General features: G+C 42.2%; 2 protein-coding genes across 3 annotated transcripts; both read right to left on the bottom strand.

The window, feature by feature from the left end:
* Positions 1–34,221: 34,221 nt before the first annotated feature.
* On the bottom strand, positions 34,222–46,149 carry LOC122045922. Of its 2 annotated transcripts, none has more exons than XM_042606356.1 (12): positions 45,983–46,149; positions 45,179–45,391; positions 44,857–45,110; positions 44,694–44,761; positions 44,367–44,521; positions 44,159–44,271; positions 43,814–44,002; positions 36,732–37,097; positions 36,068–36,633; positions 35,866–35,977; positions 35,400–35,480; positions 34,222–34,612 (listed from the first exon to the last, which is right to left on the bottom strand). In XM_042606356.1, exons 1-12 carry the CDS (start codon positions 46,083–46,085, stop codon positions 34,529–34,531), a joined length of 2,304 nt encoding a protein of 767 aa, XP_042462290.1. In that variant the 5' UTR covers positions 46,086–46,149; the 3' UTR covers positions 34,222–34,528. The 2 variants fall into 2 exon arrangements, 1 of the variants encoding a protein (XP_042462290.1); XR_006130148.1 differs by having other exon boundaries at positions 34,545–34,612; positions 35,834–35,977.
* A 1,536-nt stretch (positions 46,150–47,685) lies between these two features.
* Positions 47,686–54,801, bottom strand: LOC122045921 (inactive receptor-like serine/threonine-protein kinase At2g40270). The gene is made up of 9 exons (XM_042606355.1): positions 54,328–54,801; positions 54,091–54,226; positions 52,862–52,933; positions 51,542–51,685; positions 51,331–51,432; positions 50,024–50,280; positions 49,757–49,947; positions 49,542–49,674; positions 47,686–48,549 (listed from the first exon to the last, which is right to left on the bottom strand). The coding sequence occupies exons 1-9, from the start codon at positions 54,425–54,427 to the stop codon at positions 47,990–47,992; spliced, it is 1,695 nt and encodes a 564-aa protein (XP_042462289.1). The 5' UTR covers positions 54,428–54,801; the 3' UTR covers positions 47,686–47,989.
* Between the last annotated feature and the right edge of the window lie 17,288 nt (positions 54,802–72,089).

The following is a 72,089-nucleotide window of genomic DNA, read 5'->3' as shown; positions in this document are numbered from 1 at the left end:
GGAGATTGTAGGTGCAACCTTAGGTCAAGGTTGACTTGGTTGACCTGATTCGGGAAAAGTCCAAGCAGGGAGCTTGGCACGCGAAAAGTCCAAGTATGGAGACTTGGCACTGGAAAAGTCCAAGTATGGAGACTTGGCACGGAGAAGTCCAAGCAGGGAGCTTGGCACGAGGGAAAGTCCTAACTCGGATGTTAGGCAGGTGGAAAGTCCTGGTGAGTGAAGCCAGGCAATGGGAAAGTCCTAACTGGGATGTTAGGCAGTGTGGAAAGACCTGGTGAGTGAAGCCAGGCAGTGGGAAAGTCCTAACTGGGATGTTAGGCAGTTGGAAAGTCCTGGTGAGTGAAGCCAGGCAGTGAGAAAGTCCTAACTGGGATGTTAGGTAGTGTGGAAATCCTGGTGAGTGAAGCCAGGTGAAAGTCCGGGTGGGTGAAGCCAGGCAAGGGAAAATCCAGATGGATCAGGGATGATCGGACATCTGGTGTTGAGGAAAGTCCAAGTAGGTCAAAGGGATTGACCGGACACTTGGCGAGAAATTCTAGCAGTCAAGGGAGTGACCGATGCTAGGAATGAAGTATCAACAGTCGAGGTTGACCGAATGTTGGTTTGGAAGGCTTGGGACTTGGTTGGGCAAAACCAAGTCACTAGTTATCTGATCGATGCGGTGACCGATCGAGAATCGATGTGCTCTTGATCGGTGTCGATCGATCTGCCGGACCGATCGGGTGATCGATGGCCGCGAGAAGGCGCTGATCGGTCGTGGACCGATCAAAACTCACGATCGGTCGTGGCGACCGATCAGAGACGATGTCGTGGAAGGAAGAGCTTCAAAGCCAAGAGTTGGGATCGGTGCGTGGACCGATCCGGTATCTTGATCGGTCCACGAGACCGATCGAGTCGCCTAAAATTTTACGTGCGGTGATCGATGCGATCGGTAGCGAACTGATCGGTCCGAGGCCGATCAGATTCGCTCTTCCAGCATAGCGGCTAGTTTCTTCATTGTTTCTTCTTCGTAGGTATAAAGGAGACGAGGGCATCTTCTACTGCTCTCTTCCTCTTCTCTTCTTCCTGAGCCAAGTGCTACAGTGCTTGAGCTTTGTTGAGCTCTTCTTCGCAAGCTTCGCGTGAGCTTCTTCCTTCGGCTGGGACTCTGACTGAGCTGCTGCTGTGGTTGGCGTCTGAGAAGTTGTTGCTTCTTCAACAGTCGACAAGAAGGCAAGGGTTGTTTACATTTGCTGTGCATTTACTTCTTGCTTCTCTTGTATTTGTACTCCTTATCTTGCTGTTGCAAGAAGTAGTTGTGGCGAAGTTTCTCCACCCATAAGGAGCTCATATTTAGCCGGTTCTCCGGGGACTCATCCACCGACAGATTGGTAGGCTTCGTCCACCTTACGGACACACCGAGGAGTAGGAGTTCATCTCCGAACCTCGTTACATCAGTTTGTTTTTCTTCTCCTTAGTTTCTTCCTTGTATTTCCGTTGCGACTAACCCTAACTGTAGAAAGAACGCGAGAATTTGGGGCGGCTATTCACACCCCCCTCTCTAGCCGAGTACGAACGATCCCAACATCTATTACTTCTATTACCCTAAACAATCCGAGCCGGGCACTTACATGTTTCAGGCTCGGCCCGGCTTAGTTTTCTTCAATAAACTTCCTTCTTCCAATAAGCATTGGAAAGACTTTTACTTCTATATTCGCCTTCCCGAGCGGGCTACCTTCCGAACCCAATGGCAGGTCGGCAATTCTCTCTCCCCAGAAATCAAAAGATTCAAGACCCGACCGGATTATCTTCACGCTGCCAACATGCTTGCCGGTCTGCGGGTCGACATCAACAAATTCCTTCCAGAAGGGGTTATGTATATATTCGGGCTGAGTCCGATCAGAACACCCCTCCCGAGCGGCTTCGGTAAGAATTTTACTTGTACATTTGCCTTGCTTGCTAACTGATTTTTTCCTCTTTCCTTGCAGCGAATATTTTCATGAAGTCGATGATGGCTGGTATTCTGAAGAGGAAAGCAGCGGCGCTCGAAGCCGCGGCGGCCAAAAAAATGGAGACGCTCGGCATTGAGCCGGTCGGCTCGCATGAAGGGGAGAGCGGGACTCATGAAGAGTCGGCCGCTCAGGCCTCTCAACAGAATGTGGCAAGAGGAGCCACCCCCAGTGGAGGACCAACTGTCCAAGAGGAAGGCTCCGCTCGGGAGGAAGTGCAACCCCGCCAAAAGAGGCGTCGAGTGGAGACTCCCCTCCGATCGGCTACGTCCGCGGTCCAGCCATCCGAGCGGGTCACTGCAACCGCTCGCGGCAAGGCTCCACAGGTCGAGGCGATTTCGTCCGATCGGACACCATCGCATTTGGACGCGTCAGCAGACCCTCTTGAGGCCGTTTCGGTCAGCTTCCTTCCGCCTGCTTCCCGCCGAGTCCAGCGTTTGACAATTTTATCCCAATTTTCGGCGGCGGCTTCCGATCCCCGTCCATCCTCCGCTCGGAGGACCCCCGGTCACGGCCGCACTATTAGGGTCACCCTGCATCTCCCCACCGAGGAGATTTTACCTGAGTCCGAGCGGCCTACTGTGCATGAGCACACGATCACCCTGAAGGGGCCCCTAGCCGAGATGTGGGCCGACGCTCGGGCACGCGTCGCGATGATCCCCCTTCGCAATTTGGCCAACAGCCACATGCAAGAGGCCACGGGGGTAAGTTAGAAAACGAAGTTTTTTATGCATCCTTTCCGATCGGCCACTAACAATTTCTTTTTTCTTTTTTGTCAGAGATGGGTGGAGGAGATAGTTGTCTCCAACCGCCTGGCGCTGGTGGACGAAGAATTGAGGCTACTGAAGGCTGCAGGCGGTCCGTCCGGCTCCCAAGGCCCTTCGTACACCGATCTGCTGAAGGAACTGAAGAAAGCCCAAGACTTGTTGGCGGTCGCGCAGAAGAAAACAGCCGATCAGGCTCATACCATGACCGAGCTCGAGCGTGTGAATAAATCTCTAGATCGCAAGATAAGCCTGGCGACTGAGTGGAAGAATACGGCTATCTTCGATCTGGAGAAAAAGAATTTCGAGGCTTGGGGCTTGGAGCAGAAAGTTACACAGTTGATGGACCAACTGACCAATGAGAAGGTTGACCGAACGGATGAGGTGGCGAAGCTCGAGGCTGCTTTACAAGAACACCAGGCAGCAGCCGATGCCTCCCGAGCGGCCCTTAAAGAATATCAAGACGCCGAGCCAAGCCGAGTCGCCGCTCTGAGACAAAATTACATCCGTTCGGCCGAATTTTTGAAGAAGGTTTGTGAGCGGATGTACACGGCCTTTGAACTTGCCATGACTGCGACGACAGAATATTTGAAGTCCCAAGGGCAACTTCCCGAATCGACCGTCATCCCGGATAAGGACCAAGCGACCCTTCTCAACAACATCCCGATGACTCTTTATGATTATTTAGAATAGAATCTTAAATGTAATCTGGCCGATCGGCAAAAGACTATCCTCTTTTTTGTAATTTGGCCGCTCGGCTTTAGTTTCTATAATATAATATCCTTTTGCTTGCTTTGTCCTTTTGCTAGTCAATATGTGTGCTATCTGCTCGCCTCTTATCACACCCCTCTTGTGTTCGAAAGGGATTTTAATGAAGTATTTTGCGTAACTTTTCCGCTCGGCTGAATATGTTCTACTTCGACAGAAGAGGTTGTTCGCTGGATGTCGATGAAGTACCTTTGGGTACTAGACCGAACGGAACGTACAGTCGGTCGAACGGTATTAACGGCAAGTACCTTTGGGTACTTGTTCACTAAGTCCTCTTTATTGCCTTCGTTCGGCCGGAGTGTTTATAGACGCCGATTCGTCTCTCGATTGTTAACGTCGGAGCTCGACGGTCTTCCGCTCGGAGGGTTTATAGTCGCCGGTGCGTCTCTCGATTTTTAACGTCGGAGCTCGACGGTCTTCCGGCCGGAGGGTTTATAGACGCCGGCGCGTCTCTCGATTTTTAACGTCGGAGCTCGACGGTCTTCCGGCCGGAGGGTTTATAGACGCCGGTGCGTCTCTCGATTTTTAACGTCGGAGCTCGACGGTCTTCCGGCCGAAGGGTTTATAGACGCCGGTGCGTCTCTCGATTTTTAACGTCGGAGCTCGACGGCCTTCCGCTCGGAGGATTTATAGTCGCCGGCTCGACTCTCGATTTTTAACGTCGGAGCTCGACGGTCTTCCGGCCGGAGGGTTTATAGACACCGGTGCGTCTCTTGATTTTTAACGTCGGAGCTCGACGGCCTTCCGCTCGGAGGGTTTATAGTCGCCGACTCGACTCTCGATATTTAACGTCGGAGCTCGACGGTCTTCAAGTATCGCCGACGGCGTCTCGATTTTTAACGTCAGAGCTCGACGACCTTCCGCTCGGAGGGTTTATAGTTGCCGGCTCGACTCTCGATTTTTAACGTCGGAGTTCGACGGCCTTCCGCTCGGAGGGTTTATAGTCGCCGGCTCGACTCTTGATTTTTAACATCGAACTCGGCGGTCTTCCGGAGGGTTTATAAATGAGTGCGTCTCTCGATATTTAACGTCGGAGCTCGACGGTCTTCCGGCCGGAGGGTTTATAGACGCCGGTGCGTCTCTCGATTTTTAACGTCAGAGCTCGACGACCTTCCGCTCGGAGGGTTTATAGTCGCCGGCTCGACTCTCGATTTTTAACGTCGGAGCTCGACGGCCTTCCGCTCGGAGGGTTTATAGTCGCCGGCTCGACTCTTGATTTTTAACATCGGAGCTCGACGGTCTTCCGGCCGGAGGGTTTATAGACGCTGGTGCGTCTCTCGATTTTTAACGTCAGATCTTGACGGTCTTCCGGCCAAAGGGTTTATAGACGCCGGTGCGTCTCTCGATTTTTAACGTCGGAGCTCGACGGCCTTCCGCTCGGAGGATTTATAGTCGCCGGCTCGACTCTCGATTTTTAACGTCGGAGCTCGACGGTCTTCCGGCCGGAGGGTTTATAAACGCCGGTGCGTCTCTCGATTTTTAACGTCGGAGCTCGACGGCCTTGCGCTCGGAGGGTTTATTGTCGCTGGCTCGACTCTCGATTTTTAACGTCGGAGCTCGACGGTCTTCCGCTCGGAGGATTTATAGTCACCGGCTCGACTCTCGATTTTTAACGTCGGAGCTCGACGGCCTTCCTCTCGGAGGGTTTATAGTTGCCGGCTCGACTCTCGATATTTAACGTCGGAGCTCGACGGTCTTCCGACCAGAGGGTTTATAGACGCCGGTGCTTCTCTCAATTTTTAATGTCGGAGCTCGACGGTCTTCCGGCCGGAGGGTTTATAGACGCCGGTGCGTCTCTCGATTTTTAACGTCGGAGCTCGACGGCCTTCCGCTCAGAGGGTTTATAGTCGCCGGCTTGACTCTCGATATTTAACGTCGGAGCTTGATGGCTTTTAAGGCTAATTTTAACACTGCCGTTCGGCGAAGCTATTTGCCATCCTTTAATCATTTCTGCTTCCTGCATTACAAGGACATAGGTGACCAAAGCATATGTAAAATTACATCAGCGCACCTCTCACCCAGCTCGGTATGACTGGAGATGATTTGCTCTCCATGGTTGGTCTAGCCGCCGCCCGTATTCATCCTCCAAATAATAAGTACCCGAGCGGAGATTTTCGATGACTTTGAAGGGGCCCGCCCAAGGAGCCTCCAGTTTGCCGACGTTACCGACCGGCTTTACTTTCTTCCAGACAAGGTCGCCAACTTGGAATGCTCTAGGGATCACGCGCCGGTTGTAGTTCTGCTTCATTCTTTGTCGGTACGCCATCAGCTAGACGGACGCCTTGGCCCGCTCCTCATCAACCAAATCTAGCTCCATGTTCCTCCGCTCGGCGTTGTCATCATCATAGTTCTCGATCCGGACGGACTCGACGCCCACTTCAACTGGAATCACTGCTCCCCCCCCATACACTAAGTGGAATGGCATCACGCCCGTGCCCTCCTTCGGGGTCGTTCGGATGGCCCATAGGACGCCCGGCACTTCATCCACCCAGCTTCCTCCCAAATGGTCGAGCCGAGCACGCAAAATGTGAAGAATTTCCCGGTTGGCTACTTCGGCTTGACCATTGCTTTGGGGATACGCCACGGACTTGAAGTGTTGCTCGATGCCATAGCTTTTGCATCAATCTTCGAGCAACTTTCCCGTGAATTGCCGCCCATTGTCAGAAACAAGTCGACGGGGGATGCCGAACCGGCAGATGATATGTTGCCAAATAAACTTCTTGACCATCTGCTCGGTGATCTTGGCTAGCGGCTCGGCCTCCACCCATTTAGAAAAATAATCGACCGCCACTAGTAGAAATTTCCGCTGACCGGTCGCCATAGGAAACAGACCCACAATATCCATTCTCCATTGGTCGAACGGACAGGACACGATAGCTGCTTTCATTTCCTCCGCCGGTCGGTGGGAGAAGTTGTGATACTTCTGGCAAGAAAGGCACGTCGCGAAGGTTTGAGCGGCGTCTGCTTGCAAGGTTGGCCAGAAGTATCCGGCCAGCAGGATCTTCTTGGCCAACGATCGTCCGCCCAGATGCCCCCCGCACGATCCTTGATACACTTCTTGGAGGATGTACGTCTTCCAAGCTCACACATTTTAAAAGCGGACGAGAGAAAACTTTCTTGTAGAGTTAGTCTCCGATGAGCGTGAACCGACCGGCTCTCTGATAACCATGATTTTGGCTATATTATTTTGAATCATAATGCATGTTTTTATTGGTTTATTCATAGTTTAACCTCACATTAGCATCATATCTCAATATTGCATTTGATTTTGGACTTAATTGTAAATTGGCTTATAATTATGGTATTTGATGCTAATATTTGTTTATTATTTTGTAGGCATCAAAAGGGTCATGGACCCGATCAAATCAGACTACACTTGGGCTCAAATCTAAGGCTAAACGAAGCGATCAAGCCTTGAAGTGTTTTGGACCGTCCATTGAAGATCAAGCGGATCTGGACCATCCAGTGATGATATGATCGATCCGACCTACAGGAGAGTAGATCCAGACCCTAGATTAACATCAGTACCTTCAGATCATATTTTGGGCAAACTTTCACCGTTGATTTAGCTCAGAAGTTTCTCAGCCGTCCGATCAGAGAGGGAGTTATTTAAATAGCGAGAAGCTATAATGCAGAAGACGAGCTCGGTTCGCGATTCTGTGCTACAGTGTCATCCTCTTCATCGCGCGACGCCGAGACTCCCATTCTCCGATTCCAGATCCGTGAGCTTAGCTTCTTCTCCGACAACGATCATCAAGCTTTGACGTTCATCTTCCGGCGATCAGAGAGCAGCCGAGGGAGGTTTCTCAGCCACGCCTTGATTCTGTCCACCGCCACATTGCCGATCGGGGAGGTTTCCGATCAGAGATCTCCGCATCCACCAGAGCTTCGAGGGAGGTTTCTTGGAGTTTTTGTACCTTTTCCGCATCCCATTCCGTAGCTACATTGGATAGATTTGGCCGATCGATCTGATTTGCGCATTCTCAGAGTCAAGCTCTGTTTTCTTCGGTTGATGGTGATACCAGTCAGATGCGAGCTTGAGGGGAGGTTTCCAATAGCTATGAACGTTATCTGGTGATAGTAGAGCGCTTGGAGATTGCTTGTTGGGTGTTTGAGGGGAGGTTTCCGAGAGCACCTTTGTTTCGGCAAAGTGGAGAAGATTTGTTCCGATTTGGTTTGTGGAATGTTTAGGTTTTGTTTTTCTTTATCTTGTCTTTGAATTGTGTTCAAACTTTGCTCAGATCTTCAGATCTGATACTTACCTTTGCAATTTCAATTTCTGTTGAGATTTTATGTTTTTGATTCCGAATTCTTGCTTTCAAACCCGGATTATTAACCTGATACTGATACTGATATTGACCTTAGTGCTGTTAGGTTTATTCTGCTACTAATGCTGATAGTTGTAAGCTCTTGTAATGTAGTTAGTAATTCTTTGCTCTGATTTTGGTCTTTGAACTTGTGATCTTGCTTAAATGAAGATGGATCAACTTTAGTTTTGATTGTTACCTCTGTTTAAGGAGTTTATGAGTTTATCTATTTCTGTGAATGAGCTTAATTGTAGAAAACTTAACTTGAGATTTGATTGTGTACCTTGTTACTGAGATTGTATATTGTGGAGATAGGAATTGAACCATTTGATTCAATGATGCATAAAAATCCTCACTTAAGTGATGTTCATTTGGTTTTGGAAGGAAGGTGATCAAGTTAAGAAGAAAGTGATATGTAGAAAAGAATAAACCTTATCTGATTTTAGTTTGAATTGAAGAAGAACTCAATTTGCTAAGTGAATAATTCTAGAATACTCACACATTTATTAGTTACCCTTGGAAAGAAAAATACGACTTGGGACTCGTTGCTACAACGCTTGTATTAATTTTAATGAGTTTCAATTTTAATTAATTTGATGTGCCACGTGACATGAAAATGGCTGACACCAAATTTTGGCGCCGTTGCCGGGGAAATAACTAGCAATGTGTGTTTATTTTGGATTTGATTGATTTATTTTGTTAGCATCTTGATTGATTGATTGCTTATTTCTTTTTGTATTTTCATGTTGGTTTATTCTTGAATTTTTAAGTGCTTTTACTGTTCATATTATCATGTGTTTGAAACTTTATGCTCTAGAGTCTTCTAACATTGATTTCTAGTGTTGTAGTGAAGAACAGGAGATTTCTTTAGCATGGATCCATATTTTCAGAATTTTGGAGGTGGAATGGAGAGATATCAGTGTTTTCAACCTGAGTATCAAATTTACCCAACAATGGATCAACAAAATAGGTATGATTTATTTTCAAATGGTTTTAATGCTAATTGGGTGGATAATTCATGTTTCAGGTATGAAAGTGCACAAGGACAATTTATTGAGCCATATCCAGCTTTCCAGAGTTCATATGGGTTTCAAGAAGTTTCAACATCTTTTATGCCAAATTCTTTTCAACAAAATAACCCTCAGATGGATGAGTCAACATGGAAACTCAAGGAGATTATGCAACAAATGAATGAGCACCAAGAGCAACAATTCTCAAGGATACAGAATATACAGAATCAGCTAGATTTAATTGCATCATCCATTCATCAGTTACAAACTCAAAATGCCAATGAAGAGATGGGTTGTGGAGATCTTGTCAGGCCTGACACTGCATCTACTTCTTCATTTGATTCTTTAAGTACTTTTTATTGTTGTGATGATGTAGTTGAATATAATTTTGATTCTACTAATGATGTTGCTCTAGATGTTGGAAATGATGCAGGAATTGATTTAGAAGATGATTTAAGTGTAGGGGATTGCTTACTGGAAGCATTATCTCAAGAATCATCAAGAATGGAAGATATAAGTGTAGGGATTTGTGCTCTGGAGCCAAACACCCAAGAATCACTACATGAGGATGTACAGTCACTAGAACCAGAGCATGCGCCATATCATGATGAAGAGGAGGTTGTTGGTTGCTACTCGGAAAACCTAGAGGTTCCACTGTACAAAAATTTTGTACAAAGGTCTGAACCTTTTCCTAGCTACCATGTGTTCTTTTAAATTAAATTTTGGATCGCCTGCGGAACTTAACACGTTTGATCCAAAACTTAATCTATTTGTTCTTTTAGGTTTTGACTTGGATCTCCTGCGGAACTTAACACGTTCGACCCAAATCACCTTAAGTTATTAATTCCATTAAATATTAATTTCCATAATTGGTTCCCATTACTGACGTGGCGAGGCACATGACCTTCTTGGATATGGGAGCAACCACCACCGACTAGACAAAACCTTTTATAGAAATCTAATATTTAATTTCCTAAAATAACTTTAGGTTAACCGAAAAGAACAATCAAATCACAAGGAAAAATAAAACAAAAGAACCCAACTTCGAAAAACATATTCGAAACACTAGAATCGTAAGCCTCTTGTATTTGGTATTATTTCCATAAATAACTGGCATGATGCGGAAAGAAAAATTACTAGTTATATCTTTTAGAAAGACCTCTTGATCTTCTACCGTATTCCTCTTCTAACCTCGGACGTTGTGTGTGCAACGATCTTCCGAGATGAGAACCACCAAGCACCTTCTTCTTCCTTGCAAATTTCGGCCATCAAAACTTCTTCTAGGATGAAGAGGTTCGGCCACCACCACTATGCTCCAAGGGATGCTAGAAAAGAGGCTTCTTTTCTCTCCTTCTTAGATCCGGCCACCAAAGCTATCTCCACCATGAGAAAGTTTCGGCCACACAAAGGAGAGGAGAGAAAACAAAGGGCCGGCCACACCCAAGGAAGAAAAGAGGGAGAAAAATAGAATAGAGTTGTTAGCCTTGAAGCCTCCTCTACCCCCTCTTTTATAATCCTTGGTCTTGGCAAATAAGGAAAATTTAATAAAAACTTCCTTAATTCTTTTGTCAATGAAAAGGAAAATTTATTTAATTAAAACAATTTTTTCTTTTCAAATTTCAATGGCCGGCCACAACAATAAACTTCCAAGCAAATAAAATTTTAAACACCAATAAAAACTTCCTTATTTGCTTCCGGAAATTTATAAAATTTTTCCAATAATTTTATCCCTTCATGATTGGTTTATAAAAAGGAAACTTAATAAATTAAAATCTTTCTTTTAACATGTGGATAAAAAGAAAGTTATCTCTAAAAATTAAAATCTCTTTTAATCTACAAATAAGGAAAGATATCAAATCTTTTCTTAATCTTTTGTAGAAACTTATAAAAGAGAATATTTAATTTTAAACTCTCTTTTAAATCATGAACATGGTTAAAAATGAAAGTTTTCTTAAAATTTAAAATCCTCCTTTAAACAACAAATAAGGAAAGATTTCAAATTTTAAACTCTCTTTTAAACATGTAGATGATTTACAAATAAGGAAAGTTTTTACCAAAAATTAAAACCATCCTTTTAAACTACAAATAAGGAAAGAGATTAATCTCTTCTCTTAATCTTTTGTAGAAAGTTATAAAAGAAAATTTTTAATTTTTAAACTCTCTTTTAAAATCATGATATCCACATAAAAAATAATTTTAATAAAAATCCTTTTTAATATTCTAGTGGTCGGCCACCTAAGCTTGGGACCCAAGCTTTGGCCGGCCACCTACATGGCTCATCCACTTGGTTTTGGCCGGCCCTAGCTTGGGTTCCAAGCTAGCTTGGCCGGCCTCATTGGATGGGTAAGAAGGTGGGTATGCGGTGGGTATAAATCTCTATATACTAGAGGCTACGATAGGGACCGAGAGGAGGAATTGGTTTTGGTCTCCCGATGACGAACACACAACTTAATTTCATCAATAATAATTCATTCCACTAAAGAACTATTATTGAACTACCGCACCAATCCCAAATTAAATTTTGGGCTCCTTCTTATTATGAGTGTGTTAGTCTCCCTGTGTTTAAGATAACAAATGTCCACTAATTAAGTAAGTTACTGACAACTCGCTTAATTAATATCTAGCTCCAAGAGTAGTACCACTCAACTTCATTGTCATGTCGGACTAAGTTCACCTGCAGGGTTTAACATGACAATCCTTATGAGCTCCTCTTGGGGACATTCTCAACTTAGATCACTAGGACACAGTTTCCTTCTATAATTAACAACACACACTATAAGTGATATCATTTCCCAACTTATCGGACTTATTGATTTATCGAACTAAATCTCACCCATTGATAAATTTAAGAAATAAATATCAAATATATGTGCTTGTTATTATATTAGAATTAAGAGCACACACTTCCATAATAACTGAGGTCTTTGTTCCTTTATAAAGTCAGTATAAAAGGAACGACCTCAAATGGTCCTACTCAATACACTCTAAGTGTACTAGTGTAATTATATAGTTAAGATAAACTAATACCTAATTACACTACGACCTTCCAATGGTTTGTTCCTTTCCATCTTGGTCGTGAGCTACTGTTTATAATTTATAAGGAACCGATAACATGATCTTCTGTATGTGACACAACACACCATGTTATCTACAATATAAATTAATTGAGCAACTACATTTATCATAAATGTAGACATTTGACCAATGTGATTCTTATTTCTAGATAAATGTTTATACCAAAAGCTAGGTTTTTAGTATACACTCTAACAATCTCCCACTTATACTAAAAGACTAAGCTGCCATATCTGCTGCTATACATCTGATTCCCAACCCTTCAACATGCCCATCAAAAGCTCTTGCCTTAAAGACCTTAGTGAAAGGATCTATAGGTCATCACCTGATGCAATCTAGGCAGCAACAACTGTTGGTGCAATTTCTAGTAGGTCAAGGTTGACCTAGTTGACCAAGCGTAAACCTTGGTCATTGTTTCGATGTTTGACAATACAGAAAGACATGTAGATATGGACAATGCAGGTGCAGTTGTCCATGCGGAGAGATACTGATCAGGGTCTGATCAGGTTGGATGAAGAAGAGTCAAGTAGGTCAAGGTTGACAGGATACTTGACTGGGAAGTCCTAACTGGGATGTTAGGCAGTTCGGAAAGTCCTGGTGAGTGAAGCCAAGCAGTTCGGAAAGTCCTGGTGAGTGAAGCCAGGTAGTTTGGAAGTCCTGGTGAGTGAAGCCAGGCAGTTCAGAAAGTCCTGGTGAGTGAAGCCAGGCAGTCGGGAAATCCTGGTGAGTGAAGCCAGGTGAAAATCCTAGTGAGTGAAGCTAGGTGAAAGTGAAAGTCCTGGTGAGTGAAGCCAGGCAGTTGGAGAAAGTCCTGGTGAGTGAAGCCAAGCAGATGGGAAACCCTGGTGAGTAAAGCCAGGTAAAAGACCTAGTGAGTGAAGCTAGGCAGTTTGGAAGTCCTGGTGAGTGAAGCCAGGCAAGGGAAATCCAGATGGGTCAAGGTTGACCAGACATCTGGTGAAAAGTCCAAGCAGGGAGCTTGGCACGGGAAAAGTCCAAGTATGGAGACTTGGCACGGAGAAGACCAAGATGGAGACTTGGCACGGAAAGTCGGAGAGGGCTCGGTAGCTCGTTCTCCGGACTGTGGTCAGAGAGGGCTCGGTAGCTCGTTCTCTGGACCGGACGAAGTCAGAGAGGGCTCGGTAGCTCGTTCTCCGGACTGTGGTCGGAGAGGGCTCGATAGCTCGTTCTCTGGACCGGACAAAGTCGGAGAGGGCTCGGTAGCTCGTTCTCAGGACCAAGTAGGGTTTAGGGCTGGGAGCTCTAAACCTGGATCGGTCTGGTAACCGATCCAGTGATACGCTGGGTTATCTGATCGGTCTGGTGACCGATCAGTAACCAAACAGAAGTATTCTGTTGCTTATCTGATCGTTCAGTAGACCGATCAGTGATCGATCAGTAGCATACGGTGAAGTTCCTGATCGGTCTGCAGACCGATCAGGAGACGATCAGAAGGAGATCACCTTCAGGAGGGAAAGGTCCTGATCGGTCATGGGACCGATCAGGGAAGGACCTGATCGGTCTCCATGACCGATCAGGGAAGGGCCTGATCGGTCTTGTGACCGATCAGGACCCTTGTGGACCGATCAGGATGAAGCCTGATCGGTCCACATCCTAGCCGTTGCGTAGCAACAGCTAGTTTCTTCTGTGTCTTCTTCGCAGGTTATAAAAGGAGATCAAGGGCTTCTACAACAAGTCTTCTTCTCTCCCTTCTTCTTCTTTACTCTCGTTGTTTTCTGCTTCTTAAGCCCCTGTTCTCTGCTGTCACGGATCGTGGTAAATCTGCACAAAATCATCGTTGTAGCCAATCACTCTTCCTCCTTACCTGGTCCTCTGAACTCACACCAATGAAATCACAGTCTTCACTGGTGTCTTCTGAGCTCGAACCAATCACCAGGAGTCAAGCGGATCGCAGCCAGATCTCACCAGTAGCCGTTGATGCTTCAAATGCACCATGCGCCGCGAATCACAGCAGAAAGTCCATTTGTCGTATTCCTCTTATGGACTTAATTTGAAATTATGCTTGGAATGGTGCCTGTAATCCTGCAAACTCAAAAGCTAACAGCACAGAGGGTTATATCACATGAATCAGGCAAATCAGATGCAGTGGAGGAATCGCAGAACATCGAACAAATCAGTTTATGTGTGGATCGGTCACCAGACCGATCCATGGACCGATCAGGAAGCTTCCTGATCGGTCCACAGCTTACCTGATCGGTCGTGGAGACCGATCAGGCCGCAGCTGGATCGGTCTCCATGACCGATCCTTCCCTCTTCTCTTCGCAATAGCATCTCCTGATCGGTCTACAGACCGATCAGATTACACTCAGTGTGCTACTGAGTGTTTCCTGATCGGTCACCAGACCGATCAGCAAACCTAGTTTCTGATCGATCCACAGACCGATCAAATTACACTCATGTGCTACTGAGTGTTTCCTGATCGGTCACCAGACCGATCAGGAAACTTAGTTTCACTGGATCGGTCTGCCGACCGATCCACTGTCTCATGTACCACTGGATCGGTCTGCCGACCGATCCAATGCACCATGGAATATCCCTTAGGTCCCTCTCTGACCTAATCTGGAGAACAAACTACTGAGCCCTCTCCGACTTTGTCCGGTCCAGAGAACGAGCTACCGAGCCCTCTCTGACCTAATCCGGAGAACGAGCTACCGAGCCCTCTTTGACCACAGTCCGGAGAATGAGTTACCGAGCCCTCTCCGACTTTCCGTGCCAAGTCTCCATCTTGGTCTTCTCCGTGCCAAGTCTCCATACTTGGACTTTTCCCGTGCCAAGCTCCCTTCTTGGACTTTTCACCAGATGTCTGGTCAACCTTGACCCATCTGGATTTCCCTTGCCTGGCTTCACTCACCAGGACTTCCAAACTGCCTAGCTTCACTCACTAGGTCTTTTACCTGGCTTTACTCACCAGGGTTTCCCATCTGCCTGGCTTCACTCACCAGGACTTTCTCCAACTGCCTGGCTTCACTCACCAGGACTTTCACTTTCACCTAGCTTCACTCACTAGGATTTTCACCTGGCTTCACTCACCAGGATTTCCCGACTGCCTGGCTTCACTCACCAGGACTTTCTGAACTGCCTGGCTTCACTCACCAGGACTTCCAAACTACCTGGCTTCACTCACCAGGACTTTCCGAACTGCTTGGCTTCACTCACCAAGACTTTCCGAACTGCCTAACATCCCAGTTAGGACTTCCCAGTCAAGTATCCGGTCAACCTTGACCTACTTGACTCTTCTTCATCCAACCTGATCAGACCCTGATCAGTATTTCTCCGCATGGACAACTGCACCTGCATTGTCCATGTCTACATGTCTTTCTGTATTGTCAAACATCGAAACAATGACCAAGGTTTACGCTTGGTCAACTAGGTCAACCTTGACCTACTGGAAATTGCACCAACAATCTCCCCCATTTTGATGTTTGACAATACCTTTAAGTTAGGCTAATCCAATAGCCTCAACTTTCTTCATGCCACTAGGTAATGAAACATAAGTTACAACCTTACATTCTCCTTCTAAGAAGGCAACCTCCTTCTTAGATAATGAAGGCCTAACTTAAACCCTTCATTCTCCCCCTATTGGCACACATCAACAAACTCTCCCCCTGAAGAGTAAGTTATTGTTGTTCACAACTTCACTCGTCGTGATCAACAAACTCTCCCACTAACTCCAATGTTCTTCCTTGAACATTCTCTAGACATTCTTCCCCTTTTTGACACATATCAAAAGGAGTGAATCAAGGTCAAGAGTTTCTCCCTAATGAAAGTCCCATACCTTTCATTGAAACCCTTAATTTCCCCCTTGATACTAAATTCAACAATCAACTTAGTGATAATCCCATATCACTCATCCTCAAAAATTTCGACGAGTAAAAACTCCCCCTAAAAGTCAACTCCTCCTTGACTAATAGGTAAAACTCCCCCTTGACCATTGCACCAACAATGTCTTGGAGAGTTTCAACCCTTTAGAACTCTAAAACACCACTTCCATAGCTGCAATTTCAGACAAACAATCGAAATTCAGCAGGTTGGCACGCTCTGATCGGTCACCAGACCGATCAGGCTCCCTCTGGATCGGTCACAGTGACCGATCCAGGCTCCCCTGGACCGATCAGAAACCCTTCTGATCGGTCCACAAACCTGATAAAGGTCTGATAAGTTCTGATTTCTCTCCACGAAATTCAGAAACCTCTAGAAAATTACAGAAAATTTCAAAAATTGTGAAATTTTGAGGATACATTCCTCATAACATATACTATCAAAGAAAAATAGTTTTCTATGAAAATAACTTCCATTTTTCAATCTTGATACAAAGTTCACAAGTCTTTGAAATAGTTCAAAGTTAACTCATCTTTGTATCACTTTGCTCAATAATGAATGCTATCACTAGAAAAGCTTCATCAAGGTTTTTCAAATCAATTTTGAAATGATTTTAAACCCTTTAATTTGGGACCACAATCTTAGGGCTAAATGTACATGACCTGTACATAAGCTTTCCCTATGATCCCCAATTTAGAATTAGGCTCATCTAGGTACAAGAACTATGCACCTTGATCCTAACTCATCATCCTAATATCTCACACACATCTAAGGTGTATTAAACACATTCAAGTTAATTTTGATGTGAGATAGAGGTTTAGGTCATCTTAAGCTAAGTTCTCATGCATTTTCTAAACATCAATTTGATCTCCATATCAAATTGTGTTTTTAACCTTAAATCAATTTCATTGATTATTAATGCAAGAAATGATGACATGGCATAAAATGATATCATACATAATAACATGTGCCAATGTCATGATGTCATGACATAAAGTATGAAACTTAAATAAAGCATGACATATAAATAACCTAAGCATTATCATGACGTTTTAAATGATCATAAAATAAATATGATGTCATGACATGGCATGTGGCAAACAATATATGGCAAATAGCACATAAAGGTATAGAAAATACCTAATTCTAGCCTTAGTTGTCATTTTTGATAATTTTGATCATTTTGCCATAGGTTCTATATTCCTAAGTGTAATAGACCTAGCATCTTATACCAAAGATTTTTAGATCACTATGTGCCAATTAGATTGACTCTAGAAAACTCCTCAAATTTGATTGGCACATTCTAATCACCTTAGGAATAATTCTTAATTTCATTTTCAAGCCTTGATTATACCTTGAAAAACCCTAAAGTGCCACCTTTTGCCATGATTAGGTTAACTACCTATTCAAGTAAGGTTGGCACACCCTAACTCATCTAGCGTGATGAAATCACGCTCCTAGGAACCCAATACCTATTAGAGCTCATTGGGTTCACTAAATATTCACTAGGGATGTCTTCCCTAGCAACCCTTCTAATGACCCTCCTAGGCTTTAAAGCCTTGGTCATTTGGGACTCATCAAGATCAACTCTAGGGGTGACTCTCCTTGTGACCTTGGTGATGGTCTTTCTAGCCCTAGATTTTGTTCCATAATCGAATGGAACATTGTGATAAGTGGGCTTGACCATTTGGGACTTAGGTTTGTGACCCAAACCTTTCTTGTCCTTGGACATTGGTTTTTGACCCTTAAACCCTAGAGATGACTTCTCCAAGTTCTTAAGAGCCTTTTCCAAAGTATCAAGTCTTGACCTCAAGACTTGATTCTCCTTCTCTAATACCTCAATTTTTCATTTTTCATTTTTCTTTGAGGTATTCCTAGGCATGTGTCTAGTTGATTTGGGATTTCTACCTAGGTTTTCCTTAGCCTTAGATGAATTAATCCTAGGGTTGGTATTTCTAGTGTTGTCCTTATCTAGGCTCACATGTTTGGCACCTAAGCATGTGTATCGATTTCTAATGTTATCATGCTTACCATTATTAACAATAGCAATAAGGCTACTAGCATGTGTCCTATTATTATTGCAATAATGTGCCTTAGAGATTACCTTAGGGTTTGCCTTAGCTCCCCCTATCGATGTGCTCGTCTTCTTGTCCTTGTGAGGTTGCCTCCCCCTCGGACATTGACTCCTATAGTGTCCCCTTCGCTTGCATTGGAAGCACACCACGTGCTCCTTGCCCTTGCGTGTTGGGACTCCGGCTTCCTTGACCTTTGGCGCCGGTGGAGTCTTTCTAACCCTCTTTGGACACTTACTCTTGTAATGCCCAAATTCCCTACACTCAAAGCACATTATGTGTAATTTGCTAGAAACTAAATGGCTTGAGTTACCTAGAGTTGAGGATGGATGAACGCTCTCTCCTTCATCCCTTCCGGATGTAGAAGCTTCTTCTTCTTGCTCCGAACTTGAAGAAGAACTCTCCTCCTCTTCTTCTTTAGATGTTGAGTGGCCCTCAACTTCTAAATCCATTCCTCCATGAAGTGAGCTACATGGCTCACTTGACTCCTCTTCATGACTTGAAGTGGAGTTCTCCTCATGGAACTTTGCCAAGTTGTTCCACAACTCCTTGGCATCGTTATATCCACCTATCCTACACAAAACATCATTAGGTAAAGAAAATTCAAAAATTTTCAATACCTCATCGTTGACTAGGGATTGGTGGACTTGTTCCTTGGTCCACTCCTTCTTCTCTAGGGTTTCTCCTTTCTTGTCCATCGGAGGCTTGAAACCTAATTGAACACAACTCCAATTTTCAAGGTTAGTCATAAGAAAGTACTTCATTCTTACCTTCCAAAACGCGAAGTCGTCGAGATCATAGAAAGGTGGAATGGTGATGTCTTCTCCGAGTTGATCCATCTCTAGCTTGTGCTCCCTCGGGTGTTAATCCGGCGAAGAGCGACCTCGCTCTGATACCACTTGTAGGATCGAAAAGAATTTAGATATCTCCACAATAGCATGATATTGTCCACTTTGGGCCTAAGCCCTCATAACTTTGCTCTTGGGCTCTCCCCAAAAGGCCTCATGCCAATGGAGATATCTTTTCTCTTATAAACCCATGATCTTTCCCATGTGTTTCCAATATGGGACTATGTTTGCAACCTTGCAACCCCAACAATCCCCCCCTCAAACAAAGGACCATAGGCTTCCCACGTCCGATCCTCGACCCACCAGGTCTTCCTGCCCCTCGGTCCACCCGACCTACTAGGACTTCCTTGCCTAGTCGCAACTAGGACTTCCTGCCTGGTGTCTGGTCCTCTTGATCCGAACATAGGAGCCCCCACTTTCTTTGTTCGAGGTCAATATTGTACCCACATGGCTCAATCAGACCATAGCACTTGTGCACAGTCGGCTGTTAAACCTTCTAGCAGTCCGGGAGCTTGGCACGGGAAAAGTCCAAGTATGGAGACTTGGCACGGAGAAGACCAAGATGGAGACTTGGCACGGAAAGTCGGAGAGGGCTCGGTAGCTCGTTCTACAGACTGTGGTCAAAGAGGGCTCGGTAGCTCGTTCTCTGGACCGGACGAAGTCAGAGAGGGCTCGGTAGCTCGTTCTCCGGACTGTGGTCGGAGAGGGCTCGGTAGCTCGTTCTCTGGACCGGACGAAGTCGGAGAGGGCTCGATAGCTCGTTCTCAGGACCAAGTAGGGTTTAGGGCTGGGAGCTCTAAACCTGGATCGGTCTGGTAACCGATCCAGTGATACGCTGGGTTATCTGATCGGTCTGGTGATCGATCAGTAACCAAACAGAAGTATTCTGTTGCTTATCTGATCGTTCAGTAGACCGATCAGTGATCGATCAGTAGCATACGGTGAAGTTCCTGATCGGTCTGCAGACCGATTAGGAGACGATCAGAAGGAGATCACCGTCGAGAGGGAAAGGTCCTGATCGGTCATGGGACCGATCAGGGAAGGACCTGATCGGTCTCCATGACCGATCAGGGAAGGGCCTGATCGGTCTTGTGACCGATCAGGACCCTTGTGGACCGATCAGGATGAAGCCTGATCGGTCCACATCCTAACCGTTGCGTAGCAACGACTAGTTTCTGTTGTGTCTTCTTCGCAGGTTATAAAAGGGGTTCAGGAGTCTTCTTCTTCTCTCTTCTTCTTCCTGCTGAGCTCTCGCTGCCGAAGCTTCGGGTGAGCTTCCTGTTGGTTTTCTAGCTGAGCTTGGATCCGAGAAGTTGCTGCTTCATCAGGATTCCAGTCGGCAACGAGAAGGCAAGCAAAGGGTTTTACATTTCGATTGTTCTTGTTTGCTTTCTCTACTGTTGTACTCCTTATTGCTGTTGCAAAGAGATTGTGGCGAGGTTTCTCCACCCACAAGGAGTATTTATTAGCCGGTTCTCCGGGGACTCATCCACCGACGGATTGATAGGGCTCGTCCACCTTACGGACACGCCGAGGAGTAGGAGTTTATCTCCGAACCTCGTTACATCGACGAGTTTGAGGTTTGCTATTCTCCGTTGTCGTTTCTATTGTTTATTTCCGCTGCGCTAACCTGATTTGTAGAAAGAAACGAACGATTTGGGGTCGGCTATTCACACCCCCCCTCTCTAGCCGCGATCATCGGTCCTAACAACAACTTCTCCTCGTTTATACGATTTCTCGTATTGGGTGGTACTTGCGCTCTATTGTGTTTACTTGCCTTATAGACTTATGGTTTCTTCGAGTTTGCTATTGCACCAACATTATTACAATAAATTGTAACAATCTTTGGACAAACCAGAAATCATATCTAAGTCTATCTTGAGGTTATTGAGTCATTCAGCTTTTATGGCTACCTCAGAGGCTTGTCATATACTAAGCTTCTATGGTGGAGTCCAGAAAAACACCTATGCTTATCACTCTTCCATAGTTATGACTTTACCTCCTAAAGTAAACACAAAACCCCGAGGTTGACTTATTATTATCCCTATCCGATTGGAAGCCAAAATCCATGCAACCCACTAGGACCAAATTAACTGCCTTGTAAGTTAGCATATAATCTCTAGTGCCTCTAAGGTACTTCAATATATACTTTACTGCAGTTCACTGTCCGAGGTTGACTTATTATTATCCCTATCCGATTGGAAGCCAAAATCCATGCAACCCACTAGGACCAAATTAACTGCCTTGTAAGCTAGCATATAATCTCTAGTGCCTCTAAGGTACTTCAATATATACTTTACTGCAGTCCACTGTCCTTGTCTAGGGTTACTTTGATATCTGCTAACTATGCCCTTGGCAAAACAGATTTCTGATCTCGTGCATAGCATATATTAGGCTTCCGATAGCCGAAGCACAAAGAACTGCCTTTATTTCCTTTATCTCCTTTGATGTCTACAGAGACATATCTTTAGATAAAGTTACTCCATCCTAAAAAAGTAAGAAACCTTTCTTGGAGTTTTGCATGCTTAAAACGAGTAAGGATTTTTCCGATGTATGAAGCTTGGAATAAGTAAAATATTCTTTTCTTTCGATCCCTTATTACTTTGATCTCAAGAATATATACATTCTCCCAAGTCCTTTATATCGAATTGTTTGGACAACCATACCCTTACTTCTGACAACATTTTGATATTGTTTTCAACTACCAAAAATGTTATCTACGTATAGTACAAGAAATACCACCACGCTTCCATCACACCTTTTGTATACACAAGACTTATCCAGTTACTAAATGAATCCAAAGGTCTGGATTACTTTGATAAACTGGATGTTCCAAGACCTTGAAGCTTTGTATCAGTCCATAGACTGATTGAGCTTGCACACAAGATACTCTTAGCCTTTTGTAATGAACCCTTCTGGTTGCTTTATATGGATGCTTTCTTCAAGACTTCCATTAAGGAATGTTGTCTTGACATCCACTTACCAAATAGATAAAAGAATCCGGATAGACTTAAGCATGACTACCAGTGAAAAAGTTTCCTTTTTCATCTAGCCTTGCTTTGAAAGTTTCTACCTTCCTGTCTATCCCTCTTTTCCTATTATAGACCTTTTTATACCCAAAGGCTTTTATACCATTTGGTGGTTCTACAAGCTTCCAGATTTTATTAGAATACATATATTCTAATTCTTTTATTCATTACTCTTTGCCAAAATACTGCATCTTTATCTTGGAGTGCTTCGTCATATGTCCGGAGATCAGGTTCATGTCCTCCAGGGATCGAGTCCAAAAACTCTCCCAAATCATGAATCTTTTTAGGTTGCCTAACAACCCTCACACTATGACAAGACACTTTATGTAATTGTGTATCATTTGTGATACGTGTTGCAGTTTCCTTGTGATATCTCATCTTGTACAGTTGGTACTAGATTAGACATGTCTTTTATTATTTCCTTAAGAACAAGTTTTCTTATGGGCACATGGTTTATTACATAGTCATTTTCTAAAAATCGGTCATTGATGCTAACAATGACCTTCTGATTTTTAAGACTATAAACCTACTTTCATTTCACTAGGATAACCCACAAACAAGTGAATTCCTGTCCAACTTATCATTGTCTCTCTTCTGCATATGTGCTGGACTACCCGAATCTGAATATGCTTCGAAATAGGCTTACGCCTACTCAGCAATTCTATATGAGTAGAGAGTTCTGACTTTAGAAGGTACTATATTCACTCCCGTTTCCAGAGTATATCCTTAAAATGATTTTGATAATATTCTTAATAACTCATCAATCTACTTATTTCCATAAGAGTCTTATACCTTCCTTTTCCTACACCATTCTGTTGGGGTGTACCAGGTGCAGTTAGTTGGGATTGAATCCCTACTTCTGATAAATGAATCCTAAATTCTCCCAAGAGGTACTTGCCACTACGATCTTACCGTAGTGTCTTGATACTTTTACTTTGTCGTTTCTCCACATCAACCTCATACTCTTTGAACTAATCAAAGCACTTAGACTTGCGGCACATCAAGTAAATATATCTGTATCTCAAATAGTTGTCTATAAAATAGATGAAATATTTGAAACAACCTCTTGCCTGGATGCTCATAGGATCACACAAATCAGAATGAACCAATTCCAATATATCTTTGACTCCATACCCCTTAGACTTAAAAGCTTCTTGGTTATTTTTCCTTCCAAGTAAGATTCGTAGGTTGGAAAGATTTCCACTACTAATGAACCCAAAAGTTCATCAGCTACCAATGAATCCTACTCAAGTTAATATAACCTAGCCTTAGAAGCCAAAGATATAATTGGTTCATTTTCGAAGGTTACTTTATCTTAAAGTTAGAAGATGTGTTACTAATTTTCATTTGTTGCATCGTGAGAGTTATTGGATTTATAAATTGCCAACCAACGTACCAGAACAGATAACTTCCCTCTTTTTCTTAATAACAACTTTGTTATTAAAAGATGCAGAATATCAAGTTCTTTGAATAGTTTAGAAACTGAAAACTAGTTCTTTCTAAACTTGGTGCGTAAAGACAATTACTCAAAAATCCATGTTTTATTCTTATCAAAAGATAAACATCTCCCACTGCAACAGCTACCATTTTTACAGTAGTGCCCATGTAGACAGTGTTTTAATTTTTATTTAGTTGTCGGGTTTCTTGGAACCCTACAATGAATTGCGGACATGCTTAATGACATCTGTATCTACACTCCAGGTTCTAGTAGATAACACCACTAAACATGTTTCAACTAATGAATTAAATACACCCATATTGTTCTTAGTTCTAAGAAGACAGTTTACCTTAATGTCCAAGTCCTATTTCCAATCATTACAATTGGGATTACTAAGTCTTTCTTATAGTATGACTACTAGGGGATTGACAAACATTTTAAATCCTAAGAATCACAAAAATACTTGGTCAAGATCAACTCCTTAAAAATCCCCATGAATTTTGTATGCCACGATAGTGTGGACGTATACAAAATCGAAGAGGAGATTTTATTCATTAATTTTATTATCTCGTCAACTTTACTTTATGACGAATAAAATTAATAGTTGATCTGTCTTTGATCAAATATTTGGTCAAAAACTTTTGAATTAAAAAAAAATATTGATTCCTCAAACAATATTATTTAAATTCACCAACACCTCAAACACCGTGAATTTTGCATGCCACGTTAGTGTGGACGTATACAAATTCAACATTTGTAAAAGGAGGGTTTAAACTCATTAATTTTATTATCTTGTCAACCTAACTTTTTGACAAATAAAATTAATAGTTGGCATCATTTGGTCACACAAATAATAGCAGTGACTCCGATGGGGAGGATACTATTAGATGTGTCTAAGTGTATACCATTACTTGACACTAAGTCCATTAATAAGATTATGCCCCTTCCGTTGGGGAAGATCACACGCCTTTAATAATTCCTAGTCATCCAAAAAGGAAGTTGCTCCTGTGATCCACAAACAAGCTCAATTGAGGGAGAGAAAATAATAGAGGTTGTATCACTTGAACACCAATACACCATGGGATTTACTTAAAAATCCCTCTCCCACTTAGTTATTTATAAATGAGGAATTTTAACTATGTTAGCCTACTAAATATGTAAACTAACATGCACACACAGCATAATATAAAAACAATAAATAGAAAATCTAATTTTCAACTATTATGGCTTTTATCTCTTGTTGTCCTCCGTGTGTTGTCATCCCAAGCTGCTGCCATATTTGGCCACTGCCACCGGGTCTAGCTGTCGCATCCATCTTGCTCCTAGTTCCGCTGCACCTCTGGTCCTTAGAAGGTTCCACGCTTTGCAAGATTCGATCCGCGACATAAATAGAATTTTACATTTTGATCCTATATTCCTCGAAGGAATGTACATGTAAACTAGATCGAACATAAAATAAAATTTACATCCATCGATCCTATATTCCATAAAAGGAATGTACATGTAACTAGATCAAAAATAAAATCCTAATAAAACTAAATACAGCTCCTGCTGTATTTTATAATACAATCATGCACACACAATAAAATGCCCTTGACATGTCCAAGGGTTCAATCACACACATAATAACTATAAGCCATAATAGTTGGATCCTGCATCCACAAAGTTAGCACATCCTACTATTAACCTGCCTAAATTATATATGACATGTGCATAATTAAATTAATACCAAATACACAGAGGCAAAACCCTAGCTCTGATACCAATTGTTGGTTGCTACTCGGAAAACCTAGAGGTTCCACTGTACAAAAATTTTATACAAAGGTCTGAACCTTTTCCTAGCTACCATGTGTTCTTTTAAATTAAATTTTGGATCGCCTGCGGAACTTAACACGTTTGATCCAAAACTTATCTATTTGTTCTTTTAGGTTTTGACTTGGATCTCCTACGGAACTTAACATGTTCGACCCAAATCACCTTAAGTTATTAATTCCATTAAATATTAATTTCCATAATTGGTTCCCAGTACTGACGTGGCGAGGCACATGACCTTCTTGGATATGGGAGCAACCACCACCGACTAGACAAAACTTTTTATAGAAATCTAATATTTAATTTCCTAAAATAACTTTAGGTTAACCGAAAAGAACAATCAAATCACAAGGAAAAATAAAACAAAAGAACACAACTTCGAAAAGCATATTCGAAACACTAGAATCGTAAGCCTCTTGTATTTGGTATTATTTCCATAAATAACTAGCATGATGCGGAAAGAAAAATTACTAGTTATACCTTTTAGAAAGACCTCTTGATCTTCTACCGTATTCCTCTTCTAACCTCGGACGTTGTGTGGGCAACGATCTTCCGAGATGAGAACCACCAAGAACCTTCTTCTTCCTTGCAAATTTCGGCCATCAAAACTTCTTCTAGGATGAAGAGGTTCGGCCACCACCACCATGCTCCAAGGGATGCTTCTTTTCTCTCCTTCTCTCCTTCTTAGATCCGGCCACCAAAGCTATCTCCACCATGAGAAAGTTTCGGCCACACAAAGGAGAGGAGAGAAAACAAAGGGCCGGCCACACCCAAGGAAGAAAAGAGGGAGAAAAATAGAATAGAGTTGTTAGCCTTGAAGCCTCCTCTACCCCCTCTTTTATAATCCTTGGTTTTGGCAAATAAGGAAAATTTAATAAAAACTTCCTTAATTCTTTTGTCAATGAAAAGGAAAATTTATTTAATTAAAACAATTTTTTCTTTTCAAATTTCAGTGGCCGGCCACAACAATAAACTTCCAAGCAAATAAAATTTTAAACATCAATTAAAACTTCCTTATTTGCTTCCGGAAATTTATAAAATTTCTCCAATAATTTTATCCCTTCATGATTGGTTTATAAAAAGGAAACTTAATAAATTAAAATCTTTCTTTTAACATGTGGATAAAAAGAAAGTTATCTCTAAAAATTAAAATCTCTTTTAATCTACAAATAAGGAAATATATCAAATCTTTTCTTAATCTTTTGTAGAAACTTATAAAAGAGAATATTTAATTTTAAACTCTCTTTTAAATCATGAACATGGTTAAAAAGGAAAGTTTTCTTAAAATTTAAAATCCTCCTTTAAACAACAAATAAGGAAAGATTTCAAATTTTAAACTCTCTTTTAAACATGTAGATGATTTACAAATAAGGAAAGTTTTTACCAAAAATTAAAACCATCCTTTTAAACTACAAATAAGGAAAGAGATTAATCTCTTCTCTTAATCTTTTGTAGAAAGTTATAAAAGGAAATTTTTAATTTTTAAACTCTCTTTTAAAATCATGATATCCACATAAGAAATAATTTTAATAAAAATCCTTTTTAATATTCTAGTGGTCGGCCACCTAAGCTTGGGACCCAAGCTTTGGCCGGCCACCTACATCATCCACTTGGTTTTGGCCGGCCCTAGCTTGGGTTCCAAGCTAGCTTGGCCGGCCTCATTGGATGGGTAAGAAGGTGGGTATGCGGTGGGTATAAATCTCTATATACTAGAGGCTACGATAGGGACCGAGAGGAGGAATTGGTTTTGGTCTCCCGATGACGAACACACAACTTAATTTCATCAATAATAATTCATTCCACTAAAGAACTATTATTGAACTACCGTACCAATCCCAAATTAAATTTTGGGCTCCTTCTTATTATGAGTGTGTTAGTCTCCCTGTGTTTAAGATAACAAATGTCCACTAATTAAGTAAGTTACTGACAACTCGCTTAATTAATATCTAGCTCCAAGAGTAGTACCACTCAACTTCATTGTCATGTTGGACTAAGTCCACCTGCAGGGTTTAACATGACAATCCTTATGAGCTCCTCTTGGGGACATTCTCAACCTAGATCACTATGACACAGTTTCCTTCTATAATTAACAACACACACTATAAGTGATATCATTTCCCAACTTATCGGGCTTATTGATTTATCGAACTAAATCTCATCCATTGATAAATTAAAGAAATAAATATCAAATATATGTGCTTGTTATTATATTAGAATTAAGAGCACACACTTCCATAATAACTGAGGTCTTTGTTCCTTTATAAAGTCAGTATAAAAGGAACGACCTCAAATGGTCCTACTCAATACACTCTAAGTGTACTAGTGTAATTATATAGTTAAGATAAACTAATACCTAATTACACTACGACCTTCCAATGGTTTGTTCCTTTCCATCTTGGTCGTGAGCTACTGTTTATAATTTATAAGGAACCGATAACATGATCTTCTGTATGTGACACCACACACCATGTTATCTACAATATAAATTAATTGAGCAACTACATTTATCATAAATGTAGACATTTGACCAATGTGATTCTTATTTCTAGATAAATGTTTATATCAAAAGCTAGGCTTTTAGTATACACTCTAACATAACAATCACCACTCCAGGTACCTTTCAAAATGACAAGGTGAGTACTTCTTGTGATTTACCAGAAAATTCCATAGAGGTACCAATTATTGATTTTATTAGTTGTGATTCATTTCATGATATATTTTATACCCACACTAATATTCTCCTATTTCCTTTTTATCCCACATATGTGTGGGAGGTTGTTTCTTTTGATAATGTTGTAGGAGAATACAAGCTTCCGGAGTGGATGCTTGAACTGAAACGCCTCAGACCTCCAGAAGGAATTTGCAATGGAAAAATGAAGAATAAAAAGAATTTTAGTGGAACCACAATTACACCTCTACCGGTGTGGATTTTATTGCTAAATCTTCTTCAATCACCCGGAATCTAGGGGAGTTGGTTCTAATTTCACTTTCTTTTGCATTTTAATTCATGCTTTGTTAATAAATTCTTGCTTCACACGTTTCTTTAGTTTCATTTTCCTATATTTGCATTTTACTTCCACACTTTGTTTTCATACTTTGCATTTTGATTAGTTTACATAGCATGTTAGTGAATAAATCCTCCATGGGAATTTTCTAGTAATATTTTTAAGATGGTAAAAGCCTCTTAAATTTGATCATCAATTTTAGATCACATGACATGAAAATGGCTGACACCACTCTCCTCCTTAATTGCTGGGCTGCTTCCCGATCGGATGGTGTTGCCCCCGATCGAAGAAACTCCATGATGGATGTTCTCCAGTCGCTTGGAAACTCGAGGCCCTCCATCCGATCGACGTGCGCCACCAAAGATACTTGCTCAATTGGCTGCTGGATGACGACCGGCGTTATTGAACTTGCAAGTTTGGCTAACTCATCTGTAACCTGGTTTTCCGCTCGGGGTGTCTTCTGGATAATGACTTCTCTGAAATTGGCCTTGAGCTTTTCAAAGGCCTCAACGTAGAGTTTGAGCTGAGCGTTGTTAATCTCAAAAGTACCAGAGAGCTGCTGAGCGGCCAACTGAGAATCTGAATGCAGTGTCACCCGTCCAACCCCCACATGCCGGGCGGTTTGTAAGCCGGCTATAAGGGCCTCATACTCTGCTTCGTTATTTATAGCTCTATAATCCAGCCGGACGGATAAGTGCATCTTTTCTTCTTGGGGAGAGAGCAATAGCACGCCAATCCCGCTACCGAGCCGGGTGGACGATCCGTCCACAAATAATTTTCACATAGCTTCGGGCTCTGGCCTTTGCACTTCGGTGATAAAATCTGCCAAGGACTGTGCCTTTATCGCCGAGCGGGGTTGATATTGAATATCAAATTCACTCAACTCCGTTGTCCATTTGATGAGCCGTCCGAACGCTTCTGGATTCAACAGCACTCTCCCCAATGGGCTATTTGTCCGGACGATGATAGTATGCGCCAAGAAATAGGGACGGAGGCGCCGAGCGGCGAGGACCAAAGCAAAAGCCATCTTCTCGAGCCCAGTGTAGCGAGATTCAGCATCTTTTAAAATATGGCTTGGAAAATATACAGGTTCTTCTTCGCTCGCCCTTACTAGTGCCGAGCCGACTGCTTTCTCAGTTGAAGATAAATAGATATAAAGTGGCTCACCCATAGCTGGCTTGGCTAGCACCGGCAGAGAGTTCAAGTATGTTTTCAGATCTTCGAACACCCGATCGCATTCTTCGTCCCAGTGAAACTTAGTGGCTTTGCGCAAGATTTTGAAAAAAGGTAGGCTCCGGTCGAAGGTCTTGGAAATGAATCTGGACAAAGCAGTTATCCGACCGGTCAAGCGCTGCACTTCCCTCAGATTTCTTGGGGGCTGCATATCTTGTAGTGCTTTCACTTTGCAGGGATTTGCCTCGATGCCCCGCTCGGTCACTATGTATCCCAAGAAACGCCCGCCTTTTGCTCCGAACAGACACTTCTGAGGGTTCAGCTTAACTCCATACCTCCTCAGTGTTCGGAAAGTCTCCTCCATGTCTTTAAAAAGATCGGCCACTCGGAACGACTTGATGAGAATGTCATCCACATATACTTCCAGATTTCGCCCGATCTGCTCCTTGAACACTTTGTTCATCAAGCGCTGGTAAGTTGCTCCCGCATTTTTCAGTCTGAACGGCATCACATTGTAGCAGTAGGTGTCATCGGCTGTAACGAACCTTGACTCGAGCGGCACTTGATGGTACCCCTGATAAGCGTCGAGCATGCATATCAACTCGCAGCCGGCTGTGGAGTCCACCAGTTGATCGATCCGGGGCAGGGGATAAAAATCCTTTGGGCACGCCTTGTTAAGATCCCTGAAATCGATGCACACTCTCCACTTGTTGCCCGGCTTGGAGACTAGTACCACGTTCGCCAACCAGCTCGGGAACTGGACCTCGCGTATGTGGCCGGCCTCCAAGAGTTTCTCGACCTCCGCTCGGATGATTGCATTTTGTTCGGTGCTGAAGTCCCTCTTCCTTTGCTTCACAGGCCGAGCGTCCGGTCGGGCGTGGAGCTCGTGCTGTGCTATACTCGGTGAAATTCTGGGCAGCTCATGCGTCGACCAGACGAAGATATCACAGTTTCTCTGGAGGCATTTGACCACTTCCTCTTTCTGGCTTTCCTCCAGATCGGCCGCAATGAATGTGGTGGCCTCCGATCGGGTCGGATGGATCTGTACTTCCTCTTTTTCTTCATACACCAAAGAGGGAGGTTTTTCAGTTATGCCGTTTACCTCAATCCGGGGCGCCTTTTGAGCAGAATTGGCTTCTGCTTGCACCATCTCGACGTAGCATCGCCGAGCTGCCAGTTGATCTCCTCGTACTTCTCCCACTTTGTCTTCGACCGGGAACTTGATCTTCTGGTGGAAAGTGGAGACGGCCGCTTGGAATTCACTGAGAGCCGGTCGCCCCAATATTATGTTGTATGCCGACGGAGAGTCCACCATGACGAAGTTTGCAGTCCGCGTCCTTCTGAGCGGCTCCTCTCCCAGCGAGATAGCCAGTCGGACCTGTCCGACCAGCAAAACTTCATTGCCCGTAAACCCATAGAAGGGGGTTGTCATGGGCAGCAGCTCGGCTCGATCAATTTGTAGTTGGTCGAAGGCCTTTTTGAATATAATATTGACCGAGCTTCCTGTATCAATGAAAACATAGTGAATAGTGTAGTTGGCTATTACCGCTTTGATGAGGAGAGCATCGTCATGTGGCACTTCGACTTCCTCCAAGTCCCTGGGCCCGAAATTGATTTCGGGGCCGCTCGCCCGTTCTTGGCTACATCCGACCGCGTGGATCTGAAGTTGTCTGACGCTCGCCTTCCTTGCTCGATTAGAGTCACCTCCGGTCGGCCCACCAGATATAATGTTGATTTCACCTCGGGAAGTGTTGCTTCTATTTTCTTCTTCCCGATCGGACGGTCTATGCCGCTCCCTAGACATCCGGGGATTCTCCTGTCTCGGAGTATGATGCCGCTCGGGAGTCTGCCTTTGTTGCCTGTCAGGTACCATCCGATCGGCTTCACGAGGGCGCTGTCGCCTGTCAGACGATGGCGATCGACGGCAGCCACCCCGGGGCACGGGGTGGGCGATCAAGGGAAGGCTTCGGCAATCTCTTGTATTATGCGTGTCCGTCCGGTGAAATGAGCAAAACATTGGGGTCCATACCTTCTTTTTAGGTTTGGGCCGCTCGGCAGATACTTCTTGAATGGCGTGGGATCTTGCATGTTGCTGTGGGCGGGCTGCTTTAGCTCGCGGTCCTCTAGGCGGCTGATGAGCAGTGTGCGACTTCAGCTCGGCAGGTGGTGGACGCTCGGTTGGAGCTTCCTTCCTCCGAGCCGTCTGGGCTTCCTCCACATTGATATATTCATTTGCCCGGTGTAGCATATGACCGTAGTCTCGGGGCGGCTTCCGAACGAGCGAGCGGAAGAAGTCCCCGTCCACGAGGCCTTGCGTAAATACGTTCATCATTGTCTCGGAAGTGGCCGTTGGAATGTCCATGGTCACCCGGTTGAATCGCTGGATATAAGCTCTGAGCGGCTCTCTGGGCTCTTGCTTGATGGCGAATAAGCTCACGCTAGTCTTCTGGTAGCGCCGATTGCTTGCAAAATGGTGGAGGAAGGCCGTGCGGAAGTCTTTGAAACTTGAGATAGATCCGTCCGGCAATCTTCGAAACCACTGTTGAGCCGATCCCGAGAGGGTAGTTAGAAAAACCCGACACTTCATCCCATCTGTGTATTGATGAAGGGTAGCTGTATTGTCGAACTTACCCAAATGATCATCTGGGTCGGTGGTTCCATTGTATTCACCGATCGCCGGGGGCACATAGTGCTTTGGCAGAGGGTCCCGTAGAATGGCCTCCGAGAATTGCTGATTGATCCGCTCGGGAGAAGAGTCCGCTCGGGGGGCTTTGCCTTTTCTGTTGTCTCATATTGGCACTTCATCTGATGAAGATCCCCGCTCCCGATTTACTGCCGCGGCTTCAGGGGGCGTGCGGAATAGGGCCCGATGAAATGGAACCGTTGCTTGAGGTGCTTCCGCTCGGCCCCCTGATACCGATGTCGCTTGCTGCTCGATCCGCTCGGCTTGTGCCTTCTGTTTTTGTTCCACAAGCTTAGCTGCCCTTGACTCGATCAGAGCGTCGAGCTCCTCCGTGGAGAGCGTCATTGTATGCGGTCGTCCAGCTTCGTCCATTGCTTCCGATCGGATTCAGGAGCGTTCCCACAGACGGCGCCAAATTGATCCTGTCCGAATCGCTGAATCAATAGACGCTGGGCACGTGGCGCTCTCCTGGTTGCTGACGTAGATCTCCGACCGGTCGTTCGACGCTCTGGCGAACCTGCAAAGAAGTCAGGCCGGGAAGGGGTTTCCGGCGACGACCCTCCGACGCTCAAGTCAGGCAAGTGGACAGCAAAGAAGTGACTCAGAATATCTAAGAACGCATACCTCCAATGAAGGGTGAGGCCCTTTATATAGAGCTACGAAGAGGCTCGCGCACACATACCGAGGCACGTACGTGTCCCCAGCCCATACCTCAGCATGAGCTTGTCAGACAAACTTACCTGACACCATACTGTTATAGTCCGAGCACGTCTCTGATGGGACAACGGAACCCTCTGTCATAAGATTCTGCGTATGACCTACTCGTCGAACATATCCGCCGTCAGAAGATGTTCCCTTGTCCTTTTCCCCTTTTTCTCCATGTCGAGCGTCCGGCCGGTCGGCCGCTCCCTCGCATCCGGCCGGTCGTATGTGCTGGCTCACCTCAATCTGATTCTCGGTCGTGTGCTCTGTGGACTGTTCGCAGTGTTGCTACTTTATGTCTTCGGCCGAGCGGGCTACCTGCTCGGCCATACGACTCTGTTCAACATGAGCGTCGGAACCCCGGCTCCCCGCCGGGGTGTCTTTGCTTCCGTTTAGAACCCGGTCGTCCAGTCGGTCCACTCTTGTCCGGTCGACCATTTAACATTTTGACTTCCACGTGGCGTTGACTCCCTGGAACGGGGGTCCCCTGTTCTTACCGCCGGATCATTCATGAATTTACAAGAATTCAATTTTTTTCTTGATTCTACAAATCTACCATATGGTTGCCGACTTGGCTACACCTTGGAGGCTGATCCAGTCCGAAAGCTGGGGATGTGGCTTGAAAGTTGACGAAACGAAGACTCCATATGCTCTTGCAATACAAAAACATCAGCGTCGGGTCGGAAAGAGATTTCCAATGTTGGGTTCCGGAAGTTAATTCTCCGATGCTCAAGTCAATCTCCGACAATGTAGTGAATAGTAGAAATACCACAACAAAGTGCTTGTAGAATGATGAAGTTGCGCATACCTCCTGTAAATGGGAACCCCTCTTTTATAGCGCCACTATAGTGTCTATGCACGTATCTCAAAGTGTGCACACATTTCCCAAGTGTCCTATGAAAAGATAAGTCAAAAAGTATTTTTGACACATTTCCTTAAGTAAACATACATATTTTTTATGTGACAGGATGGAAGCTTCCAAAATACCATTTGCCTATAGGACATGCTCCTTTGTCAGTGGCGCAAACCCCTAAAAGGATACGATGAGATAGGTAGATGGGTCCTATTATAGGTCGAGCGATGATCACTCCGCTAGGGCACCCCCACTCAATTGTGTCCCTTGGATTTGCTGGCTTGGTCCCTTGTTTCCCGACTATCATGGGTTACATTCGTCCGAACAACCATGTCGCTGGGTCAGTGAGACATGCTCATTGCAGATCATCGTTTACCTCTTGACTCCATCTACAAGCATGTACAAGCCACTCGACACCTCTGTCCCGCCGATCGGACTCTCATTCGTCCGATCATCCGATCGGACTGGACGACATGATCCCTTGATCATTTTTGACCTCAGCTTTTACGTCAGCCAATCTTCCGTTGACTTATTTTTGGTAGAACCTCTCTTCACCATCACACAAAGGCATTCAAGATTAATTATATATCTACCGTTTGAACCTATGCACTATAGAACATTTTCCTCGTGTGAAATAAAAAAGCTTAGAAATTGACAACTAAGTGAAAAACCGATTGCGCTTCTAAATTTATCCAATAGGCAAAAGGGAGGAAGACAGCCCATCTAGGGAGAGAGACTGCCCACTTTCCGAATTAGTTAAGGCTATAAGGGTTTGAATATCTTGATTATATATATATATATATTAGTGTCTTCCTTTCTCTCAATTCCTTTCGGTTGCACATACTTTCTCTGAGAACTTGAACAGAAACACATTTCCATAGCAAGTTAGGGATTCAAACAAATACAAAGGCATTCCACATAAACAATAACACAATCACTGAATAAATTACAGGAACATGGGGCAAGAATTGGAACCGTGACACTGCCATTTTTATTGGAGGTGCTGTAGAGATTGTGGGTTTTGAAATAAGCCTTACAAATAAATGAAATGGGAATGACAGTTTTACGACTTGTCGAACATCAGAAAAGGAATGAATCCTACTGTAAATTATGTGAGTTGGGTTTCACCAAGAACTCTGTTGATGCGACAAGATGCAGTTGCTTCTATGAGATGGGTTCTGAGTGTGAGAAGCTTGCCGAGTGTTTTGTGCAGGCAAATGGTCCTACTTCTTCGGTTTTGCGTTTCACCTGTTGAAAACGACGATAGTAGAATATTCAATACAAAGATTATGAAACATCTAATGTGAAGACATTAGTTGCTTGAAAGAAAAAAAATAGAAGCATTGAAGATTTTCCACTTCAAAAACATGAGGTGGAGTTGGAACTTGTAAGGAGTTTGATTACTTTTTTTCCTTGAAACAAATCCATTCATCTATTGATGGAAACTCAAAGAACATGTCTATTATGTTAAAGGAGGATTCTGGACCTGAGACCTTGACAATGATTTCTGAAGTCCTTACTGACTTATAAGAAGGATTTCCAAGATGTGTTTTCAACTTACATTATAAAGTCTCCACAAAATAATCTTCAAAAATCCATATTTGCGTAACATTGGACTCGCTGAAAGGTAAGTTATAGTTCTCTGGACAGGTATTAAAATGTCGGTAATTGGTTAACTAATTACCTTTCCTATGGACATTTCCCTCCACCATTATTCTAAAGCTGGGCATATCTCAAACATAAAAGATTATCTATTAATAATATTTAAATTAATTAAATTAAACTAGTGTTCTCTCTACCCTTTGCATCTTCCGTTCTAATAGATTCAACTCTACTAGGCTATCTCACCTATGGATATTTCCCTACTTCATGCAAATATCCTGGCTTTGTTCAATTGTGGGTAGAAGCAAATCTAATTGAGAGACTAAGCTTCATGGATGAGATGTACATAATTAAAAAAAGCATGCCATACAATGATCTGAAGTGAATAATCTATATTCACCAGACATTTCCATGCTAAGAAAATGGGACATACCGGTGACCATGGGCCTGGTTCAGAAAGAGTCTTGTCAGGTGGAGAATTTTGTACGGGACCTGTCTTCAACTCTAATATATCCTGTTGATATTGATTACTGATTAGTTAGCGCTTGCAGTAATGCGTTAAAGAAGAACTTTCTGGAATAATGCTATTCAATAAGAACACAATGTACATAAATGCTTCATCTTCAAAAAGATATAGCATGTTCAATAAATAAAATAATAGAGTAAATCAGAAATAGACACAATATAACATAGCAATAGCTCTCTCAAATCATATCCTTCATACAGCTTTGTTATGATGTTAAATTAAGCATTAATATTAATAAATAATTTCAGGAACGTATCATGCATCTATAAATTCCAGGAAAACAAACAAACAGACTTATTTTAAACGTGTATGTATATGTTAAGTGCTGTTCATGTTTATACCAGAGAACACGTTTAAAAATAGAAGATATCACCTCCCCAAATGTCTCAATTTCAGCTAACCACTCCTCACTAAATGGGACTGCATTCAGTTTCAGATGGCAGATATCTTGCTTCCCTTTATCCTTCTGTTCATTCTTGCTGCCACTGCACAGAATTTTCCCAAACAATGGTGCATCTGCTTATCAATTTACAATGGAACAAGCAGAAAGGAACTTGGCTAATATCAATACTTACTTTTGCAACAAGGATTCCACTTCTTTTGAGTTGATATGATCCCCATTAACACACTCAATATTATGATCTTGAACTTCACAGCTCGCTGAAAGTGAAGTTAGAGAATCCTCCGAAGTACTAGTCAATCTAAAAGATGAATAATTTGTTCCATAATTTTCTGTTTCAGCAGGCATGTCAGGCTTTTGAGATGGAGAATCAAGCATTTCTGAATTGCTAATCATATCACAATCAGAGTCAGGCACAGTGCTGGATCTCAAATACGATCTGCTTTCATGTTCATTGCCTGTATCTAGAGCTAAAGAACCATCTGCTTCAGAACTGCTAGATTTAGACAAAGTCAAAGATGCTCTAGTAGCTGACAAAGAAGGAAAATCAACTACTCTATCTGAGAGGACAAGCTCTGGATCTTGATTTATGTGTAAATTCCCAGCTGCCAGTTCATCCCCTCCTGAAATGGCATCTGTAACAAATTGTGCATATGCTGGTGATGATTGTTTGGCCTTGTTATCTTCTGTGGAAAGACGTTCATCTATCTGAGTTTCATTTAGTACCCCAAGAGAGCATGCCTGAGATGCATTTTCAGAAGATTCAAACTCAATCACAATTTTTTTTGGTCAGTGGGAATGTATGATTCATATTCTCATGGACATTAACTTTAAAATACCTTGGCTATTTTGGCTCCATCAACCAAAGGGTTGTCATCAAGAATTGTGTTGCTTGCATAAGCCACTTCCTTAACTATATCCACCTTAGCTGTTGAAATGTTCTCTCTCCTTGATGGATGCAGTGCATTTCCATTAGATGTGGGTAAAGAGCTAGTTGCGAAAGAATTCTCCATTTTGCTTGCTATTGTAGTTCCAGCGAAAGATCTTGGGGCAACAGAACCATTAATTGATTTTTCCTTAGCAGATGCAGGCCAAATCTTCAATCCATCCACTGATGTTACGTTCGTTGTTTTTCCATGTGGAATACTAGGTCTGAACTGATGAACAGTTCTTTGAGATTGGCTACCAGATCGAGGAACCTTTCCCTGTAAAATTAATAAAATTAATTATTCATCTCAGAGAATAGATAAGATTGGGAAAAATAATACTGCCCACCTAGACAGCTGATTTTCATCTACATGGCTAAACATGTATACAGAAGAAAGGGCAGTTTTAGTCCTCGTAATTTTAATGGGTAAAGAGTGATCTGGGTGTTGAGTTTTAATTCAATTCCTTTTGTTTAGTCCCATATTGCTAAGCTAAGAAGTTTGGAAGTTCTTATATATGGAACCCTTCCATGCTAGCTTAGCAAAGTTAAGAGGACCTACACGCATGTGCGGGCCAAGCCCAAATCAAGTGGTTTCGGAGGGTTCGAGCCGGAAATCCATAAACCGGGCGCAACGCACGCGATCATCGCGCGCAAGGGAGGTGCAAATCTCCAGCTCGTGGGCCTTGCGTTTGCGGGCGACCTAGTTTATTTTTGTTGGTCCGGTTTGATTCTGTCCCTCGCACCTTGTGATTCAATTCTGTCCGCATGAGGAAGCAGAAGCGACGCACGCTTTGCTTCTTGCACTGCTTCAAGTGTATAAATACACTTCCTCCATTCCTTGTTCAACACACCAAAGCATTCTGCTCTCTTCTTCCCTCTCTAATGCGTGCTTCTTCTTCTTTTCCCTTTGTTCTGCGCGATCTGAGGTTGAGTCCGAGTGCGCCGTTCGTCTTGGAGTGCACCTATGAACGACGCGAGTGGTTGTCGAATCTTGGGAGAATTTTGCCGGAGAGCCTCTGCACCATGGGCGGCAATAAATTCTCTGAAGACAGTCGACACGCCGACGCTTCAACCGGAGATACCAATTTCTCAACCTTACTCTTTCATTTATCTGATTATTGCATGCTTGCTACTGTTTTGGTGCAATTATATTATTGAGTTACTGCTGTAGTTCAAACAACAATTTTAGAGAATTTATTATAAGCATCAGTGAACATGATGAATGATAGGATAACGGGGTCTGATGAGGCTAGTGCCAGACCCGAGAAATTCTTCGGGCAAAACTTCAGACGTTGGCAACAACGGATGAAATTTTGGCTTACTACGCTAGGGCTATTCTCCGTTATAGAAACAGATCCTCCTTCACCTAATGAAGAGGAACCTGCCTATAGTGCTGCCTTACAGAGGTTTAAGCAAAGGGATTATCTTTGCCATGGGAGGATCCTATCTGCCCTCTTAGACGCACTATTTGATGTGTACTGTTCAACAACTTCGGCTAAAGAACTATGAAAATCTTTGGATAAAAAATACAATTCCGAAGATTCTGGTTTAGAAAAGTACACTGTGGCAAAATTCCTAAACTTCAAAATGGTTGAAGGCAAATCTGTGGTTGAGCAGACACATGAATTCCAAGTTCAAATTCATGGTCTTGCTGAAAGAGATATGCCATTACCCGAAAAATTTCAGGTCTTGTCTATCATCGAAAAATTGCCTCCGAGTTGGGAAGATTTTGGCATGACTCTTAAACATAGAAGAGGTAAAATCTCTCTAGAAAATTTGATGATTGCCTTAAATATCGACGAAGAACATCGGAAGCAACATAAAGATGATGATAAAAGAATGTCCATGGATTTTATTCCAAAGGCAAACATAGTAGTCTCATTCGACAAGAAAAAATACAAAAATCAGAAAATGAAGAACAAGATGAAACCAAAACCAAAGATTCAAAAGAAAAATGGAACCAAGCCGTGCTGGGCATGTGGACAAGTTGAACATTATGCCAAATTCTGCCCCAAGAAGAAGAACCAGAGCAATATGTCCAACACCAAGGCACAAGCAAATGTTGTGACTGCTAGTGACGACACCAACGATAGGTTTGTTACCTTCAAACCTGAACTAAATTTGATCTATCAACCCAATGAATGGTTAGTTGATACAGGTGCTAATGTGCACTGTTGTGCTGATCGCTCTGATCAGGTAATTGAAGGCACTTCCGTGGCCATGGGGAACCATTCTGCAGCCAGGGTGTTTGGGATAAGGCAAGTTGACCTGAGGTTCACCTCTGGAAAAGTCCGATCACTGCATGAGGTGTATCATGTTCCAACGGTCCGTCGGAATCTGATTAGCGGGTCAAAGTTAGTCCGTGCTGGTTATGAGTTGAACTTTAAATGTAATAAAGTTGTAATATTATATTTAGGAACCTTTATTGGAAAAGGTTACCTTAATGAAGATTTATTTAAACTCAATGTAGAAAATGTTACCTTAAATAAAACTACTGATATTGGTTGTTCATATAACATTGAGTCTTATGATATATGGCATGACAGATTAGGACATGTCAATTTTAATACCGTGAAAAGGATGATGAACCTAGACATGATTCCTAAGCATGCTATAAATGATAAGAAAAAATGTGAAGTTTGTGTGCAATATAAACAAACCTGAAAACCCTTCAAATCAGTTGAGAGAAATTCTGATATTTTAGAATTGATCCATACTGACTGTTGTGAGTTTAACGGTGTAATAACGAGAGATCATAAAAGGTATTTCATCACCTTCATTGATGATCACTCTCGTTATTGTTATGTTTATTTGCTGAAAACCAAGGATGAAGCTTTAGATAAATTTATGATTTTTAAATCTGAAGCTGAGAATCAAACAAATAAATCTGTTAAGAGGTTAAGGTCTGATAGGGGTGGAGAGTTTACCTCGAACCTGTTTCAAAAATTTTGTCAAGATACAGGTATAATTCACGAGGTAACTGCTCCATATAGTCCTCAATCCAACGGTATAGCAAAACGGAAAAATCAAACCCTTGAAGATATGATTAATTCCATGTTAGGCAGTTCTGGGTTACCCAACTTCATGTTGGGGGAAACTCTATACACTGCATGTCATGTGTTAAATAGAGTCCTCATGAGATCTAGGGATAAAAACCCATATGAGCTTTGGAAAGGCCGGAGGACAAGTTTGAAATACCTTAAAGTGTGGGAGTGCCTTGCAAAGGTATTAGTACCTGAACACAGAAGGAAAAAACTTGGTCCAAAGACCGTAGATGGTATCTTCTTGGGTTATGCTCAAAATAGTATTGCATATAGGTTTCTGATTATTAAATCTGAAATTTCTGGAATAGATGCAAATACTATTGTAGAACTTCGTGATGCTACATTTTTTGAGGACATATTTCCTATGAAGACGAGAACACCTCAGTCTATATCTAGTATTCCTACTAGAGATATGTCTGCTTCCGTAGAGGCCCCATTATCCGTAGAAGGTACACCTTCCTCAAGTCACTCTAGACTAGATGAATCTAGTGAGCATATAAAATTGAGAAGGAGCAAGAGGCAACGTGTGTCTACGGATTTAGGCCAGGACTTTATCACCTATAATATAGAAAGTGACCACCCTGTGACATATAGAGATGCTATGGCTTCTCCTGAAGCTAAGCACTGGAAAGAGGCCATTAAAAGTGAAATGGACTCTATTATCTCTAATGCCACTTGGGAGTTGGTAGATTTACCTCCTGGGTGTACCACTATAGGATGTAAATGAGTGTTTAAGAAAAAACTAAAACCTGATGGGTAAATAGATAAATTCAAAGCCCGCCTAGTTGCTAAGGGATTCAAACAGAAAGAAGGGATTAACTATTTTGACACTTATTCTCCTGTTACCAGAATTACTACAATCCGAGTGTTAATAGCATTGACATCCATATATCATCTTGAGGTCCATCAAATGGATGTCAAAACGGCATTCCTAAATGGAGATCTTGAAGAAGAGATATATATGGATCAGCCTGAGGGACATGTAGTTTCTGGAAATGAGAATAAAGTCTGTAGGTTAGTCAAATCTCTTTATGGTTTGAAGCAAGCCCCAAAGCAGTGGCACGAAAAATTTGATAGAGCTATGCTATCGTTTGACTTTGAAATGAATGACTCTGATAAATGTGTGTATGCTAAAATGAAAGGTGATAATTGTATTATCTTATGTTTATATGTAGATGATATTCTACTTTTTGGTTCTAACCTTTTTATTATTAATGAGACTAAGGCCCTCTTAAGTGGTAAGTTTGATATGAAAGATATGGGTTGTGCTGATATGATTTTAGGGCTGAAGTTGACTCGATCAACTGATGGAATAGCAATTTCTCAGTTACTCTATGTTGAGAGAGTATTAGAGAAATATGGCTATAGCCAAGTTAAATCTGTCGTCACACCTTATGATCCTTCAAAAACTCTCCACAAGAATAAAAGTGGTGTGGCAGTGTCTCAATTAAGATACTCACAAATAATAGGTAGTCTAATGTATTTAGCAAATTGTTCTAGACCTGATATTTCTTTTGCTATATCGAAATTGAGCAAGTTTACCAACTGTCCGGACAGAACGCATTGGGATGTATTAGACATAGTACTCAGATACCTAAAAGGTACTATATCCTTAGGCTTGTGGTATGGGAGATTCTTTGCAGTCCTGGAGGGATATAGTGATGCTAGTTGGATAGCTGACACGCTGAGTGTAAAGGCGTTACTGGTTATGTCTTTACACTTGGAGGCGGTGCAGTTGCTTGGAGGTCTGTTAAACAGACGATTATAACCCATTCTACATCTGAAGCAGAATTGTGTGCTTTGGATATCACAGTAACTGAAGCTGATTGGCTTAAGGGTCTTTTTTATGAAATTCCCTTGATGATAAAGCCAATACCTTCCATTTCAATACACTGTGATAATCAAACAACAATAGCTCAGATTAGAAGTTCCAAGTATAACCAAAAACAGAAGAGACATGTACGAATAAGATTAAAGTCTATTCGTGAGTTAATGTCTCTTGGAGTGGTGTCATTGGACTTTGTAAGTTCAAAGGACAATATTACTGATCCACTCACTAAAGGACTTGATTCTGAGAAAATCAAGAGATCCAGTAAGGGAATGGGACTGAGGCCTGTCCTGGTTTCATCTATAGCGGCAACCCAACCTATCTGATTGGAGATCCCAAGAAGTAGGTTCAATGTGGTATAAACAAGCTATAAGGGTGAATCGTAAGCATCAAATTGATTGAGATGTAATCTCATAGTCTCTTCCTTGGATAGATGCTTGACTGCTAGTAAGGATGAGCTTAGAAGCTCTTAATGAGTTCAAGGTCTTAATGACAGGATGATCGCAGTACATCCTTGGAGAACTCACCTATGTAAGTGTAACTATGGGGCCGCAGTATGGGGGTCTAGGCAACTCTCCTTAGCACTTATGAAACAAGATTCGGTGGCATGGCCGTAATGCACCAACCCAGAAGGATTCAACCGTCGCCCGTGATGAGTTGTTACCAATTGATTTTCACATATAAAAGGTTAAAGATCAAGACTGAGTTCTCTTCAAACCTATGTGAATAAGATTGGTGTACTTAGGTGAAAATTCAAACTGGAAGGTATTTTCACTAAAAGCTCATTACAACTAAGCCTCAGAACATATCTTTGTTTTCGACCAAAATAATTTGAATTAGTGGGGGATTGTTGAGTTTTAATTCAATTCCTTTTGTTTAGTCCCACATTGCTAAGCTAAGAAGCTTGGAAGTCCTTATATATGGAACCCTTCCATGCTAGCTTAGCAAAGTTAAGGGGACCTACCCGCATGCGCGGGCCAAGCCCAAATCAGGTGGTTTCGGGGGGTTTGAGCAGGAAATCCCTAAACCGGGCACGACGCACGCGATCATCGCGCGCAGGGGGGGGGGGGGTGCAAATCCCCAACTCGTGGGCCTCGCGTTTGCGGGCGGCCTGGTTTGTTTTTGCCAGTCTAGTTTGGCGACCTGGGTTATTTTTGTTGGTCCGGTTTGGTTCTGTCCCTCGCACCTTGTGGTTCGGTTCTGTTCGCGTGAGGAATCGAAGCAGCGCGACGGCACCTGTTCGGTTCTGTCCGCATAAGGAAGCGAAGCAGCGCACCCGCGCGTGAGGAAGCAGAAGCGGCGCACGCTTTGCTTCTTGCACTGCTTCAAGCTGTTTCAAGTGTATAAATATACTTCCTCTATTCCTTGTTCAACACACCAAAGCATTCTGCTCTCTTCTTCCCTCTCTAGTGCGTGCTTCTTCTTCTTTTCCCTTTGTTCTGAGGCTTGGTTCTGCGCGATCTGAGGTTGAGTCCGAGTGCGCCGTTCGTCTTGGAGTGCACCTACGAACGACGCGAGTGGTTGTCGGATCTTGGGAGAATTTTGCCGGAGAGCCTCTGCACCGTGGGCGGCAATAAATTCTCTAAAGACAGTCGGCACGCCGGCGCTTCAACCGGAAATACCAATTTCTCAACCTTACTCTTTCATTTATCTGATTATTGCATGCTTGCTACTGTTTTGGTGCAATTATATTACTGAGTTACTGTTGTAGTTCAAACAACAATGGGTAACCAGAAGATCAAACTGAGATGAGTTACTTCTAGTGATGTCAGAATATCAAGTATAAAAAATATCACCTAAAGGTAGCCTCCTTTTCTATGGACTTGGAACCAACTTAAATGAAGTATAAAAATAAGCACACTCCTACACGCCCTTTTGATGTACTTGAAACTAACAATAGACAAATATCAACATATACACTCAGAAAACACAACAGGGGTTGGGAGTTATCTTTGTCAATAATGTATTTCCATTCAAACAAGCCTGACTAATCCTGTGATCCAATTATCAAATGGCACCTTAATTAAATTAGAGTGACCTTGAACATTTCAAACCCTCATGCATCCAATATGCAACGATTACAAATTTTGTAGCAACTTCACTATTAATTATATGTTATACCTTCTGAAAAAATCCTAGTGATGGAGAAGGCATCCGCAACCCAGATAGTTTTGCATGTAAAACAGCATCTCCATAAACTTTTTTAGGAAGTGATGAAGATCCATTAGCAGAGATAGAAGAAATGGCTGTTCCCTTCACCACTTTAGAAATTGATGAACTTTCAGTTGCACCTTTATTTATTTGTGGAACCTGAAAAGTATAAAATCTTGTCTCAAAGAATCTACACTTTGATCAATGGATACAAAGATAAATTGAATGAAGATAATACTATTGCTAAGATAATGTTGTAACTTGGTGTCAAGATTCAATGTAAAAAAAAGGCAGTTGAAATATCTTTCTCCTCACCAACGGTCTAGAACAATCAATTGCAGAAGGTTTCATTGATAGAGAACAGGCAGATTGTTTTCTGGTGTTTGATTGAAAACACCTCATTTGAAGAGTACGCTCCTCCATGTTAACTGCAAATTTAGAATAGAAGGCTTAGCATGGTCAATGAGTTACATTATTCTACATGGCAAACTTCACAATACCTTCTTGACAAAAAAAAATGTACCTGCATTGACACTTGTATTGGAATTAAAGTTCCTCACAGAAGGGATGGCATCCCTAGAGGTCATTGGAATAGAAGCAGTATGTGACTTTGCAGGCACGAGCTTTGGAATTTTGGATGTAGGATTTGCAGCATTTGTGTTTGCAATTCTCTTTTGCGTATAACAAAGTTAAGTCTACAATCAAGTGATTGCTTATTCAATTTTATGAAAATATGACTTATGGAGATAATTGTAGTAGAAATCTCTGTTGCATGAATGAAACCATGAATCCCAGATCATAAAAGAGCAATCTTATCTTTGCATCAAGGCAGAAAGTGGCAAAAGGATATGAAGATGGAGTTGCTAATCTAGATGCGACTCTTCCAATGATCCTGCTTGAGGATTTGGTTCCTTCAGCCTAGACGTTGCAAATATAATGGCTTAGAGGGAGTTGAACCCTCACAGTATTAGGAACAAAATGCAACTCATATCTTGAAAAACAATAACCTTTACCTCTTGCAGTTCTTCCCAAATTGAAGCATTTAACTTGCTATGTAGATTCTCTGCTTTAAATTGTATGTTGTTTTTGCTTGCAGAAAGTGCATCCATTTTGCCATAGAACTTCTGGTGGTCAACAGCATTGACGGGAGTTCTATCATGGAGTCCTAGTAGTGGTGACATCTGTCCATTGACCACAGAAAGAACCTTCTCCTTCGACCTCAAGGAAGATCCACTAAGGACACACAGCTCCAATGGATTGAGCACACCTATTAATACAGTGAATTATTCAGGGAACTCAACAAGTAGCTTGTCAGATTATTTTGATTAAAAAAACCTTCTTCAGTGAAAAATGCTGGGTTCCAAGCTAAGCTTTTCCTCAAGTTAACACCATTATCCTTTTTGCTCCTCTTCTGTGTTGTTCCCAATTTAGAAAAAGTTGACATGTCCAAACTGTCTTCTTCAATAGAGGATAAATTCTCCTTGTCCAAATGTTTGGGTGATTGACAATAGTGGTTTAGATCAACCTTATAATCCAGCAATCCTACATCTGATAAGATGAAGTCACAAGCAAAATTCAAATTTCATTGCATACCCATTCTATCTTAAAAGGAAGAAAAATGAGCAACCAGAGTGAGTTTAGAGCACTGATATGAAATTATAAGCAGCTGACTATTCCCAAGTGCCTCAGAGAGTAGCTGAGCAACACAAACCCGGCAAGCATGAAAGAAATGCCTAAAACAGGATTACTGAAAATAACTATTGACTCCAAGAGACTATTAGTCAGAATTCAGAAGGAGGAAAAAACTTAGAAATAAAAATTTTTAGATTCTAGCGACAGATTATACGCAGGACATCTAGAAAGGATTTTTTTTCTGCTTATAATCTGTCGCTAGAATCTAGAAAATAAGCTGACAACATCGGAAAGAATGGATTTTTTTCTGACTAGACAAGCAACCTCAGTGATCAGCTTTTCACTTCACATAGAAAAACCGTTTAAATCACAGATTGAACAACGCCAAATATAGAAGGAACACCGTAAAGCTTCGAATTAACATCTAGGTCACAATAACAGGGAAAAAATCACGAATTTATCTGGATAAGAAACCCTAATTCGCGAAGTGTGACTAAAGGAACTCACCTGATAATGAGCCAGGACTTGCCACCGGCGGCGGCACCGATGACTCGACGTCTTCCTCCGCCACGGTAAAGGACGGATCGGGGGGTTCCGAGAGTGAGCCCATCTCATCTCCGGCTCCGAGATGCGATCTCGATCTCGATCCCGCTGCGGCCGTCTTCCGTGTTTGTTTGGAGGGCGGACTCGAGCGGGAAAATATAATTTAAAGATTTGGAAATCCGGTTTACTTACCAGACCGGTTTGGGTTTGGGTTTGGGTCCATTCAACCTCTTATTGGTAATTGCACTTATTCCAACCGACTGATCCACGGAAAATTTGACTGACAGATAATAAAGAAACGGTTCACGGAAGTTCGAATTTTAAACGGGCGTAATTAAGTTGGTAAAATATCCATTTCACATACATAATTTTTAATATCAAATAATGTATAAGATATCCTCTGCCTTCCCCTTATGGCTGTCCGCCTCTTTTAGCATGGCTATTGCATGTATTTGAATCACGCGTGATTTATCTTCCCGAAGTGTGTCCGAACCAACAGCGATGGCTGGTGCCTAAACATAAATACCACACTGTAGCATGGCTCATCTTCTTTATCAAACTTATGGTGCAGCAACTTAATGTGTTTCTGATGTTGCAGTACTATGCCATACTCGATTTCTCTTCCTGATGTGAGTCTGAACCAACACCGACGACCGGCAAATGTGCATCTTTTTCATCAAATCGAAACCTAAACACCACAGTACAACATGATTTAACAACTCAATGTGTATGACTAACCTTAGGGTGGTCAAGGTGAGGCTGGTGCACAGGGCTCCACCTCGGATAGGGCCCATTTCCATTAGAAAAAAGAAAGATTAATATTTATTGAATAAAAAATTAATTAAAAAAAATCTAATTATAAAATCTAAAATGATCGTAGATTTCTTTTTATAAAAGTGTTAATAATAAAAGAGAAAAATATTCATGGGAGGGAGTTCGATCATATCTTTTTTTCCTCTATTTTTTTCTATTTCTTCCTAAACCCTAAATTCACTTTTGTTCCTGTCTCATACTCAAATTCTTCGCTTTCGCCCACTTTGACAGCCATCGACAACCACCTTCCTAGTTCCCACACTGTGATTTCCAGTGTCGTCGTCGTTGCATCGTTGCATCACCACCGATGCTCGCTGACAATACACACGCGCTTAGACCCTTCGAGGCTTCAATTTAGGCAGAATTTCCTGTTTGATCCATGTTGATTTAGCTTGGTGCATGATTAAATAAAAAATGATTTTAGATTACTCATTTAGTCTGTTTGATCTCTTTTTATTATGGTAAAAACCTTATTCTGATAATAAAATTATTTTTATAGCATCAATTTTATTATTACCCATCAAAATCTAGGGCTAACCCGGTCAATGTGCTTCCTTTGTTGCAGCACGGTGCAACAACTCAACAAAGACAAACGACACTCCCCTTTGGACCATCGAAGTCTTAACTGGTGAAATGCAACTTTCCTCCTCGTCATCTCCAATTGCAATGATCGAGTGAGGTATGTTATTTATTTGGATCAGTGCCCAAAGCTAAGTATGTTATTTATTTGGATGCTCAAAGCTTCCTGTAGTCTGAATAATCCTTATAAATGAAGTTTGCATTTTAGTTTAGTATAAATCAATGTTCCGACAGCTTTCGATACTATTCCAACAATTACAAGCATTCAAGAAAAATTCCAAAACACTGGTAATATTTAAAATCCTACCGAGAGAAACTTTTCACTATGATGCATCTAGAGATATGTCTTCTACAATATTTTAGTTATCCTTTTTCTCTTTTTATATATTAGTATTATGAATTTGTAGGAGGAATAATATTTTCAACGGAGTCCCCAGTAGTTGAGTTCTTCAGCACCTTATATACGACAATGCAACATAAGTCCCTTGTAGTTGAGAATTGAGACCGACTTGTTCTCGACATGCTTTTTATATCGAGGAATCGAATCAGCTACAATTGAGCAATGTCGCTAACTGAACTTCAAGAAACAATTTGTAGTTCTGCCCACCACAATGGTGAAAGCTTTGGGCAAGCGGCCTCTGGTGGAATCGCTGTGATCAGCCTCATTTGGGAAGCTACTTCCGTCATGGTAGCTTGCTTTTCTGGATCATCAATGATGCAGGACCTAATGATCTCTGTCAGTCCGATGATATCTTCCTCAGGCACCGAGTTGAGGGTCTCGTCAACCATATCTTTGATCGACCGACTCCCATTCAAATAGCTCGAAGCCCAGAGCACAAGCAAGCCATCATCTTCCGAGTATGGAAGCCTTCCCGAAATGATCTCCAGGAGAACTATCCCGAACTTGTAAACGATGATGCTTTCGTTTGATCCTTCAGATGCCTCGTCTGCATCCGGTTGCTTATTCCAGAACTCAAGATCAGAAACCTTGGCTGCATAATCTTCAGTGAGGTAGATGGAAGAGGAGTTCAAGTTTCGGAGGATTGGACAGTTAAGCTGCATCATTTGCTCGAGACAGTACGCGACGCCTGCAGCTATGCGTAATCGCACACTCCAGTTCAATTGCTCTACTTCCTTAACTGCAAGACCAAAGAATCATATGAATCAGTCTCTAGAACCAGTCTTAATTGCAAGGCCAAGCAATATTTATATGAATCAGTAGTTAAACCATATATAAAAAATCTTAGTTGAAACTATATGACAACGAACAAACGTTTGTTTTGAGGTATGACATCTAGAAATTTTTGCTGCTTGTGTTAAAATGCGACATGAAAGAAACGGTGGAAATTTTCACTGAAAAAGCCTTTGTTCTTAAAAGTTTAGACCAAACAAAACCAAAATACCCTGCTTTGGCTTTTCGGTGTCAGATATCTCCAGTGATTTGCTTCATTGTTCTTCTAAATGAACTGATCGAAAAACTAGTTCTTCAAAGCGTTATAGCATATGAGCAAGGTCTGAAGAATTATTACAGACCAGGGTTTTGGTCCCAGGCTAGAATGATGCAGTGTCAAAATTGTGTTGAGCTGCTCGAGACACCAAGGATGAAGGACTCAGGGAGCAGGAGGAAGACAAGAAGAGGAAGCATATCCGTAGGAAGAGGAAAAAGGGAGATGAGGAAGATATTGGACTTGCAGAAGGTCCCTTATTGTGGCTTACCTCATTTCAGAAGTCGCAAGTTAAAGCCCCCATCATGCTTGTAGAAGCCTGGTCCCCAAGGTCATTCATGGAAACCGGGCACTCACAGCGAAGCTCAATTGTGCTTGTTCACAGAAGGTCTATTGCACCACTCATGGAAGTCTGCCCCTCGCTTTGTATGAGGGATTTGAACTGGTTTCATGTGCGAAGTATGGGCCTTTTTTGTATTGAAGGATTCAAACTTGTTTCACGAGCCAATTGGCGGACAAATGATAAGTTTCACCAATGTCAATTGGCACAAAACAGTTTTCAAAACCATGCAATAGAGGACTACAGGAATAAGATGTTTTATGAATGGCACAGATTAATCGCAACGACGCAAGACATCTACTAGGCAGCCAAAATTTGCAGGTTGCATAATTTCTTAGGTACTCACTGTGCAAATGCTCAAAAAGTGTCCCATTTGGTGAATACTCAAATACCAGCATTCTGGTAAATGGCTCATTTTCATTGCAATGGCCAAGAAGGTTCATGAAGTTGTTGTGATTGAAGTTGGACAACACCGATACCTGTAGGCAAAACATAGGAAGGTCAGAGCAAGAAGAACACATACCAATATATGAACAGAAAAACAATATAACTACTCTGGACCTTCTTCCTGAATTGAGTTTCATCTCGTGCTAACCAATCTTTTGTGGATGCGATAAGAGTGGATGTAACTGCTACTTCAACTCCACTTGAAAGTGTCCCCTTGTATAGTGTAAAATTTGAAAAGGATCCGACAATATTGCAAAAATCCTCACAAGCTGCTTCAAGTTCTGACCGTTTAAATACGAGGAGTCCTGCCATGAAAGCACATATTAGTGAATGCAGCAAACAAGTAGCTGAAAATCCACACAGCATTTGATATAAACATACTTCTCCCAGGAGGTTTTGAGCCTCTTGTCGATAGACCAGTTAATGGCATCACAACAACCTTTTTGGCACGGTTGGAGTACCAATATATCAGAAAAGCGACAATCAGAAAACAAACTGATCCTGCAGTTGACAAAAGGATAACCACATGAGTTTTTGAACGGGACTGGTGGGGTGGCGGAAGAGGTGAAGACGGTGGACGATTTGGTGATTGAGCTAGTTCTCTTGCCAAAAGCCTCCAGTTTCTTGGATTCACTTCTCTACAATAGATTGATAAAATTGTTACGGTCTAGTAATGCATTTGAAAGTTATCTACTTCAAAGGTTTCTTTCCTGTGCTGTTTTTGTCTTTGTTATGCACAGGACTCACTATTGTTGTAAATATTTTCTTTTTATTACTAAAACATTAAACTAAAAAAGGCCAAGCCTGGCAGGCCTTCCCCGTGAGAAAGTTCTATCAGAATCTCCTTCAACACATCATTACATGGTTATCAAGTTCATACAGATTACCTTATTTAACAAAAAAAAAAATCATGCCATGTGCCCATGTGAATTGCTATTAATTCATGGTGACCGACATTCTTATAAACATCTGGGTGCATTCATATTACCCTGAGTCATTCTCGTTATAGATGTTGGTTGTCTCAATATTGAACATTTTTGTTATCAATACTAATAGCTGGTATTTCCAACCATTGTGCAACTAATTGAATCTAGACTGAATCTGTTCTGACAACGTAATTAATAAATGTAAGCATCATGTCAGCAGTGTTAACGCATGCTCCTTTACAGGCGACTATCAATAAAGTATGAATAATCATTATAAAATTCTTTCATCCTTTCTATACATAGGTGACTACCTTCCCTCTATATTGAACTATTGATTAAAACAGACTAGTGGGTTTTCTTTCACTTTATATGGAACAAATGTGCAAGCCTTATTTTTCGTGTAGAGCCAAGCATTCTTGTTGAACATCAAAAGGCCCCTCAAGAGGAGCAAGACTGACAGACCGAAGGGTGTAAGTGCCCCACTTATAATATCTGAATATTGGAATGGTCAAATAATATAAGATTCTACAAAATCAATTAAATTATTGTTTACTTTTATGAAGAAAGTATTAAACTATTGTATGATAGACAGAAAACTTAGCTGATAGCACAAACGGATTATATAATTCCAGACAAAAGGTTTAGAGCATGACCTTTTAATTCTCCAAAAGATAAGATGTAAAAAAAAAGAAACTCAAGTGCAAAGGGAAAAAACAAAAATTTAGCAGGATAAAAACCTTTAATGATATAAGAAATTATTACCTATTTGGTGGCAAAGTTTCTTTGTCATCCTGAACTGGGAGAGTCTTGTGCTTATGCATTACAGGCGATAAGTTAGTAGCAAATTCATTGCCTCCTAGGATGCTGCATTTAAGCATGTTCAAGATTGAGCTATAGTTATTTTATTTTATTTATAAAAAAAAACAGAGAAGTAAAATCAGTGGTGAAGTCATATACCATATTGTTTACTTACAGTATTTTGAGAGATACAATATCTCCAAGATCAGGTGGAAGTGGCCCACTAAATTTATTGTGTCCTAAATCCAGTACCTCCAGCTTTTGCAATTGCCCAATGCCAACAGGAACAACTCCATAGAAGGAATTGTTATGTAAAATTCTACACAAGGAAAAACATACGATGATTTTCTGAACACTAACTCCTTTCTATAAGAGCTGCACTCGAATATAGCTTTGAAGTAAATAGACAAGGTGGATGCAATTAGTCAATCTACTTTTTGGCTTCCCATATCAAAAGTTGCACTTAAGCCTCTTTATTATTACACTTCTGCTACTGAAGGGCTGTTTACTTGAAGAGAAATGGAAAGTGAGAAAATGAGGATATAAAAGTTAGTTGAATAAGGAAATAATAAACAACTTAATGCTCTGTGTTTCCTATAAGTCCCATTTCTCTCCAAAAAAACAAGCCTTGAGTTTCCTTTTGTCTGGACCTTATCACTCACTCGTGATGCACTTGATTTTGCACCATGGATTTCTCTATTCGTAAAAAAAAATTCCTCATTGTTGAATTGTCATAGAACTTTAACATAGTAAATTGCAACACCAGCCACTCAGAGGATTATAACCATATTGATTTCAAAAAGGCTTTTGATTATGTTATTTGGGTGAATATATTTCATGTTCTTTCACTACTTTATTTCTTACCAAAATTGATCATCTGTTTGAAGTACATTGTCACAACTAAGATTTCACCGGTATCGGCAAATGACACTCTAGGGCTCCTGGTTCAAGTGTTCAAAAGGCTTACACCACCATGAACATTGCCACAATTAGGACTTCACTGGGTAAATTGCACTCTAGAGCTCCTGGTTCAAGTGTAGAAGATGCTTACACCAAGATGAACATCGTCACAACTAGGACTTCACTGGTATTGGTAAATGACATTCTAGGCTCTTGGTTCAAGTGTAGAAGAGGCTTACACCAAGATAATTCATAGTCTCCCATGTTATTTATATTGTTATTCATGTACATGCCACCCATTCTTCTTACATTTGTAAATGCATGAAACTAAACCAAGAAGACAGTATTAAAGATTGGAAACCATCTTGCATAGTTGAATTTTCATAAAATATAGGATGATTTTAACATTTTCATGGCAATAAAGGTATTGCAAGGTAAACTGGAAGAATTATTATGAATAGACAATTTCTACAATCAAACTTTCTGATCACACTCTTGAATGAGCTACATAATTTATTATAGGAAAGAAAACGTTACCAAGAAAAATCATATCAGTTAAACAATTTGTAAGGAAGAATAAGTTAACAATGCTTACAAGGCATTCAAGTGTTTGAGTTTGTTGATATCTGGTGATAGTGTACCCTTAAGAGAATGATCCTTCAAGTTCCTAGAAAGAAAAAGACAAAAAAATTTATAGATGGCATTCAATTAAAACTGGACTAATGAGCACTATTTAAGGAAAATGATTAAAATAAATCGACCAAAAAAGTTCACTTATTCATTAAAGACTGAAGCAGATTCTAGTTGAATAAGTGCCATATCATAAGACCAAAGCAGATGCCTCAAGTCAACAGCAGCATCAGCAGAAGAGACAAATATAGGTTTGAGTCAATATGTGAAAAAGCATGTAGTAAAATTATGGTATGCAATTTAAAATTCCATATGTTCCTTAAGAGTTATCTAACCGCCTCAAGTGATTTATATCCTCCTGATATAGTAGGATACATTGAATTCACTAGCTGAACAAAAGTTCATCGACACTTTCCTAGATGTGAAGAATGTAATAATTAGCATAGCACCTTCAGGATTTAGACATAATTAGTAAAATAGTTGGCAGCCAAGGAGGCATTTGTAACAGATTTCCTTGTTAAAAGTATTGTAGTGGAGTAATTCCCACGTGAATTCAAGGAGGTACGAGTAATGACTGCTGTAAGGAAAATCAAACAAAGGATCAACAAGTGGAACATGATTGGGTATTTGATTGTTCAAATCACCCCTTCATCTCAATGTTATTGTTACCAAAATATACCTGTACAATTGGGGGTTTAGAAGGAGGTTTGGTGAAGATCACAGAAAACTGTACATCGGATGCAACCAAACACTAAATATTTCCAAAAGAAAAAAGAAAAGAGTGGGTATGACTTATGAGCCTAACAATAGGGAGAAATAATCATATTTAATATAGAAAATACAGAGCAGGTATCTATGTTTTTGTACAATGGATATGGAGGAGCAGGTATGAACCTTGTGAGGAGTCTTGGTTCAAGATACTAAAACATTCAAATCATTTCTCAATCCAACAATATATATATATGTTAGAACGATGTTGAAATGGTACAGAGAAGCGAGAAATGTAATTTTGGAGGTAATATTCTTCCATTAAAATTATTTTGTTGGTATTTAACTAATGGAAGGAGTACTTTATTGGCAGGAAGACCAATAAAGCAAAATGAAAAAGTCAATGAATCAACCACTCACTTATCGCAAGTAAATCCAACCAAAAACAACTAAATCAAAGTTGAAATTAAAGTCAAAATCACTCACAGAACCAAGACTCTGCCATCAGCGGAGCACTGAACCCCAAACCAAGAGCAAGAATCAACTTTATCCTCATCCCAATTCGCTAAGGCACCATAAGGATCAACCTCTACTCTCCCTTTGAATGCTAGAAGAGCCCTCCCTATATTTAGGACACCAAAGACAAAAAATCATCATATATTCCAATCCGTTAACCAACTAAAATCAAACATATATCGATTAAGATAAACTAAAATCGCATGCCTTCATCGTTGAGGGAATCACAAAACTCCCACCACAGACACGTCAACCAAATCCACAAAAACGAGGAGACGACGACTTCAAGCCCTCCCCCTTTCCTCATCTGCGCCTCTCTTTCCCTTATCTCTCCCTACAACGAGTGATCGAACTCCACTTCGGAAGGCGGTTTACCCACAGATCGCAGCTTTTCCTACTCCAATCCCAAAACAAGGCTCAAAAACAGATATTTGCATGGTAATTCAGGTATCCGAAGTGAAAGCGAGAGGTTTTAGAAAGCGATAAGGTTGGAATCACTTGAAGCTGCGTGGGCACACGGGAATATACTGCGGGGGAGGCTGCTGCGTGGGCGATGTTGACGGCGGAGGAGGAATTGGGAGGGGTGCGGAGAAATAAAGATTGATCTTCGGTTGACGAAACGTGTTGTTAATCGACTGTTTCGGTGTTTCCTAGTCGCCAAAGCAAACTAAGTAACCTTCTCGCAAATCGCAATGCATACTGCTAATAGACCTCAGATAGAATTTTTACCTTATAGGCCATTTATTTATATTTATTTAGCTGTCGTACTGCATAGTTACTTATTTTACCCACCCCCTCAGAGCTAACCTTCTTTTTTTAAACACCTTATTTTATTCATAATTAAATAAATTTATAATTCTGTCACATCAACAGTTTATTAAACAACACTATAACTTATCAAACCCTAAAAGTGATTCCATGATTTAATATTTTTATATAAACTGAAAGTACATAAACTTAAGGGGTTAAAATGACATTTCAACTATTTTACTATTTAAAAATGATATTTTGGAATAAGAGGGTTGGAGAGGTAGCAGTTGGTTTACTGGGTCAGATGGGCAGGTAGAGAGGAAAAGAAAGAAGAAAAAACTGAGCATTCTTCATTTATTCTAAAGATCAAATTGGATCCATCAGTTTTTAATTGATTTAATTGAAAATTAAAGATTGATCTGCTCTAATTAATGTATTGAGAAGATTTTAAGCTCTCATGAACTAGTAGATTCATTCATTTATCAAACTAATGTTGATAGAAGTACTAGAGCAATCAAAAACATTGCGAATGTTTTGTCTATTTCGATTGAAATATATCGAGTTTAGATGGGATCATTGTGTCTTGCTTGATCTAATTTCACATTTCCAAGTAAACTAGATGTTCTACTAATTGATCTAGTTCCATAGATATTGACAATTCACTTGATATAATAATTTTTTAGACGAAACAAATTAAGGATATTTCAATTAAGATAGAAAAGATGATATCTAATAAGTCTCAAACATATGCATTAGTGGGACTTAAATTTAAAACAATTCATAAATTATAGTGATTTTTTTTGGATTGATCTTTTAAATGGTTGATTAAATGGAAAGGAGAGGTGAAATTGATTTGGTGAAGTTACAGTCAACATTGACTTGTCTTTGATTAATGTCATAGAACTGCTTCCCCATCAAAATAGACTTAAATACTTCAGTTTATTTATAAATATCCTTTATTTCCCTGTCTAATTGGCTAAAATGCATGTATACCAAGATGCATTAAATGAGATTAACTAAAGATAATACTTTCATTTAAGCAATCTTTACCTAAAACACATATTTTTCAAGATTTCATATCATAACTTTAACTGAATCTCTTTCACAAAATAATTCATCCTTTTCCAACAACTTTCCAACTCTCTTCATTAGGTCAGATTTTGTTAGCCTGAGTTTCTATTTGTCAAGGAGAAAAATATTATGATCATCCAATAGAAATGATTACGATTTACTCAAATAAACAATTTGAACACATTGATGCTAACAATTGATTGCGGAGCTGATCATATGGGGATTTCAAATTTATGAATAGGAGTATTTCTGATATTAGTGAAAAAGAAATGTTATTTTTATGTTTCTAAGTTACTTTAAACTCCAATATCATTCACAACTAAGCAAAATATCCACCCTAAAGTGTCAGCAAAAACTACTAAAATGGAAAGATCGAATCAGCTAACTAGCAAACTTATAGTTTTATGATTGTAAAATTCAGAGAAAGAAACATTGAGAAAGAAATCACCTCGAGGAAATATGTCCTAGAAATAATTGTTAGGTCGACCTAAATGGCTATGATCTGCTTTAGGAAGTGCTAAGGAGTTGAAGTGAGCACAAGCAAGGTTACAGTTCTTGCCTAACCATAGCTATCATGTAAATTAGTCATTTATTGATCAAGTCGTCAGAAGTCCTTTGGTCAACGCTACCTGTAGCCAGCGACCGGGTCCCCTAGTCCCTGGTACCCCGAGATTTGAGGCAGATCCAACCAGTATATAAGTAACAGACTAAGACATATAATAATGAAATGTACATAGAATACGAATAGAGAACGTACCCTGACCTAGGGGGCGCCCTCAGGTGGGATGCTGCTCGAGTTGTTGTGACCCAGAAAAGCAGATGACTCTGATTAGGTTGGGAAGCTGGATCTGACGACGCAGAGCTGCAAGTCGGGAGATAATAGCGGTACACAGGCCGGGAGGTACTAGCGGCATGCAGGCTAGAGCTGTCAGATGGGCCAATCCATGGTGGGACTGGCCAACCCGCCAACTTGGCGGGTTGAGAAATTTCCAACCCAACCCATTCTAAGGCGGGTTGTGGGTTTGGCGGGCCAACCCGCGGGCCCATCAAATATTTAAAAAGAAAAATAAAAAATATTTCATATCTTCAACATTTTACTTCGAAAAAGTTTTCTACAATTAAATGTATACATAAACATGTATTTTAAATATAAATAAACACAAACGAGTACTTATGTTGGATGAAAAGTACTATTTTTATTTCAAAATTATAACAAAGAAAAATAATAAATTGACCTAAAACTTAGCTTACATGTGTTTTTCAACCCGCGGACCAACCCAAGCCCGAGCGGGCCGACCCGCGCGGGTCACGGGCCTAGGCGGGTTGGCCCACGACGGACTTGGGTTGATAAAATTCCAACCCAACCCGATTAAATTGTTTGACGGGGCGGGCCAACCCGACGGGCCCAACCCAAATTGACGGCTTTAATGCAGGCCGAAAGGTACTAGCGACACGTAGGCCGGGAGGTACTACCGGCATGCAGGCCGGGATACAATGGTGGCACGAAAGTCGGAACATGATATCGGCACACAAGCCAAGATATGACACACAACTAAGATTCTAACCCACAGGTCGGACGACCTAAAGACCGGAACATAGCAAAGACGAAGCACTATCAGATCAGAGCCCACTGGCAGCGAGGGCCCGGAGGCTCACTCAATCTCGAAGGTGCACGACATGGCGGATGACTTGGAGGTGGCCTGCGATGAGGCGGCAAGAGAGGCGGGGCTGTGGCGTCCTGGAGGAGATCGCCAATGGGCGGCTGTGGACGCTGGAAAAGAGGGAGATGGAGGCAGCGCTTGGCTGCCGACGGCTCGGAAGGCGGCAACCGTTGGAAGCGACTGTGGGTGTTAGTGTGCTAAGGGAGAGGGAGATGGTAGGCATGGCAAGAGCCTAACCCGTAGTGGGGACTACGAGGCGGCTCGCGACAGCAGCTGGTGGAGGCCAGCACAGTGGAGGAGGTGATGGAGATTGCGGTGTCAACGCTATTGAGGATGTGCGATGAAGGAGGGGGCGAGGAAGAGGAAGGCTGTGGCATGTAGAGAGGGAGAGAGGGGTGGCTCGGAGGCGGCTCCGGCGAGAGGAGGAGAAGAGAGAGAGAGGGAGAACAGAGGGAGGATGGCTCCGAAGTGGACGTCGGAGGTGACATGAGCGACGACAAGTGTGCGAAGATCGGCGTCGCTGGTCCTCGTGGCGGCGGTGAAGCAAAATCCGAACAAAACCCCTCCTATGAACAGTGCTTCCTCTCCCCTTAAAGCCCTATCTCGTGCAAAGACTCAAATGCCCCTCCTCTCTCCTAATTTCTCCTCTACCCTTGACCTATATTCGTATCACAAGCCTCCCCTTCAAGTCTAGTTCAAGGAGGCGCAAGTCCGACTGACTATACCAAGCCTAATATAAAACAGAGTCACTACTGAATGTGGAATTGAATGCGGAATCAGATCACTGAGCTCATCTTAAAACAAGTAGCTACGGTGATGCTGAGCAATTAACGACAACAATACCGCGCGTATGAAAAATAATGCCGAGTAGGCAATCAATCGAATCTCGATTAAGAGACCAGGCAGTATCGAGCAGACGGTCAGGCGATATTGATCGAATGGCTACGAAGATGCTGAGCAAGCGACCGACAGAGTGTCGACTAGGCAACAGAGATATATATTGATCCGGTGGAAAGAAAATGAGCGAGCGAAGCTGAGCGCACGACCGAGAAAATGCCGATTAGGCAACAAAGATAATGCCGATCAGGTGGAATGAGAATGGGCGAACGATGTCGAGTGCGTGACCGAGCAACAATAAATCATGACCGAGGGATCGAAAAGTGTTGACCAAGTGATCGAGAGTGCTGAGCGAGTCGAAAGACGATGGGCGAGAGGTGTCAAGCGCGCGATCGAACAACAATAAATCCCGATCGGGAGATCGAAAAGTGTCGACCGAGTGACCGGGAATGTCGAGCGAGTCGAAAGATGATGGTCAAGCTGTGTCGAGCATGCAATCGAGCAATAATATATCGCGATCGGGCAACCGAAAATTACCCACCAGGCAATAGTGAGAATATCGAGTGGGTCCAAAGAGGATGGGCGATCAGTGTCGAGCGCGCGACCGAGAAAATATCGATTGAGCAATAGTAAATCACGACCGAGAAAATGTCGGCCGAGTAACATTAAATCACGACCGAGAAAATGTCGACCGAGCAATAATAAATCACGACCGAGAAAATGTCGACTGAGCAACAATAAACCATAATTGGGCGATCGAAAAATACAGACCGGGTGATAGAGAATATGACCAAGTGACCCAAAAAATACCGATCGAGCAATAGGGAGAATGCCAAGCGGGTCTAAAGAGGATGGGCGATTGGTGTTGAGTGCGCGACCAAGAAAATATCGACCGAGCGATAGTAAACCACGATCGATCAACTGAAAAATGGCGACCAAGAAATAGAGAGAATGCCAGCGGGTCGAGCCAAGAGGTCGATGGTGAATGGAAGCGGATCCCGTGAGCAGAAGTGGATCCTGTGAGCCGAGCGGATCCTATTAGACCTTAGAGATGATCTATTTTATATCTATACAGCTTCATTATTTTTCATGCTTGATTTTGTTATATATGCACGATATTACCATACTATAATATAGGATGTTAGATATCCTGTTAGACCCCTAGGTAGTTGATGATTTAAGTTTGTGCTTTTGTTAGGATGATCATATCGTAGTATAGGATATCAAATATCATACTAAACTTTTGGTTGTTATGTAGGCTCATGCTTATACATTAGTAAGATTGTACCATAGGGTAGGATATCAAGTATCCTACTAAACTTTTGGTTGTTATGTAGGCTCATGTATATATATTAGTAAGATTATACCGTACTGTAGAATATCGAGTATCCTACTAAACCTTTGATTGTTATGTAGGCTCATGCCTATGTGTTAGGGAGGTCAGACCGTAGAGTGTAGAGCACTATACTTGGATGGATTATTACTGCTTATGCTGTTATCATGACTTTATATACTTATATATCTTGTCTGCCCATGGGATCATTCGTGGTAGAGTGTTCTCCTACAGATAGTGACTATTTATATACCCTGATGGTCTACGGGACCATCCGTGGTAATGCGTTCTCCCATAGTTATGACTTAGGAGCTTGATAACTACCTCATCCTGTCCGCCCATGGGACCATCCACGGTAGAGCGTTCTTTCGCAGACAGTGACTACTGCCCACGAGACTCATTTGTGGTAGCATATTGTTTCTCTAGTCATGACTTATTATTTGCTAGTTATGCATTTGTTTGTGCAAGGTTATGACATACTGTATGTACTCCCGATTTATTGGTTATATCTGGTTGAGCAGGTTAGTGAAGGGTTTTGTAGTTATTTATGTTTGTTATCAGTTGATTATATTGATACTCTTACTTTTGTAGTAAGTATTTTACCTAAGACTATATTTCCTTTGATCTTCTTATACTATATTGATCATGCACTATCTGTCTTATATCCGCTGAGTATTTTGTACTCACTATCTCTTGCTTCCCTTTCATTTCTAGGTTAGGATGTAGAGGATATGTCGTGTCGTTCAGAGGTCCTGACTGTCTATCCCACATCACACTCGAGATCGTGTTTTCCATGTTATGTCTTGTTGCTTTGTATTTGCATTTGATTTTGTTCATGAATTTTAGTCTTGTGATGTATTTATATTCGGTTGTGATATTTGTTGTATTAAGTCATGCTAGTACGCAGTCACTTTTAGTTTTCATGTTGTGAGTGGATTGCATAAATTCCTCTATTTGTGTTGTGATTATGTTTTATATCTTTCACTGTGTTTTAGGTCCGTGTTTTGGACTCATATCATATTGTATCGTATACTATGACGAGGGGGTATCATCCGTTTTATCCAACCAGTATACCTTCGGGGCGTGACAATTGTGACTTCTCATGAATAAGGTACAAATAACCGATTCGAGAGTAGTCGTCTATGAAACTAATAAAATGTGTGTTCATTCCATGATGCCATAGGGAATTATCTATAAATGTTCGTATGTATTAACTCTAAAATGTCACTACAACGGCTAATTCCTTATTCTTTTTATTAGTGGTCTTTCCCTTAATACACTTTATGTAGACATCAAAGTTTGACATGCCAAGGGAATCAAGAATTTTATGTGACATTAACCTTTCTAAACATTGTATGGATATATATCCTAAAAGTTTATGCCACAATATGGAAGAATTTTAGTCAATTAATTTATGTTTCATACTTATACTATGCATAATCACGTTGTTAGACGTAAGAGTTAAGTTGTTTAATTTATATAGTTTATCAACCAATGAATTATTGTCAACCAATATTGAATTAAAGAAAATATTAAAAATTTCATTTCCTAATGAACAAGAATAATCAAATTTGTTCAAATAAGAAATTAAAATTAAATTCTGTTGAAAAGACTACACAATAAATATATTTTCTAAATTTAGAAAGACATCAGTTTTCAAATAAAGCCTAAAAAATCTATAGATTCTACTTTAACCTTCTTTTCATTCCCCATATAGATGTATATCCACCATCAAGCGAAAGATAACTTTTTAGATAATCTTGCATAGTAATACTTATGTGAGTAGTAGCTCAGATATCTATCTACCAAGTGTCAGTGGATACTATAGCTAAATTGACTTCCGAACTAATAAAATTGAGGAGTTTATCTTTCTTTATACGTCAATTGATGTATTTGGGGCAGTCTTTTTTCATATGATCTTTTTTCATGTAGAAGAAACAAGTGACTTCCTTATACTATTTCTTGTGCTCCTTATGACCATAGCCTCCAAAATTTGTAATTTACTTTCCTTTTCCCTCATTGTTGATTCACTTTTGCTTCTTGCTCAAACCTTAAGAACCAAATGGTAGGGGAAGACTCTCATATGTCTCATGCCTCAGTCTCTCCTCATCTTGCACGTATTGAGCTATAAGTTCATTCAATGTCCACTTTTTCTCTTGAGTATTATCTAAAATCTTAAAAGTAGTGAATCATGTAGGTAAAGATATCAAGACGAAATGCATTAACATACTTTCAAACATTTCGAGTTTTAGTGCTTTCAAACTTGTGACGATATTAGACATTTCCATAATGTACTCCCTAATATTTCCTTTATCATTATACTATATGGACACCAATTTTAAAAGAAGTGTAGTAGTCTCGACCTTTTCATTTGTCAAGAAAAAAATCTGTTAGTTGGCTTAGAAAACTCCTAGCATCTTCTCCTTCAGTTATTAAACCTTTAATTAGTGCAAGAATTGAAAGCCTCATCATACTTAGACTCATGCGGTTTGATCGCTCCTATTTTTTCAAATTTAGCTCTTTGCTCTGTAGTGATAGCACTAGTCATGGGTGTGAGACGATTGTGTCTCAATACATAGTCTAAGTTCATGCAACTCAAGACTACGATGATGTATTCTTTCCACTCCACAAAGTTTGATCTAGTTAATATGGGAATGTTATTAATATTAATAGTTACTGATTTCACTAAAATTAAAAGAGTGAAAATACCATAAACTCACATTTTAATTAAATCCAAGAAGAAAGATAAATTAATAATGTATTAATATCATAAGAGTATGCAAATAAAAACATATGAATTATCTCTTTATGAGATATCAAATACAACATTACATTTTACTCTTTGGACTATGATCCTATCCAAAAGTCGATGGAATGGAAAGTTGGGGATGTGGCGCTCTCGTTGACTACCTATAGACTCAGCTCTGACCTGCAACACAAATGACATCAGTGCCGAGCCAAGGAAGGGGTCCCCGGTGTTGGCCCTCCGATGCTCAAGTCAATCACGACGATGAAGTAGAAGGCGAAGCAACATCAAGAACAAGCACTATAGAGTAAATACTGTCTAACGCATACCTCCGCCGATGCTTGGACCCCCCTTTATATAGAGCTCCTGTAGCATGTATGCACGCTTCCCAAGGTAATCGAGCATAGTTTCCCCTGAAGTGACTTGTCATTAAAGTGTCCCTGACACAATACCTTAACGGGTAGAGCATATCTCTGATATGATAATGGAAGCTTCCGTCGTACGATCTTCCTGTCGACCATGCTTGGTGTCAGCGGCACTAACTCCCAAAAGGATGTCAAGGGATAACAGTGGGTCCATTACTGGGCCGAGTGGGTTAGCCGCTTGGCCGGACCTCCGCTGCGCCTGTGCCTCATCCGCTAGGCAGGAACTCCATTGAGGGCGAGCGGGTAAGCCGCTTGGCCGGAATTCCGATGATCTTGTGCCTCGTCCGCTCGGTCGGAACTCCACTTTGCCAATGTCGAGTCCTGTTGTTTGGCCGAGTGGGATAGCTGCTCGGCTCTGCTTCTGCATATCGTTTCCTCCTCCGTCCGACGTCCAGTACTCCATTGAGCGTTGGTCATTTGACGCCTCCCCGTATCAAAGTTAGGGTTGGACCAGGACGTTCCCCTCCCGACCGGCCACATAATCGCCCGACTGACCACATGCTACATGAACATTGACCGCCTTGACTTTGACCTCCACCATGGCAACTGACCCTTGGTTGGTGGGTCCCTCCTTATCGTCGTATCACATGCTTCCCCCTCAAGTCTAGTCGAAGAAGGCTGCAAGTCCAACTGACTAGAAAAACTACCTATGAAGCCTTTCACTCGATCGACTTGTGAAAATCCTTAGCTTTTGAACGGACTACGTGACCAAACGGTCGACTTGTGACAGTCCTTTTCCGGTTGACTTGTTCAAGGTTGCCGTTCGACCATATCTATGTTCCCTTAAGCCGCTCAGTACAATGAACTTTCACACTTGAAACCTTTGCACTTCCTTAAGCGAGCGGGATCCGAGCTGACGTCACTCGTATTTCTAGAAAATCATGTAAATTCCTGTGAATTATGGCTGAGCGCGCCTCCATGCCTCTTAATTGCCTTCATTAAATGTCGGTCTGTGCCCAATCACCACGTGTCACGCCTGCTGCTGCCGCACGCTTGACGTGACAGGCAGATATCCTCTGGCGATGTGACCTTTGGCGCTTTGAATTCAACGACCGGATCTTTGCTTGGGTTTTCGTGACCTAGATCGGATGGCTCCGGTCAGGCGACCTCGGGGTTTATAAGCCCGTGCACATCGCCTTCTCCTACTGCACGTATCTCATCTTCGAGCTCTCCAACGACAACTTTTGCATTCCTTGGCGACTTCCTCCTCCTTCTGTTCCTCCGGCGATATTCCAGTAAGCCTTCCTCCCTTCCAGTTGCCTCTTTTTGCTCTCCTTTGCGTTTTTTTCGATGGCGAGTTCCTCACAGCCTCTCGTTGGTGTCCCTGGGTCTTGCTACACCTCTACTGAGTCCCAGTTTAACACCGATGATGTTGAAAGCCTGACAACCGCCTTCAGTTTCCTTCCGATTATCAAGTGTTTCTTCCTTCCCCTTCCGATCGGCCAAATTCTCTGCCGCCCGACTGTCTTTATTTCTTTAGGGACCATTTTATCATCGGTCTGCAGTTTCTGATCCACCCCTTCTTTCCCGTCGTCTATAAATATTTTTGTATCTCTCTTCATCAACTAGTGTCAAACTCCTTTTGGTTGCTGTGCGGGATAGTCGTTCTGTTTCGCCTGCACGATATTCCTCTCACTCTCCGTGTTTTTCATTACTTTTATTACCCAAAATTGTCCGAACCGGGGATTTTCCTTTTCCAAGCCCGAGTGGGCTTAGTTTTCTTCGATAAAATGCTGACCTCCAACAAGCATTGGAGGGAATTTTTCTTTTTTGTATGTCTTCCCGAGCGGCTAGACTTCCCGACCGACTAGCAGCTCAAAGTGGCGAGTTAGGCTCCCCTAAAATAGTACAAGAGATGATCGGACTATCTCAACGCAGGTTCCATGTTGGTCGGTCAGAAATATGACACCCACAAGTTGCTGTTGGAGGGCGCCCTCTATATTTTTGGCTTGAGTCCGATCCACACCCGGCTTCTGTCCAGTCTAGGTATGCAACTTCTTCCCTCCTTCCTTTGATTTTAACTGATTTTTCTTCCTCTTTTGAAGCTGAAGTCATGCTACGTGTGCGTCTGACCGGAAAGGCTAAGCTTGCTGATGTCGCAATCAATGCGGCAACCGTTAATGAATTGGAGAGCCGCGATCTGTAGTCGGTCGGCTCTCAAGAAGATCCGCAAGGCGAGAGTGAGGCATCTCCAGCCTTGGTGAGCGAGGGGCAGTCGGTTGGACGTCTAGCAGTGGAGTGGCTGGTGGCTCGCAGCCTCCCTCTGAACGGCTTCCGGTTGCTCAGGTTGAGAGGGTGTCGGGTTCGACCTCCTCCGGAGAGCCACTAATAAAGTGTAAGAGGCGCCGGGTGGAGACTTCATCTCGCTCTGTTTCCTCGGTGGCGCGGACTGGCAAGCAGGTTGAAACTTCGACTCCAGCTCTGGTTCAAGAGACTGCAGCCCCCCACATCATCCGATCGGACGTCATCACTATTTGATCTGCCACAGGGAACTTTCAGCGTGCCACCAGTGGCCTTCATGCCACCGCCCTCGAAGGTCCAAAAGTCTGGCATCCTCGTCTCGGTCGTTCGACTGAGCGACCTCTGTCCAATCAACTCTGAGCGACCAGTGCCATATAATGGTGGTTCTTCATCTGCCGACCAAGGAGTGAGACGAATCGGAGGGCGCTGAATCCCGAGCCCCCGAGCATCAAATCATCATTCAGGGGCCACTCGCGCAAATATGGGCTGACACCCGAGCCTGTGCGACGGTCATGTCTCCGGGGGCGCTCGTTGACAACCACACCCAGAGTCCACTGGGGTAAGTTTTGTGTTCTTCTTAATTTATCTCCAATCGACGCTTATATCTTCCTAGTTACTCGCAGTATTAGGTAGAGAGCCTGGCCATGTGCCAAAGGCTCGCATTTTTGGAGTAGGAGGTTAAGCAAGTGAAGGCGCCAAGCGACTAATCAGGCCAGGTGGCTAAGCTAGGGTTGATCTGGCGAAGAGCAACGAGCTGCTAGAGGTCGAGCGGGGAAAGAGCGCAGAGCAGGCTGCTGTGCTGGCTCGACTTAACAAGCATGTCCATACTTTTGATAGTAAGATTGAATTGACTAATGCGAGGAAACTCCTGACCATCGAAGATTTAGACCTCAAGAATAAAGTGGTCTGGGCTCTCACCCAAAACTCAAACAAGTCGAGGATTTTCTGATCGCCGAGCGGAACAACCGGTTGGCCGAAGAAGCCACCCTTCGAAGCCAACTCTCCGCAAAAAATGATGAGCTAGCCACTACGAAGAGCGAGTTGGAGGCATCTCGAGCTGCTCTAAAAACATACCAAGATGTTGAGGCCGATCGGTTTGAGATCATGAAGAAAAATTACATCTGCTTAGACATTTTCAATGATAAGGTCACCGATCAGACCCTTCGCCTATTTGATCTTGCAATCGACGGGACGCTCAACCAGCTTAGGGAAGGCAGTTATATTCTTGCTGCTCTGACAAGCAAGGTCATCAGTCGGGACAAGATGATTGAGTCGCTGCCTGATGACGCCCTAGATTACCTTGAGTGAGGTTGAGAGTTCCACCCTTGTAAAATTATGGAGTATCAATGAATGCTTGTTCGTCCGGCTAAGCTTTATCTTCTTCTAGTGTTTTAGCTTTTCAACTCATTTTTCAAGAATTGCATAAACTTGTGTCCTCATGATTCTCCTAATTGTTAGAAGAATAATCCTAAACGGTCACCATATTTTGAAGACTTCGAGCTTTTTAAGTAGCATGTGTTTATAGTCGGTTGTTCATCGTTCTTGCTGGTCTGCTTATTTTAACCAGGGTTTAAGGTCACCGCTCGATTGCTATTGAAGACGAGGGTTTAAGGTCGCCGCTCGACCATTGATGAAGATGAAGGTTTAAGGTCGTCGCTCGACCGTTGACGAATATGAGGGTTTAAGGTCATCGTTCGACCGTTGATGAAGACCAGGAGAAGACTGGGGTTTAAGGTTTCCTCTCGACCATTGATGAAGACCAAGGTTTAAGGTTGCCACTCGACCGTTGGTGAAGATGAGGGTTTAAGGTCATCGCTCGACCGTTGATGAAGACCAGGCAAAGACTAGGGTTTAAGATCACCGCTCGACAGCTGATGAAGACGAGAGTTTAAGGTCATCGCTCGACCGTTGATGAAGACCAGGCGAAGACTAGAGTTTTAGGTCACCGCTCGACCGTTGATGAACACCAGAGTTTAAAGTCACCGCTCGACTGTTGATGAAGACTAGGGTTTAAGGTTGTCGCTCGATCGTTGATGAAGACGAGGGTTGAAGGTGGCCGCTCTACCGTTGGTGAAGACGGGGGTTTAAGGTCGTTGCTCGACCGTTGACAAATACGAGGGTTTAAGGTCGTCACTCGACTGTTGATGAAGACTGGGCGAAGACTAGGGTTTAAGGTCGCCATTCGACTGTTGATGAAGACCAGGGTTTAAGGTCGCTGCTCGATCATGGATGAAGACCAGGGTTTAAGGTCTCCGCTCGGCCGTTGGTGAAGACGAGGGTTTAAGGTCGCCGCTCGACCGTTGATGAAGACTCAGCTCAAGAATGGTGTACTTCACTTTTATTTATTTTTACCCTGCATTCAGGAAATACACAAAGAAACACGTATTCACTTGCACACCTCTCATCTGACCCTATAGGGTTGGAGATGATTCGCGCTCCACGGTCGCTCGAGCTACCTTCCTCCCTCATCCTCCAAGTAGTAGGCGTCTGAGCGGAACTTTTGCATGACCTTAAAAGGTCCTGTCCATGGGGCCTCGAGCTTGGTGATGTTACTGTAGGACCGTTAGATTCGATAGAGGGGGGGTGAATATCGATTCGAAAATATCGAGTATAAGTGCAGCGGAAAAGTAAAGTAGACACAGGGTTTTTTACTTCGTTCGGAGCCTGTGACGACTCCTACTCGAAGGCCCGTACTCCTTGAGTACTTTCGTTGGGCAATTCACTAGCAATTCAGATAATTACAATTTAAGTACAAAAAGATGCTAATGAAAAGAAAAACAAAGCTGTACCGACAGACAAGGAATTTAAAAGAGCGGGATCGTGTCGTCGGAGCTTTGTGAGCGTCGTTGGAGCGCAGAGCAGCAGAGCGAGTAATCTCAGAGTTCTCAGATGTGAAAGGTTGATTCTGAAGCTCCTGCTTGGGGCTTCTTTTATATGTTGCTCCGGGCGCCTGGAATGTGACGTAGCTGCTCAAAGGATATAATTTGCTTTCCGGGCGCCCGGATCCCCTCCGGGCGCCCGAACCACCTTGTTCCAGAAAACTCCCTTTTTCTGCAAAACAAAGTTAGTCCGAGGCAATATTATCCTGCAAAATAGATTGTTAGCACATTTTATAATAGTATGAATTAGCACAAATAGTATGACTTAGATTCCATCTTTCCGAGACCGGAATCTAGTCACGATCTCGACTTAGACATCCGAAATGGATCTAAGTCGGATCGACGCCTAATGTTCCCTTCCCGGGAACGCGTCCTCGCAGTCACTCCCTTCCAGTGACTTACCTTTACTCACCTGCCAGACGTCCGGTCAGCCCTTCGACCCGTTTGGACTTCTCGCCAGCTATCCGGTCAGCCCATCGACCTAGCTGGACTTCTCGCCAAGCGTCCGGTCAGCCCGTCGACCTGCTTGGACTTCTCGCCAGCTATCCGGTCAGCCCGTCGACCTAGCTGGGCTTCGTGCCAGATATCCGGTCAGCCCGTCGACCTGTCTGGACTTCTCCTGCACACTCGATCAAAGTGTCAGACAACAACAAAACTAACTTAACCCATTTGTCATTCATCAAAACCTAGGTTAGAGCGTTAGTGCTACCCGCACCAACAGTTATCGACCGACTTCACTTTCTTTCACACAAGATCGCCGACCTAAAATGACCTCGGGATCAACCTCTAATTATAGTTTTGCCTCATCCATTACCGGTACGCCGTTAGCCGAATGACTGCTTTAGCCCGTGTTTCATCCATCAAGTCGAGCTCCATGTGCTTCCGTTCGATATTTCCTTCATCGTAGAGATGCACCCGATCAGATTCTACTCCAACCTCTACGAAAACGACTGCTTCACTACCGTATACCAAATGGAAAGGAGTTACGCCGGCCCCCTCCTTCGGGGTCGTGCGGAGGGCCCACGGTATACTGGGAAGCTCGTCGACCCAACTTCCTCCAGCGTGGTCGATCCGAGCCTGTAGCCCTCTGAGGATTTCCCTATTGGCGACTTCCGCTTGTTCGTTGCTTTGGGGTAGGCCATAGAGGTGAAGGCTTACTGGATGTCGTAGATCTTGCACCACTCTTTGAGCGTTTGAACAGTGAATTGCCTCCCATTATCTAATACGAGCCAATGCAGGATGCCGAACCAACATATGATGTTCTACCAAATGAACTTAGTGACCATCTACACGATTATTCTTACAAGCGGCTTAGCTTCCACCCACTTCGAGAAGTAGTCCATTGCGACGAGCAGAAATCTCCGCTGACCTGTCACGATGGGGAATGACCCAACGATGTCCATGTCCCGTTGGTCGAACGGGCAAGATACTGTTGACACCTTCATTTCCTCGGTCGGGCGGTGTAGAAGGTTGTGATACTTCTGGCAGGACAAACATGTGGCTAATGTCCGAGCGGTATCTTCTTGGAGGGTTGGCCAAAAATATCCTGCTAGGAGTATCTTTCGAGCCAATGAACGGCCGCTCGGATGGCCTTTGTAGGAACCTTGGTGCACTTCCCGCAGAATGTATTTGACATCTTTTGATCCGACACATTTAAGTTGGGGACTAGAGAAGGCTTTCTTATAAAGTTGGTCCCCGACCATGATGAACCGTCCAACCCTCTTCTTCAGCAAATGAGCCTCTTCCTGATCGACCGGTGTAACTCCCGACCGCAGGAACTCTATCAGAGCCGTCCTCCAGTCATTCGAGAAGGTTATCCCTTCTATTCGGTTAATATGTGCCACAATTGAGACTTGTTCGATCGGCTGCCCTATGACGACCGACGACAGTGAACTGGCTAATTTTGTCAACTCATCCACCGTCTAGTTTTTCGATCGGGGGATCTTCTGTATAATGACCTCCTAGAAGTTGGTCTTTAGCTTCTCGAAGGCTTCAGCATAGAGCCTGAGTCGGGCATTGCTTATCTCGAACATCCCAGATAGTTGCTGAGCGACCAATTAAGAGTCCGAGTGAATGAGGACTTTAACGGCTCCCACATGTCGGGTTGCCTATAAGCCAGCTATCAATGCATCATACTCGGTTTCGTTATTGGTGGCACGATAGTCCAGCTAAACGGAAAGTTGCATCCGATCTTCCCGTGGCGAGATATGTAAGATGTCTATCCCGCTACCTTGTGAGTGGATGAGCCATCAACATATATCTTCCACGTTGCCTCCAGCTCGACATTCTGGACCTCTATGATAAAATCTGCCAAGGCTTGAGCCTTGATTGTCGTTCGGGGTTGATATTGAATGTCGAATTTTCTTAGCTCGGTCGTCCATTTGATTAGCCTTCCCGATGCCTCGGGGTTGAGAAGGACTCACCCCAAGGCACTGTTAGTTAACATGATGATTGTGTGTGCTAGAAAGCAAGTATGAAGCCTCTGAGCGGCGAGTATCAATGAATAAGCTAATTTTTCCAAATTGGTGTAGCGAGACTCTGGATCCTTCAATATATGGCTTAGAAAGTATACAGGTTACTGTTCCTGGCCGTTTTACTTTACTAAAGCCGATCCAACCACATGCTCGTTGGATGATAGGTAGTGTTAGGATGTATACTAAAAGTTTAGCTTTTTGTATGAACATTTATTGAATAAACATTTATTTTGAAATAAGAATCAATTGGTCAAATGTCTGCATTTATGTTGTCCATTTAATTTATATTGTAGATAACATGGTATGTGGTGCCACACAGAAGATCATGTTATCAGTTCCATATAAATTATAAATAGTAGCTCACAACCAAGATGGAATGAGACAAACCATTGAAGTGGTTATAGTATAATTTGGTATTAGTTTATCATGACTATAAAATTATATTATTACACTATGTGTGTATTAAGCAGGACCATTTGAGGTAGTTTCTTTTTATATTGACTACATAAAAGAACAAAACCTCTGTTATTATGGATGTGCGTACTTTTAATCCCGATATAATAACAAGCACATATACTTAGTATGTATTTTTTAAATTTATCAATGGATGAGATTTAATTCGTTAAATTAATAGACCCGATAAGTTGGGAAATAATATTATTTATATGGTGTGTTGTTGATTATAGAAAGAAACTATGTCCTAATAATCTAGGTTGATGATGTCCCCTTGAGGAGCTCATAAGGATTGCCATATAAACCCTGTAGGTGGACTTAGTCTTGCATGACAATGAAGTTGAGTGGTACTACTCTTGGAGGTAGATATTAATTAAGTGAGTTGCCATCAACTCATTTAATTAATGGACATTCGATATCTTAAACACAGGGAGATTAATGCACTCATGATAAGAAGGAGCCCATAATGTAATTTGGGATTGGTGTGGTAGTTCAATAATAATTCTTTAGTGGTATGAGTTATTATTGATGAACTTGAGTTGGGTGTTTGGGGCGAACACAGGAAGCTCAAGCTCATCGAGAGATCAAAATCAATTTCTCCTCTTGGTCCCTGTTGTAGCCTCTATAAAGTCTTGCATCCACCAAGTCCACTTCTTACCCAAGTAATGGGTCGGCCACATCCTTGCTTGGAGCAAAGGGGGCCGGCCAAGCATTAGCTTGGAGCACAAGAGGTGGCCGGCCAAGCCATGCCTGGTGTCCAAGCATGGGGCCGGCCACACCATTAGAACTAAAGGGAGATTTTATTTTTTTGTTAAAATCTTTCCTTTTGTAGCCATTCATGAAGGGATTTAAAAGAGAAATTTTAATTTTAAAATTTCCTTTTATAGCCATCCTCATGGTTTTAAAAGAGAGTTTTAAAATTTTAAAATCTTTCCTTTTATAGCTATCTACAAAAGATTAAAGAGAGATTTTAATTTTGTTAAAATCTTTCCTTATTTATAGTTATCTATAATGTTTAAAAGAGATATTTTAATTTTTGATAAAACTTTCCTTTTTTGTAACCATGATTTAAAAGAGAAGTTTTAATTAATCTTTCCTT

Source organism: Zingiber officinale, chromosome 2B (assembly GCF_018446385.1).
Source record: "Zingiber officinale cultivar Zhangliang chromosome 2B, Zo_v1.1, whole genome shotgun sequence".
Taxonomy (NCBI): Eukaryota; Viridiplantae; Streptophyta; class Magnoliopsida; order Zingiberales; family Zingiberaceae; genus Zingiber; species Zingiber officinale.
Note: the sequence above shows the minus strand (reverse complement) of the source record. Positions and strands in the feature narration are given on the sequence as shown.

Bases quoted from the DNA above. Each gene is read 5' to 3' on its own strand.
- LOC122045922 (XM_042606356.1), bottom strand. From the start codon at position 46,085: ATGGGCTCACTCTCGGAACCCCCCGATCCGTCCTTTACCGTGGCGGAG. The intron at 45,392-45,982 runs GTGAGTTCCTTT...TCATCTTATCAG, and splicing joins AAGTCCTGGCTCATTATCAG to ATGTAGGATTGCTGGATTAT. The intron at 34,613-35,399 runs GTATGTCCCATT...CGTTTTCAACAG, and splicing joins AACCAGGCCCATGGTCACCG to GTGAAACGCAAAACCGAAGA.
- LOC122045921 (XM_042606355.1), bottom strand. From the start codon at position 54,427: ATGAGGAAAGGGGGAGGGCTTGAAGTCGTCGTCTCCTCGTTTTTGTGG. The intron at 51,433-51,541 runs GTAAGTAAACAA...GCTTAAATGCAG, and splicing joins ATTGTATCTCTCAAAATACT to CATCCTAGGAGGCAATGAAT. The intron at 50,281-51,330 runs GTAATAATTTCT...AATCTATTGTAG, and splicing joins GAAACTTTGCCACCAAATAG to AGAAGTGAATCCAAGAAACT.